Source organism: Camelina sativa, chromosome 3 (genome assembly GCF_030686135.1).
Source record: "Camelina sativa cultivar CO46 ecotype springtype chromosome 3, ASM3068613v1".
In the NCBI taxonomy this organism is placed as follows: domain Eukaryota; kingdom Viridiplantae; phylum Streptophyta; class Magnoliopsida; order Brassicales; family Brassicaceae; genus Camelina; species Camelina sativa.
The window spans coordinates 14904232-14957914 of record NC_141882.1 but is presented as its reverse complement, the minus strand read 5'-3'; the positions used below and the strand labels follow the sequence as shown (position 1 = coordinate 14957914).

The 53683-nt window shown below is 34.5% G+C and overlaps 10 protein-coding genes, 1 long non-coding RNA gene and 1 pseudogene across 15 annotated transcripts; 7 read left to right on the top strand and 5 right to left on the bottom strand.

Moving 5' to 3' along the window:
• Nucleotides 1–5366: 5366 nt before the first annotated feature.
• LOC104777288 (uncharacterized) lies at nucleotides 5367–6144 on the bottom strand. The gene is made up of 2 exons (XM_010501503.3): nucleotides 6030–6144; nucleotides 5367–5929 (listed from the first exon to the last, which is right to left on the bottom strand). Exons 1-2 carry the CDS (start codon nucleotides 6114–6116, stop codon nucleotides 5636–5638), a joined length of 381 nt encoding a protein of 126 aa, XP_010499805.1. The 5' UTR covers nucleotides 6117–6144; the 3' UTR covers nucleotides 5367–5635.
• LOC104777287 (ferredoxin C 2, chloroplastic) lies at nucleotides 6142–8711 on the top strand. The gene is made up of 6 exons (XM_010501502.3): nucleotides 6142–6714; nucleotides 7173–7236; nucleotides 7507–7595; nucleotides 8014–8082; nucleotides 8194–8238; nucleotides 8507–8711. Exons 1-6 carry the CDS (start codon nucleotides 6481–6483, stop codon nucleotides 8549–8551), a joined length of 546 nt encoding a protein of 181 aa, XP_010499804.1. The 5' UTR covers nucleotides 6142–6480; the 3' UTR covers nucleotides 8552–8711.
• Nucleotides 8712–10812: 2101 nt separating this feature from the next.
• On the bottom strand, nucleotides 10813–13062 carry LOC147946958 (protein LOL1-like). Its single transcript, XM_087504951.1, has 6 exons — nucleotides 12791–13062; nucleotides 12344–12598; nucleotides 12029–12151; nucleotides 11828–11941; nucleotides 11291–11400; nucleotides 10813–11173 (listed from the first exon to the last, which is right to left on the bottom strand). The coding sequence occupies exons 2-6, from the start codon at nucleotides 12420–12422 to the stop codon at nucleotides 11135–11137; spliced, it is 465 nt and encodes a 154-aa protein (XP_087361077.1). The 5' UTR covers nucleotides 12423–12598; nucleotides 12791–13062; the 3' UTR covers nucleotides 10813–11134.
• Nucleotides 13063–22142: 9080 nt separating this feature from the next.
• Nucleotides 22143–25347, top strand: LOC104777285 (MND1-interacting protein 1-like). Its single transcript, XM_087504984.1, has 3 exons — nucleotides 22143–22330; nucleotides 22476–24091; nucleotides 24647–25347. Exons 1-3 carry the CDS (start codon nucleotides 22183–22185, stop codon nucleotides 25163–25165), a joined length of 2283 nt encoding a protein of 760 aa, XP_087361110.1. The 5' UTR covers nucleotides 22143–22182; the 3' UTR covers nucleotides 25166–25347.
• Nucleotides 25348–25482: 135 nt separating this feature from the next.
• LOC104775199 (uncharacterized) lies at nucleotides 25483–26521 on the top strand. Its single transcript, XM_087504989.1, has 2 exons — nucleotides 25483–25730; nucleotides 25946–26521. Exons 1-2 carry the CDS (start codon nucleotides 25532–25534, stop codon nucleotides 26464–26466), a joined length of 720 nt encoding a protein of 239 aa, XP_087361115.1. The 5' UTR covers nucleotides 25483–25531; the 3' UTR covers nucleotides 26467–26521.
• Nucleotides 26522–29024: 2503 nt separating this feature from the next.
• Nucleotides 29025–31457, top strand: LOC104777283 (protein ABCI7, chloroplastic). The gene is made up of 3 exons (XM_010501496.3): nucleotides 29025–30055; nucleotides 30607–30866; nucleotides 30983–31457. Exons 1-3 carry the CDS (start codon nucleotides 29180–29182, stop codon nucleotides 31275–31277), a joined length of 1431 nt encoding a protein of 476 aa, XP_010499798.1. The 5' UTR covers nucleotides 29025–29179; the 3' UTR covers nucleotides 31278–31457.
• Nucleotides 31458–31529: 72 nt separating this feature from the next.
• LOC104777279 (pre-mRNA-splicing factor ATP-dependent RNA helicase DEAH1) lies at nucleotides 31530–39169 on the top strand. Of its 2 annotated transcripts, none has more exons than XM_087504966.1 (28): nucleotides 31530–31754; nucleotides 32015–32121; nucleotides 32226–32356; nucleotides 32512–32706; nucleotides 32811–32879; nucleotides 33028–33114; nucleotides 33453–33486; nucleotides 33604–33658; nucleotides 33970–34029; nucleotides 34119–34190; nucleotides 34391–34454; nucleotides 34550–34602; nucleotides 34753–34820; nucleotides 34907–34961; nucleotides 35113–35170; nucleotides 35253–35324; nucleotides 35513–35581; nucleotides 35847–35936; nucleotides 36246–36332; nucleotides 36432–36547; nucleotides 36628–36694; nucleotides 36790–37830; nucleotides 37924–37986; nucleotides 38101–38224; nucleotides 38323–38423; nucleotides 38522–38584; nucleotides 38715–38787; nucleotides 38899–39169. In XM_087504966.1, exons 2-28 carry the CDS (start codon nucleotides 32025–32027, stop codon nucleotides 38943–38945), a joined length of 3111 nt encoding a protein of 1036 aa, XP_087361092.1. In that variant the 5' UTR covers nucleotides 31530–31754; nucleotides 32015–32024; the 3' UTR covers nucleotides 38946–39169. The 2 variants fall into 2 exon arrangements, with proteins under 2 accessions (XP_087361092.1, XP_010499796.2); XM_010501494.2 differs by having other exon boundaries at nucleotides 34550–34629.
• Nucleotides 39170–39840: 671 nt separating this feature from the next.
• On the top strand, nucleotides 39841–40508 carry LOC147946957 (uncharacterized). 2 transcript variants are annotated; one of them, XR_015592881.1, is made up of 2 exons: nucleotides 39841–39967; nucleotides 40140–40508. It is a non-coding gene; the product is annotated as an uncharacterized LOC147946957 (long non-coding RNA). The 2 variants fall into 2 exon arrangements; XR_015592882.1 differs by having other exon boundaries at nucleotides 39845–39959.
• A 1556-nt stretch (nucleotides 40509–42064) lies between these two features.
• On the bottom strand, nucleotides 42065–44056 carry LOC104777280 (uncharacterized). 3 transcript variants are annotated; one of them, XM_087504981.1, is made up of 7 exons: nucleotides 43654–44056; nucleotides 43412–43471; nucleotides 43300–43332; nucleotides 42995–43214; nucleotides 42798–42895; nucleotides 42655–42707; nucleotides 42065–42434 (listed from the first exon to the last, which is right to left on the bottom strand). In XM_087504981.1, the coding sequence occupies exons 1-3, from the start codon at nucleotides 43893–43895 to the stop codon at nucleotides 43302–43304; spliced, it is 333 nt and encodes a 110-aa protein (XP_087361107.1). In that variant the 5' UTR covers nucleotides 43896–44056; the 3' UTR covers nucleotides 42065–42434; nucleotides 42655–42707; nucleotides 42798–42895; nucleotides 42995–43214; nucleotides 43300–43301. The 3 variants fall into 3 exon arrangements, with proteins under 3 accessions (XP_087361107.1, XP_087361105.1, XP_087361098.1); XM_087504979.1 differs by having other exon boundaries at nucleotides 42195–42434; nucleotides 42522–42707; XM_087504972.1 differs by lacking the exon at nucleotides 42065–42434 and having other exon boundaries at nucleotides 42443–42707.
• Nucleotides 44057–44499: 443 nt separating this feature from the next.
• Nucleotides 44500–45506, bottom strand: LOC104777282 (putative isocitrate dehydrogenase [NAD] subunit-like 4 pseudogene; annotated as a pseudogene).
• An 815-nt stretch (nucleotides 45507–46321) lies between these two features.
• On the top strand, nucleotides 46322–47532 carry LOC104777278 (glycine cleavage system H protein 3, mitochondrial). Its single transcript, XM_010501493.3, has 4 exons — nucleotides 46322–46675; nucleotides 46777–46865; nucleotides 46964–47134; nucleotides 47222–47532. Exons 1-4 carry the CDS (start codon nucleotides 46564–46566, stop codon nucleotides 47348–47350), a joined length of 501 nt encoding a protein of 166 aa, XP_010499795.1. The 5' UTR covers nucleotides 46322–46563; the 3' UTR covers nucleotides 47351–47532.
• Nucleotides 47533–47559: 27 nt separating this feature from the next.
• Nucleotides 47560–48596, bottom strand: LOC109132271 (uncharacterized). Its single transcript, XM_087504959.1, has 2 exons — nucleotides 48457–48596; nucleotides 47560–48000 (listed from the first exon to the last, which is right to left on the bottom strand). The coding sequence occupies exon 2, from the start codon at nucleotides 47982–47984 to the stop codon at nucleotides 47697–47699; it is 288 nt and encodes a 95-aa protein (XP_087361085.1). The 5' UTR covers nucleotides 47985–48000; nucleotides 48457–48596; the 3' UTR covers nucleotides 47560–47696.
• Nucleotides 48597–53683: the final 5087 nt, after the last annotated feature.

Genomic DNA, 53683 nt, shown 5'->3' with positions numbered 1-53683 from the left:
AAGAAGATGTATTATTTGATAATTTTTTTTTACACGTTTGCAACATATGGTAGTGCTAATCCTTTTTATCCATGGTATGGATATATCATATATTAATTGCAGGACTTGTAGTGACAATAGAGTCATATATATATATATATATGCTCAAACAAATTTTAACCAGCATGATAAAAACAAGCTTTCCCACAAGCATTACACATACACTTCAATATCCGATTGGTAATTGCAGAGAATACATTTACAATTTTTCATCGTTTGAACTTTGAACTTGTAGCCGTTTATCGTTTTGTGACCTACTCCTTGGTTTGTTGAGCATGGGTGAGAAAGAGATGGCTTAATCGTTGTATTTTAACCTAACCGTTGTGTTCTCTTCGATCGGTTCTAAGAATTGGCGGATTTATTCATATACTTCGTTGACTCTGTCGCTGACACTGACTCTGAAAGTAGTACACGAACTGGTACAAGAAGCAGTATGATTGATACGGAGCAACACAAAGAAAATCAAACCATGGAGCTAACTAATTATTTAAAAGGTCTAGATTTCGAAACTCATCAACAACAAGCCTATTTTGGAGATATTTATCAAGACTCATGAGTAAAGATTGACACGTATTGCAACATCTCGTCTTCCACAATCATGCCGTCATGCACAATAATGCCGACATTTGTCTTCTTGGATAATTATGACCTTCCACAATAACATTAGGGGACTTAATCACTATGACCATAACTTTGATATGTCTTAATTATTGCTGCAATATACGACTTGTCCAATAGAGCAAGAAGATATAAAATATTGTTTACATCTGGAATATAAAATATTCGAGAGGACAAATTGTTTTTTTTCTCATGACGACTCATTCTCTAATCAAAACAACTCAACACAAATGATAGCCATTCATGGATTCAAGATAAAAGTGGGGATTTTATAAATTTAATTTTAGTTATCAGTTCATATTATCCATAGTAAATAAATTTATTATTATCTATTTTTTTTTAAAATTACAAATACATCTCAGTTTAAAAAGAGAATTTGTTAGCAATGTCACTTTTGAGATATCTTTTTAAAAAGGATAATTTTCTTTGGTCATTTTCATTATTGTTTTTTCTTGTAATTTTAAATGGCCATTTTACCTCTATTTGAATAATATTAAAGTCAATAAATGAAAAATAAGTTTTTTCTGCAAAAAAACAAAATAATTTACCGCCAAAAAAAAAATTCCGATAAAACATTTTTCGCCAACAAAACTTACAACAAAAAAAATTCCGACAAAACATTTTTCACCAACAAAACTTACAACAAAAAATATTTTGACAAATAATTTTTGCACCAAAAATTTTCCGCTAAAAAAAATTATAAATTTTTTAGAAGATTTTAAACAATTTATGCTTCCAAGGTACTATAGTATGTATCTGCTCCACTCTGATTCTGATTACGAACCATGCTATCAAGGCTGCTTCAGAGATCTTTTAATTGATTCTTGAGGCTAACTATCTCAGCTTCTTTGCTTATGAATCGAGATGTATTGACCACCATTTGTTGTGACATATGCATCATTTATTGATGAAGAATGATAGCCTTCCATGAATTTATGTTATTGAGTTATGAAGACTGGTCATTCGTTTACTGTAGCCATCCGTTAACTGATCAACTTTATGATTTAGAGTATCAATAGTTGGTATTGGCAAGGGCATTCTATGTTTGCCAGTTGAGTACTTTTTCTCCTTGACCAGCAAAGTTGACATCTCTTGAGAGTATCTTTTGGCTATATGCTATATTGTCTTTGACGAAGTCTTCTAGCGGAGGGAAATCTTTAGAGTGTATCATCATGATTTGTTTGGGTTTGTCACGTCGTTGATACTAGGCTTTTATTATCTATCCTAGTAGGTCTCAATTAACCTTATGCATTTATAATATCGAAGGTGTCAATCCAAATGGAATTTTGCTAATCACTCAAGATGCAATCAATTAGTTTACAAAACAAGAAGCTAACATGCAGTAACAGGAGAGAGCATAAATGAGCTAAGCATGCAGAGACTAACAAGCAAGCTATTACAACAGAAAACTGGACAAGCTTAAAGATGCAAAAACAATTAGATGAGAAGGGTCCTAAGGATGGAAGTAATTGATGTAGGCAGAGTCACTTAGTCTATAGGGTGTTTAACATACCACAATCTAGTTATCCCTAGATAATGAAATATAGCTTAGCTAATCCAATCTCTTGACAGAAGCTACTCAGACTCAATCACTTCTAAACCTAACTCTCGCTAGAGAAATATGATCAAGCAAGCATTACAAACAAGTTCATTCACGTCAAAAAACATCCTAGACATCTAATCTCTTAGGCTAGGAATGTAAGTGTCTAGCACTAGCTTGTGCAGACATTTCATCAAACACTTGGTAGGTGTTGAAATGTCTAAGACTTAGTTCCAATTGAACAGAGAGAAACTAGCAAATCAAACTCTAGTCCAAAAGGGAAACACATAAATTCAAGCTTAAAAACCCTATATACTAAGATTCTCCACCTAAACTATCCCATCCTCAAGAACCCTAATTCACTACTCAAGAACAATCATCATCAAAAAACCCATACATCATTAAAACAAGCATGATTAGATAGATAATGATGAGATAAACAACTTTGTAGAAGAAATCAAATGCAAAAACTGAATATATTAAGAGAAATTTTGATTACAAAATCAGAAAATGTTTTGGTGGCTACATATAAACCCTAGGATAAAAGCAATCTCCTCTGAGTAAAGGCTTAAAAGTCTATTTATAACAAAACATAGGAAGCCCTCAAACATAAAACGACAAGATAAATAAGCAGTTCAGGGACGCCTCTTGGATACACCGGTCGAGACGCGTTTACGACGTCCGATCGAGTGGGCAATATCTATGACCATCTTGGATGCTCGATCGAGTCGCAAAACTTGTTCTTCTGCTGGTTGTCTTTCTCCCATTCGATCGATGCGTCCTAGCTGTACTCCTTATTGTGTTCGGTCGAGTCGCGGCTGCGTGATACACATCTTGATCAAGTTGTGTCTAGATGATACTTAGGAGTCACCTCCTGGGACTTCTTGATTGAGTTGTGTCTTGAGGGTGCTCAGGAATCGCCTCATGGGACATCTTGATCGAATCTTGTTTTGAGGGTGCTCAGGAATCACGTCCTTGGACGTCTTGATCGAGTCCTTGAGGATGCTCAGGAATCGCCTCTTGGGACGTCTTGATCGAGTCGCGTCTTGAGGATTCTCAGGAATCACCTCTTGGGACGTCTCTGATTGGCTTGGAACAACCAGCATTAGAAAGATAACTCCATTTCCTACAACTTTGATGATGACGTCGGAAGCTGAATCCCAACAGAAGATTTTCATTTGACTCGATCAAATAGGTGGAAGGACTTCTAAGTCGGGTCGCTGGGTAGCGCAGATCGAGTTGTTGGTCATCCATGACTTCAAGTCGAGTTGTTGGACTGCTTTCCTGCTCCTTGTTTGCTTTTGATGGTTTTCACATCTCCTGAACACCTAAAATAACTCCAATATGCAAGATGCATGCGAGACCAATGCAAAGACTACCTAGATATGCATATTATACAAAAGAGACTAAAAACAATGCAAAACAATGAGTTTAGATAGCAAAATGAATGAAAAATGAACGATGAAAGAATGTAAAATATATACATATCATTCATTCTGAATATCGGACAATAAAGTCATATTTTCCATCATCAAGTGGGCCGACAGTGGGATCTCCCTAAGATATCTTTTGTAAAGAGGATCTTTCTTCTTTCGCCTTCTTTGATATGTCTCATCGTTAGATTCATAGTCTGTTACAGTACATGCAATACATGAACACACCTCAAAATATTGATGGCTATTCTCATCCATAAAAGGATAAACAATTGTTCTGTCTTGACCAAAAGAGAGTGGTTGAGGTATCTGCCGCTTTTTTCAACCATGAAATTTGTGTTCATCAATTTGGATGGCAAACTGGGTGAACAATTGCCTTCAGAATGATGATGATCTTGGTTTCTCGAACTTGAATTCAGTTGTACCATCATTTTAGAAATGAAAGCTAACTCCACATGATTGGACAGAAGATTGAGTCGCCTGATGCATTTTTTCGTAGCATGTAACCCATGATTCTGGTAACCAATGACACAGTCGTAGTTCTTCATGAGAAATTTGTCAAGGAATCTGAATGGAGTTAGGTGATTGAGACGCAGTTGTAATTTTGAGATACAGAGCTTCATCATATAAGGGTAAAACAATATCAAAAGCATGATCCTGGATTATATAGATAATTTGATGGTGTAAGGTTGCTACAACACTTTTTTCTTGCATTGGTGCACCAACGAGTTGTAGTTGAAACTTAATCATCTTCAGTAGATTTGGATCTTTTAGAGAAACATTAAAATTTGGAAACAGCGTTATAAAAACAGTTCATGCATTTAATGTTGTCTGAACCGTTCCGATGCAAGCTTGTTGGTATAATTTGAGTCTTGAATCTACCAAAGCTATGCGTGCTACAACTGGTAGTCCTTTTCGAGCGTGTAAGGTTAGACCGATTAGTACAATCCCAAAGTGGAGATGAGTGTATCCTTGTTGTTGCTATAGCCGGAGTAAATTTTCAAGAATATTGAGTGAGATGAATTTTTTTTCTTCAGTGGCTGGGACTTTGGCATGATGAAAATTTGCTGGACTGGAAATACTCCATGACTTTTCGTGATGAGGACGGTTGAATGAGCTCATGTACACTTCTGATCGAAAAAGCACTAGGCTTTTTGGCAAATATTCATACGGATTTATGAGTGGAAGGATTGTTTGAAGAAGTTGATATCTTGAAACATATTTGATTTCATAAAGAGAAATTATATTAGAGGATTAAGAACAACTTTTTCTTTTTGGTAAAGTAGAAATTGCGAGAGAATCGGTAGCCGAAAGATTTGAGGTAGACATGAGAAATGGAAGAATGTTTTCCAGAACATTCAAAACAATTAGCCACAAACATATGCATAGAGGATGATAATTGAATTGTCTAATAGAAATTCAAGTTTAGGTACCAGATCATTGTCATCGATTATATCTAATCTTACTTGGTAAATTCATAATTGGATATGTTTTCCCTCCCAAATCTCTACTTTTGTGAAGATTGCATGATTTCTTAAAACAATCACTACAAATTTAAACTTAATTTAAATTTAATTTTCTTCCATATAAAACTTAAATACATTTTCATGATAATTTAAAAATCAGTTTTTTGTTTAGCCCAACATGTCTCTCCAGTCTCAACTCTAAACATCAACCTTTCTTTATAAACCAATGTTTGTTTTTGTAAGTGAGACTTCTTATTTGAAAATGCTATATGCTGTAAATTTTAGGAGTACTATTGACTATTGAGAACAACAAAATTTGAAGAGTGACTCACAATAAATATCATACAACCCCTAATTTTTTTCTAATACAACCCCTAATTTTTTTCTTTCTTCCCTTTATTTTTTTGTTGTCAAAAGGCATCACATAACTTATATAGTCCAAAGATTTATCGAAGATAAAACACTACTAAAATACCAAAAAAAAAAAAAAAATTAGAGCAAAAATCATTTCTGTAATGATGACGATGTCCCGTGGGATGCTAAGCCTGATGCTGTCCACTAGGAGGATACGCCGGTGGAGGAACCGAGGTAAGTCCGGCAGGATTATGCCCGTAACCATGTCCCATGACAGGGACAGGAGCCGATACAGGCGCAGGCTGAGCCACATGCGTACCATGAGTAACGTGGTAGTGAGATTGCTTAGCTATAAGCTTGTCTTCAGCATGAGCCGCTTTAGCCATATGCATATCCATATTAGCCTCTGCTTCTTTCACCTTTCTCCTCTGATGCGCTATCTCTTTTTCCTCTTTCGTCCTTGCCATCGCCTGCTCCGCCTATATCATCATCATTATTAATACATATATTAATCAAACATTAGTACGTAAATAGTCCGATATAACCACACAAAACACATTGTTAATACTCGATTAGAACCTTCTCATCGGCTTTTGCTTGACATATCACCATCTTCTCCTTGGCAGTACTAGCCATATCGCTTATCTTCTGTTTCACCGATTTCATTCTTTTTTCTTCTTTTTTTTTTTTTTTTTTTTTTAATTACAATTGATCGAATGATTCTTGTTTGTTTTAAATAAAGAAAAAAAAGAAAAAAAAACGTATCAATTGCTTACTCGGTTCAAATGGCCACGTGTCCTGGTTCGATTCTCGGGCGTCTATTTAAGGTGCCACGCACGTATAAACGCTTGATCACATGCACCGTAAACCGGATTGGTTTAGGCTTCGATGATTATTGAATTTTAGTAAACCGGTTTATGATTTTGGAAGCGAAGGTTGGTACTCCCTTATCTTCTTCTTCTTCTTTCTTCTTTCTTCTTCAACCCTTTGGACTAGTAAAGCCGCGAAATCCAAAATCTCCCCAAAACCAATGGCTCTGGTTTTGCCCTGTACATTTTGTACTTCGCTTCAACGGAAGACAATTCCGATCAATCGGCGATGTTCTCCGAAACTCCGGCGAGGAGCTACGGCTACGACGTGTGAGTTCCGGATTCCTGTAGAAGTTTCCACTCCATCAGATAGAGGATCGTTGTCTGTTCCTTCTCATAAGGTCACTGTTCACGATCGACAACGAGGAGTGGTTCACGAGTTTGAGGTTCCAGAGGTGAGAGTATTGCTTGTCTTTTTGTTGCTTTAATCTCGCTGATTGGTTCGCTACACAATCGAATCCCTAAAATAGGAAGATGTAATTTTGAGAATGTTCGTAGCTTGGATTAGTAGTTATACTTGGAGATGAATGAATGCTTTAGATTTGCGCCTTATTGTAGTCACAAATTCCTATACATTAACGCCAAACGCAATGTATGTTCTGGAGTGTAGAGATCCCCAAGTAGTGTGTGGATTCAAACTTCCTTGATATGTTTTGAGCAGTTTCTTTCTGGCTAATCTAAATTAGATTCTACTTAGGTTCAGTTGCTCACTTTCTTCGATTTTCCATTGTTCAAAAATGCTGCGTAAGAGCGGAGGAAAGTAGAACTAAATCGATATAAATCAGCTCTGGACATATGGTTATTTGAGATAATACACCTTTGTTGATACATGGAAATCTATTTTGAAATGCAGGACCAGTACATATTGCACTCAGCTGAATCTCAGAACATTACTCTTCCCTTTGCCTGCAGACATGGTACTGTGCTATTGTCATTGACCTGTTTCATTAATCTTCTACAGTGTGTATATGTTTCCTTGTAGTCGACATTTTTCCCATGGTTTGAAAAAGTTTAAAGGTAATGTAGATGATTAGGATAAGTCAATCACTAATGGAGTTATGTTAGAGCTATATGCATGATATTTGTTCCTGTGAGATTTATACTTGGTGAAGTATGCTTTGGCTAAGCGCTCAACTTAGTTATACGGTTCGTCCACGATTTGAGATTTTGCAATCTTACGTGGCCAGGTTGCTGTACTAGTTGTGCCGTACGTGTTAAATCTGGAGAGCTAAGGCAGCCACAAGCATTGGGAATATCAGCTGAACTGAAGTCCCAGGTAATATCCCTTTTCCTTAAAGCTAGCTAGAGACACGAGTAGGCTGGAATTACGTAGACACTTTGTGTTGGTGAGAGTATGTGTCTGTGAAAACTAGGACCAACTGTTATTGAGTCAATGAAAACAATGCAATTCTTATGCTTTAAACAATTACTGAATTGTAAGGTTGCATTCCACTAAGTGAACATCTTTGCTTTACATTATTATACAGTTTCGAAGACTTATCTTACTGTTAGCGTTTAGGCAAATGTGTAATGTATTATAGGTGGAACAAGCTCTTCTTCTTACTAAAAAATAATTATATTGAAGTACAGGTTTAAGGTGATAATAGGTGTCCTAATCCTTTAGAGTAATTTTGGTTCTTAGACCTTCATTTCAAGGTTATCTTGCATTTAAGTCGTGTGGCTTATACATGCAGGGGTATGCGCTTCTTTGTGTGGGTTTCCCTACATCTGACCTTGAAGTAGAAACACAAGACGAGGACGAGGTAGCTTATTATAAGAATTACTCTTCTGAGAATCTTAGAACTGCTACAACAGGTCTTGTATTCTCTCATTTCATTATAGTTATACAGTTCTAAATCGTATGGCACACACAGGTCTACTGGCTACAGTTTGGAAGATACTTCGCTCGTGGACCAATTGTAAGTTCTCAGAACAAGAAAAATAACTTTGGTTTTTCTCGTTCCAAGTCTTCTAAATCAATCAATCACCAAATGGCGTAGTGTATCTCGATAAATCGATAGATAGATTTAAAGCTGTTAACTGGATCACTAGGACTAGTAATGGATTTGATGTTGTCAAAAAGATCAATCTTTAACATTATTATTGTGAGGTTTCAAAATGAGTTAAAGTTCTTTTAGTTTGCATTAGCATTGGTCTTTTAACAGATTTATCAATGTTACACTGCAGGAAAGAGACGATTACGCCCTTGAACTCGCCATGGGAGACGAATAGAAACAAAAAAGAAGCATGTAAAGTCGCAAAACTTTTTTTTATTAGAAGTGACTAGTGAGTGTTACTTTCTTAGTCCTGAATCTCGTTGTGCATCCTCGTAACTCGTAGTCTCTTAAATGAACTTATTGATATTCCAATAAAAGGTCCCAACAATTCATCATTTAGTGGAGAAGAAAAAACTTATGAACCTTTGCACCAGTAACTCCAAATTCAAGCATAGTTTTTGTTTGCATATCCATAGACTCTAGTTAACTGGTAACTGGTAAGTGGTAACCCTTGGTCCTAAGTAATGGTCAATAATTCAAGTATTGGATGTGGGATACACAATTGCACATTTTGTGGTCCATTGTGAGAAGGAAAGGCAATGCTTTTGTGACCGTAAGAGAGATGATGATGATGATAACAATGTGGGCATATATGAAATGCTTTTTGGTATATGATTCTTTTGTTCCTTTGTTATCTACCGAACTCCTTTATTATTTACTAAGAAGGTCTAGAACATTGCATAGAATATACCTCTTTGATATTTTCTTAGAATTGGTCTATTTTGACATAACGACACTGAGTTGAAAACCGATTGAAAAACACTCACCAACCTTTTCTGACATGTCTGTGATGATATGTTCCTGTCTCAACATGTGTGTGCAAAAAAACCCGATAATTTTGGGTTTGATTTTAGTTTGGCAGTTGCTAAAATGCTGTCAGATTTTCAATGGACTACTCTATGTTTTGATGTACTTTTGTTTTTTTTTTTTTGAGTACGATACATTTTCATCTTTGAGTAATTGTGGTCCGTTTTTTTTTTCTTTGTGTTTGCGATTGTTCTGTCTATGTTGTAAAGTTCATTTGCTCTACTTACTTCGTTTTTTTTTTTCTGTGATGAACTTTTTTTTGTCTAAGCTAAACATAATTAATTGTCATTTTCTTCTGTTCTATTATTTGCGTTTCGTGTGTGCAATTTTCATATTATACTATATGATTTTTTTGTATCTAAAAATGTTTTTGTCCCGTTTCACAATAAAATTTCATGTTAGGTTATTTATTTTAAAATAATAACATTGTTTTCGAATTTTAATATAAAAATATATAGAAATTGTTCCTAATGAAAATGAATTAAAAGATGACAGAACAAATTTACATAAAATTTTCCTTTTAATAGTACGTATAGTAGAACTTATTTTTTAATATGAGTGGAAAATTTGGAAATTACTGTCTTTTCTATAATATCTTTTGTTAATATGGGTTATGATTTATTTTACTTTACATTAAAAATGTTTGTAAAATAATCTGTTAGGTTGTGTTATAATGTTACAAATCTTGTTATGGTGTGCCATATTTATATGCTTTGACTAGTATGGAACAAAAGTTTTCATATCATTTACCTTCCAGTGTATTTGATATGGTGAGAGATTTTTTTTTTTTTTTGGTAAGTGACGTGACACACTGACATGAAATGTCAAATATGTACCCATTGATAGATTTGGCTGCCGAAATTCTTGAATTTTATTTTTACACTTATCCCTTAAGAACTGTTATAGCAATCTATTTTTGGTTAATACAGAATTAATTGACTAGTCAAAGATAGCATTAAAAAAATAAAAGGAAATCAAGAGATATATATCTAAAAAAGTCACATGGACGGATCTTCTTCTTCTACATAGAGCATCAACAGACAGGAAAACGAAAATTTTATCTTATCCTTATTTCAAATCTCCGAGCAAAAATGCTCATATAATATCCCTATTTTATAAATCTTGCCGTGATCAAGAGAAACGAAAAGACATTCGAAAGACACATAGACTAACCCAAAGATCAAATCGTAAGTAAACCCGTGAGTGAGTGAAGTCCACCCCAATTATCCATAGACAGATTAGCGTGTGGAATGATTCTGACTATATTTAGTCATTATCGAGGGGAAAAAAGCCTTTTTGGACTTTGTTTTATTTATTACATCTCCGTCCGTCCTACTGTTTTGTCGTTCCATTTTTTTTTTTTTTTAGTACGAACCGTAACATCTTCTTGTTAGATATATTAAAATCAAATCATTCGTTTTTTTGAATTGACATACACCACAAATTTTCTTGATTTCATGTTATCTTTTTGCATTAACACGTATGTTAAATAATGTTCACTTTTAAATTTGTAATTTTTCTTGGTAAGTTTATTTCAAAATCTATGTAGTAATTTGTAACCAAACATCGTTTGTGCTTGAACAGAAAATAAAATAAAATGTATGGTATTAATTAGCATTTAAGAATCTATTTTCTTCACCATAAAAGTTTAGCTTTTTGATTTATGAACCACTCTTACAAACTGGTGCGAAAAGAAAACCAACTAAAACAAAACAAAGAAACTGAAGATAGATAGATAGATAGATAGATAGATAGATAGATAGATAGATAGATAGATAGATACAAACGGACAAAGAGGCCATATAGTCAGAAAATTTCGACAGATTACATATTATTTTAATTTACTTCTGATTTCAAACTCATAAAACATCACACCGCCGGATTCTTGATCGAAGAGAGATAGATAAAAAGATTTGATTCTTCCTCTATATTGATAGGTTTGGTCCAAGTTTTACCTGTTAAATTTCGCATCACTCGTGCTCGCTGAAGCCTACAAGCATTATCAAAACAATAGCAACCAAAAACAAAAACATTATATAAAGAAGCATTATCATGTAAAAAAAGAAGATAATTTGTTTTGTTTTTTTGGGATAACGAGAGAACTAACCCCAACGGATGTAACAAAGTTACAAACGGCACATTTCACAGATCTTGCTCCATATTGATACATCAGTAACATCCTGCAGTTTCCACAGTTCACGTGTGCCACTTGATTCGCTGAACACACATGCAAGACATTTAGAGTTTAAAAATTACAACATTTTTCATAAGAAACCGAAACCGAAACTAACCTAGACCCACATATATACAAAAGTAGTTTTATTGTTTTATCATAAAAACCAAAAACCAAAACTAAATATTTAATTTTAAAATTTTTTTGAATATAAACAAATATTGTTGAATATTTTTAAATATTTTGTCCTAGTCTGGGTTATAATCTTAACTTAAACCCGTATAATACACATATTGTTGATAAAACGACGACATCTAATAAAAATAACTCGTAAAACTAGTTTTAAAAAGGTTTTTGTTTCTTGTATTCCCCTAAACCACAAACCAAAAAAAAATACACAATCAACAAAAAATAAAATAAAAACTGATTAAACACCAAATATAAAGACCAATATGCATGTATTTATATAACCTTCGAGGGCAAGATTAACAGTGTGACAACAAGAACACTGAACACTTGTAGCTCCACGAATGTACATAAGAAGTGTATGACAACCTGCACACACCAACTGTGCCATCTCCGTTCCTACATTGCCCCAATCAGTTTTTACAAAAAGAAAACTCGAATATCTCTTTTAACCAAACTTTTTTTTATGATCTGACCAATAATTACCCGGCGGAGGAACGGCAGTGACGGCGTTACAGACGGCACAACAGACAGAGGATGCTCCGGCGGGGTACATCAGAAGGTTTCTGCAACCTGAACACACTAACTGGCTCTGCCCACTTGTACTACCTACAAATCTCAAATTGTTTATGTCCTTTTTTGGCCAAAATAAATATAAATTAATGGAGTTATAAACACATGTGGAATAAATAAATGGGTTCCTGGGAAAATAATTGAACAAAAAAAAAATCAATCTCTATTAAAAAATTGTTAAAGAAACTGAAAACAGAGGATCTTTTTCATATAATATAAATATTTTACCATTTGCCGGCGGAGGAGTGTACGACGGCGCCATCGCCGGAGCTGGAGGTGTTGGATATGGTGCAAGGGGGACTGGCATTATTAACTCCAAGAATGATGATTGCAAAAAATATTTTTGATAAATCTCTTCTCTCTATATATATTATATAATAATGGATTCTCTCTTTGTTGATGTTTTTAGTGACTCAGAAGAAGAAGACACATCTCATCTTATTATGTTCTTCACTTCTTCTCCCAATTCCTCACTTTCATCATCTAAATACAAAGCACAATCAAGTAAGAAAATTATATCTAACAATTAGGAGAAAGATATCTTTAGTTATTTTCAAAAAGGAAAATAAATCTTAGCTATTATGAAAAAAAATGAAGATAAGTCTTCACTATTTATAAAAGGAAAGGAAAAAAACAATTCAATGCTTGAAACTTAAGAAACATGTGAAGGACTACTTTTTTGGGGTTGGTCACACCATCGCCATGAAGCTCTTTGACTAGAGAGAGTGTGGAATTCTCGTTTATTATGTTTTTGCAATTACATAACGTTTGGTTGTGTATGTTTTTGTATGTATATGTGTAATGATGTATTGGGGAGTTACGGGAAAAAGGAATGTGAATTGCAGAAACTTTTGTGTATTATTATTATGTGAGAAGAGGAGTGGGGCAAACACACCCCCCCCCCCTCTCTTGCAACTTGCCTTTATCAATTTAGATAGAGAGTATATAAATGAAAACATAAAACTTTCTATTAAAAAACAAAAAAAAAAAGAGAAAAATAACCAATTTATGTAAAGAGGCAACTTTTTAGAGAAAATGAGAATTTTTCTTGTAAAATTCTAACTTTTCCTTATAAATAACCAATTTGGAACTCAGAAATATATAAAACAAATAATCGGTTGGAGTTTAGTCTAATTGAAAGTTAAATTTCCATCGTTCCGCAAAAATTGGGATACAGACATGTCCGTTAGTAACATATTATAATATATATAAATATGGTTGTTAATGATTAATTTAATATATCAAAATTTTGACCGATCGTCGACAAAAATTTAAGTGCAGAAGTTAACCTTTCACTTTTCCGCAAAAGTTGAGAAAATATATGTCCATACTAACGGACCTAACGTAAATTCTGATCGATGGTTGGCAAAAAACTAAACACAAAAGTTAAATTTCCATCTTTCCGCAAAAATTGGGATACAGGCATGTCCGTTAGTAACATATTATAAATATGTTCTTTAATGATTAAATTAATATATCAAAGTTCCGATCGATTGTTGACAAATATTTAAGTGCAGAAGTTAACCTTTCACTTTTTCCGCAAAAGTTGAGAAAATACACATGTCTGTTGACAACATATATAACGTAAATTCCGATAGATGGCTGGCAAAAAGCTAAGCAAGAAAGTTAGACTTCCATCTTTCCGCAAAAATTGGGACATAAACGTATCTGTTTGTAATATATTATAAAGTATAAATATTTGTTCATTAAAGATTAATTTAACAGTAAAACCTCTATAAAATAACACTTGATAAATTAATAATCACTATAAATTAATAAATTATTTTCATCCCTAATTGGGACATAATTCGATAAAATAATAAAATAATAATCTTTTAGAAAATTCTATGTAAACATATAGTCCCATCATTATCATAAAGTAATAATTATATAAACTAAAATATATATATATGTATATATCTAGGAAATGTAGTTAAATATAATTTTAATAGTGTTGTATGTTTACTTTTGAATATTTAATCTTGATGAAACTCATCTCCAACATTTGTAAAGAACTATAAAAAAAATTATGTAAAATATAAAAGCATAAAAAACTATAAATAAAGAAAATTCTAAAGAAATATGAATTAGAACAAAAAAATATAGTTTAAAATAAAAAAAAATTCAAAACTATGATTAGAGAAATCTCTTTATAATTTAATATTTTATTAATTTCCCGAGAAATTAAAACTTTTATAAATTAATAAAATTTCAAGATCCTAACATTATTAATTTATAGAGGTTTTACTGTATACATAAAATCCAATCAATCATTGACAAAAAATTAATTGTGCAAGTTATAATCTTTCACTTCTCTGCAAAAATTGGAAAAATATTCATGTCCGTTGGAAACATATTTAACGTAAACGTCAATCAAATTCAATATTTTTCACTATCAAATTCAATATATTCTCACTGTCAAATTCAATACATTTTTAACATTTTTGCATTAAAAAAATAGGTATGGTAAGGTTAAACCTCAGAAAAAAATATATATGCAATTAATCCAAATTACTACGGGCGAGGCTAGGCAACAAATAAAATACTCCCTCCGTTTTATAATATAGGATGTTTAGAGAAGTATTTTTGTTTCATAATATAGAATGATTACAACTTTATATGCAAATTTTTGATTAATTTTATATTTTATATTATGCAGTCTTGTTTATAATTGGTTAAACTTTGTAAAAATAATTATTCCCGTGTTTTAACTAAAACATCATATATTTTGAAACGGAGGAGTAAAACTTACCATGGGCCATGCACACAGGAAATTCAGTTACCCAATCAGTGGAAACTTAGTTTTCTCTCACTTTTGTTTTACCAAACCTACAATTAATTGTTTGGCAGTTCATTCAATTCAATCTTTTATTATTATTCTATAGGCTAAATCATAAAAGTGAACTTTTATATGAAAATGCAGTGGGTAAGGGTAACAATAAGTGTGATTATTTGGTTGGATATCATATCAAGTTTTGGTTTGCCAATGTTTGTTTACTTATTCGATGGGGCCAATTTGTTTATGCTTCTTTTTTTCTAAAAACCCATTTTTTATATTCTTCTTTTATTATCTTGTTATGTCAAGTACACTTCACATGTGACATGGTGTGAGTCACGAACTCACGATCTCCATCGTAAAACCTTCCTTTGTTTTGTTATGGAATGTATATAATATTGTAATAATGATGATTTCTATTCTAATTGGTTAAGTAACGAAGGTGCAATAGAAAATAGAATCTAAAATCAAAAGAAAGGCAGAGTTCATAACCTTTTTTTAGGGGGTAGATCATGTAAGTATCATTAAGGAATAACATGTCGAGATTTTACAAAAGTTATAGACCTATACTGTACTTTACTATCTTGCCATAAAAATAAATTAAAAACAAGGAAGCATAATCATTATGACCAGTTGGATCAAGTTTGTGAATCTTCGTCGGGTCCTTTTAGCTGTTTTTAGTTCGTAACCTAAAAATAAGAATTGTCCACAATCGGTTTGGTGATCAAGTTGATAGGTTAGCTAGATTCGTAGGAGAAACTTCTCTACCAATGGCATGGGTTTACATTTTTTTGTAAACCCAAGCTATATAAAAAGAAATGACAAACTTTTGGATCAACCATTAACATCCAAAAGTTTCCCTGATTTAGAAAAGAAAGAAAATATGAAAGTTTGAAGAATGTTGTGAATAAGAAAAGGAAACACTATTCCGTTCAATACCATTATATATATGAAAACAAATGCTCTTATTCAAAAAGGAGGCAATATATATGGGTGTGTAGATATGTGACAAAATGGTCGACTTTATGGGTGTGAACAAGAGATTTTGAGGTCACAGTGGAAAATCCAAACATCTTGTCCAAAGAAATTGTAAAAGACACTTCAACAGAAGATGCCATTTCCAGAAGCAAGCATACATGTATGTATAATATTTATCAATATCTCATTCCATCATGACCACCAAGCCAATGCATGTATGTATGCATCTATGTATATGTGTATGGTATTTGGAGGAATGGGAGGAGAGAAAGAATAAAAGGACAAAAGGAAAGAGTTAGATTAGAACATTTTGGACATTGACGTCTCTAAGAGACGCTTGGATAGCCATCAAAGTGCGGCTATGGAGTTGTCCACGTCTTACTCCAAACTGTGATGGCTCAGCTTAAGAAGATGCATACAAAAGCCTTTTTTGTTTTCATTCGTTTTTTTTTATATAAAGATGAGAATGTGGTAAATTCTATAAAATATAACATAATCATACAGAATAATCACAAAAGGAAGAAACCCACTATATATTTGTTCATATAATGGTACCCCAATTCCGAACTCCTAACTACAAAATAAACATATGCTAATTTAACGAAAACGAAAAAAATCTATAAAAATACGCACACAGTTAATCATCCAAACGAACAACATCATCAAATTACAGCGCCTCTTGCCGAGCTATGGGGAGTGTATTGGTATATGTTCTAAATATTGGTATATGTTCAGCGCTTCTTGCTGAGCTATGAAGAGTGTATTATGGTTTGTACATCGCTTGGGAGAAGAAGGAGACGTGTGTGGAGGTGGAGATAGACTCACAGTTAGTGGTGGGTTTTTTTACGGACAGGGATCAGTGATTCACATCCGCTGTCTTTTCTAATATGGTTGTACTACGGCTTCATTTGAAGGGACTGGATAGTCCGTCTTTCTGTATAGGGAGGCTAACCATCTTGCCGATGGGTTGGCAAAATGTGTTTTTTCCTTACCTTTGGGCTTTCCTAGTTTAGAGTCTTGTCCTGAAACTCTGAATTATATTCTCTTAGAGGATGTAAATTGGATTGTTGTCCATTGTCGAGTTCGATTGTAGTTATTTTTATGTTTTGAATAAAAGTTGGAGACGGTGTCTCCCCTCACTTACAAAAAAAAACATCAACAAATTAAAAAAAAATATGATTTACTAAAAGCAATTCGTAGAAAATATATTTTATTTTTAATCTACGAAATTTTGACGAAAACTTGAATTAGTAAAAATTAGTAGGAAGTTATTATAATCAAGAAATCCCAACACCAACACCATGAAGGTGTCATATATATACGATCCCATTTCTTGTCAAACCTAATTTTTAAAACATCTATTCCATTCCATAAATTAGGGTTTTTAGATTATAGATAAACATCAAAGGGACACGAGACATGTAATCTATATTATGAAAGATGGTCAACTCTCTCCATTTGAGTAACACATCAGCAGTGGAGAGAGTGTCACTTATCTCATTAAAAGCAAACAAACCTAAACTTAAAGGAATATGAAACATCTTTCATGTTTTTTTTTTATATATATCACAAACAGTTTCAATACTTACATAAGAAATTTAGAGAGGATTAGAACATGTCCCAAAAAAATAGATGCATCACCAAAAGACAAAAGACATCGGGAGTGAATCAAAGCACCACTTCTTCCTCTTGGCGTAAACTATTAATGTATTGGCATATGGTTTAAGCGTTACAAATTTGTCAATAGTTTGAAAAGTTACAGTAGTGATAGAGATATTGGTTAATATTGTAAAGAAATTTATGAAAGTTTGTCTCTAAAGAAATAAATTTTTATATATAAAGAAGATTGGAGTTTTGTTCACTATCAAATGGAAGATATTTGAATAAAACTGTAGAATGTTGGTTTAGAAAAATACAGAGAAAAAGAGAAAGATAGTTGAATAAATTCATGACTGTTGGTTTTCCTATTTTAATATTTCGAAGTTGTCAAAAAAAAAACTGAATAAAATTCTTATTAAAAACCAAATTCTAGAGTTATATTAAAAAAATTGAAGAGCTGGCATGAAAAGAAGATGTCTATCTTAATTATATATATTAAAGAGTTTAGTCAATCTACAATTCTTGATAAACAGAAAATGTTAGTGTTTCATAGTATTTAATTGAGAAGCTTAAGTATAAATATATCTAAATACTTAAGCTCTATTTTCGAATGAATGTAAAATTTATTCAACCAAAAAACTCTTTGTTACAAAATATGCATCTTTAGATCAAGCTTTCATTTAAATTTTTTTCTTTTGAAGTTTTAAACAAGAATTGTAGAATGTTTAAGTCTCTCTAGACAAAGTTGTTCATGCATGTATCTAATAATTTAATTACAAAATGAGAAAACCTATGTAAAGTATTAAAACAATCAATGTCAAATTATATTTTTCAAGATTTTCATAATTAAATAAAACAAAGATAAACTCTACATAAGAAACAAATTAGTAGTAAATTAAATTGTTTAAAAAACGGTAAACCATAAAGCCCGCACTATGGGCACGGGTATTCATCTAGTAATAATAAAAGACTAAAAACTGAACCTTATTAACCAAAATGAATCTTTGAATCCAAACCAAACGGAGATTTGCTTTTTAAACAGTTGGTTTGAACCCAATTTTTTTTTTTTTCGTAACGGTATTAATACAATATATGTTAATATAACATGCCTAAAATATATCAGCTAAGTCATTAAATTTGTATCTTTTTTTTCGTCTAAATAAGATTTTATTAACTTATGTAATCAGTACAAAGTTGGGTTTTAGCCACAAAGGCTAGGATACAGAATCAGAATAAAAGATAGTAGCAGTACAACCATATTTTGCTAGACAGTGAGCAGCTTCGTTATAAGTTCGTTTTGTAAATGAGTACATCACAGACTTAAACTTTGAAGACCAAAAGTGAATATCCTGTTTGATAAGGCGACAGTAGAAGCCGATCCATTGATAATGTTTATAAGAGTTTGAAAATCTCCTTCAAAACACACACTTATGTATCATTGTTGAATAGCCATCAAAAGAGCTTTTGTTTCAGCTTCTAGGGGGGGGGGGGGGGGGGGTTAAAACAAAGCCTAAGCGGCTGATCCCCAAGTTATTGCTTTGCCGTAGTCGTCTCTTAATATCCATCCACCTGTTGATTGTAGAGTTGTAGTATATATATATATATATATATATATTTGTATATATATATATATATTTTTGAAGTATATTTTGGTTCTATCATTTTATTTGTAATTATTTAAGAACTTAATTACAAAGTTAATCCCTTAAAAACTTCCAAAAATAGTATTATTTCAGATTTTGTTTCCTAAATATTTTACATTCCATTCCAACTAAAAAATTATAACAAAATTAATATAGAAACAAAAACTATGATATATTTAACCACACATTCTATTTTTATTGAACATATATATATTCTATCACTATATCCTTTGCAAACAAAGAAAACAAAAATTTGATTCCTATTTTGTTTTTCAAAACCTCTGAGCTTTGATTCTTAACATAAGAAGAATTTCGATTCACATTTATTTAAATATTATAATTAATATATATAAACTTAATAAAATTTTAAAATATTATGAATATGTAAAATTCATAAAATTTTAAAATACTAAATAATATAATTATATAATAGATGAGTTATAAAGAAGACATGTTGGAATTAATAAAATATTATTAAATTTGTGTTAATGCGGGTTAAATCCTCATTTTATTATTTGCTAAAACTATTAATCTTAGAATATTTGACAGATAAAATTAAGTTGATTTAACTAAGATTGTGTAAAATAATTAAATCACTAGAAAAAAATATGACTTAATCATAGCGTATAAATGACTTATTATGTATATAGATCCCTTATTTTTTTGTTATAATAATTAGAAATCAAAATAAAAAATACTAAACAAAACAAGCTAAATATAACAAACAAATGGTCATGAAGTATATTGCAGTTAAAAATTAATATAAACATTTAGCCGCACAAACGGTCGAAAAATTTAGTTATTCCTCTATTTGTAAATCATCCAATATTTAACAAACACACACAATATAAAACATAAATAATAATAAAAATTATATTCACACGGTGTACATAGGGTTAAAACTTCAAATCTAGTCTATATTAATATTTTTGAAGTACATTTTGTGTTCTACTCTTTAAGTTATACTTATTTACAAAGTTAATTCCTACAAAATTACACAAAATAATAACTAAAATATGGAAATTTAAAATCGAGTAATTAATTAAGGACAATACTTGGGTTCACTCCTAGAGGTGAACCTCTTTATTCACCCCATTATAAAATAAGGAAACAAAATTTGTATAAAATCATTGTAAAATAAAAAAACCTACACCGCTTTTTTATAAACTAAACAAGTATATGATTTCGTTCTAATTGTTAAATCTAACCCCTAACCACCTCATTTGTAAACCCAAACCGATATATAATTTTGTTATAATTGTAAAATCTAAACCGTAAACCACCTTATTAGTAAACCCAAACCGACATATAATTTCTAACTAATTGGAAAATCCAAACCCTAACAACCTTATTTGTAAACTCAAACCGACATATAATTTTGTTGTAATTGTAAAATCTAAACTCTAACTACCTCATTTGTAAACCCAAACCGACATATAATTTCGTTTTAATTGTAAAATCTAAACTCTAATTCTCATAAATTAATCTAAACCGATATATAATCTCGTTTAATTGTAAAATCTAAACCAAGCTAATATTTAACATTCCTTATATAAATGTATACATAATTTATTTCCTTAATTTTTTTTATTTTTAATTTAATTTTGATTTATTTTTTAAATGAAATATTAGATAAAACATTCTGATTGGTTGAGAGGAGAGGGGTGAATACAAAGGTTCACCCTTCGGGTTGAAGGTAATTATTTTTCCTCAATTAATATGTCTATAAAATTGTTACACTAATTTGATTCCTAAAATATCTCTTCAAACTTAATTTCAATTTTCCTAAATCAATTTTTGTTTATGCTTATACAATCTTTACATTTAACATAATATTCCTAAATTGATATCTTATAATATCTCCACTTCATTGCTATTTTTCTTTATCGATTTAAATCTTACAAACATTTCTTATACCTTATAAATACAGTAGAACCTCTATAAATTAATACTCGGTAAATTAATAACTTCTATAAATTAATAAATTTCTCGGGTCCCAAGTTGGGACTAGTGTAATTTTGGACATTATTCGATAAAATAATAAATTAATAACTTTTTTAAAAATCCCATGTAAAAATATGGTCCCATCAATATCATAAATTAATAATCAAATAAACTAGTATATATATATAAGAATATTTAGTGAAATATGAATATATTATTGTTTGTTTGTTCTTGAATTTGCATTTTTGTTGGAGAGCATCTCTAATCTTTCTGACTGCATCAAAAACTTCTGGTGTTGTCTTCTCAAATCGCATCCAAAAATTGTAGAGAGTTCTTGACGCGATAATTGCTTCCTTATGTGTAACTGGTTCTAAAGGTATCGTTATATCTTCTTCAACTTCATCATCACCTTGAAAAATAGTAGCAGCAAATTCTTCTAAACTCTGAATTTCTGATAAAAAATCCTCTTCATAAATTAACATTTTATTAATTTATCGATAAATTAAAACCTCTATAAATTAATAAAATTTCACGGTCCCGACCTTATTAATTTATAGAGGTTCTACTGTAGTTTAAAATACTAAATAGGTTATATGGCGGGACGAGTTATTAGACTTGACGGTCTAAATTAACATTAGTATAAATTTAAAATATTATTAATTCGATGTTAAAATACGGGTTAAATTCTCATTTAATTATTTGATCAACACTACAAATATTAGAATATTAGACATATCAAATCAAGATAATTTAACTAAATTCTGTAAAACAATTAAATCATTAACAAAAAAAATTCTTAATTATCATTTATACCAATAATAAACAATCCAAATACAACTTAACTAAATATAACACACTAATAGAAGTTAAAATTCTATTATATTAAAAAAATTGTCCTGCAGGTTAAAAATCTAGTACTTTGTACATAAGTTTTTTCTAACAAAAAGACGAACCAAATCAAAACCAAAATAAAACTAAACCAAACAGGCCAAATTTGCAAAAACATTTACTTGTTTCCATTCTTAAGAACCGATAATACCTAACCGAAACCAAACAAATTGACCGGATCTCTCTCCACCCATGCGACTATCTATCAAAAAGACCAAAATAAAGTTCGTATCATGTAAATGGGCCCAAAGCCCATAAATATATTCTCTGGCGCCGCCGGAAATGGAAGAAACCGAAACCAAAGTTTATCTCTCTCTCTCTCTCATAACTTTTTCGCCGAAACTCATATTCTCAGCCGAGAACAAAAAATTCAGCCATCACCGATCAGTGAGTAATTCGTCCCATCTCTTTGCTCGAATCATTTTTCTTCGATGCCCATTTCTTCTTATCATTTTTTTTAATTTTTGTTTGGGGTAAAGTTTCAATTTTTATTTCCATCCTTTTCTGTTTTGGTATATATAAATATATTCAGAAATGGGTTGTACTGTGAGGGAGAAGCATGTGAAACCGAGCCGTAGGATCCGACCCGTTGCCTTTAGATCCGACCCGCCTGTATGTTTGATCGAGAGGATTGCTCTGTCGAAATCAATCGTCGAGTCAAGTCTCAAAAACCTTGTTTATCATCCAGGTCTTACTGATTCTGGCTCTGTTGTTAATTCGTCGAGCCCTAGCGAGTGGGGTTATTGTACTGAGGATCATTTGGAAGAGATATTGCTTAAACATTTGGAGTTTTTCTATAACCAAGCTGTTTCCAAGCTTCTTGACTTGGGTTACGAGGAAGGTGTCGCGGTTAAGGCGGTTTTGAGTAATGGTCACTGCTATGGTGAGTTGGATGTTTTGACGAACATAGTGAATAATTCATTGTCTTATCTGAATACCACTGGTGGTGAAGTTGAGGATCGATCAGAGACTGATTTTACTGATTTGAGAGATTTGGAGGAGTATTCGCTTGCTGGTATGATTTACTTGCTGCAACAAGTTAAGCCTAATTTGAGTAAAGGTGATGCAATGTGGTGTTTGTTAATGAGTGAGCTCCACGTTGGTAGGGCGAGTACTATGGATATCCCAGCTCCAGGGAATAGGGCTAGTTGTTGTTGTACTAGTACTAAGGATGATGATAGCAATAAAGATGTTGGTGTTGGTAGTACTAGTTTAGATATCGCTGGTTTCATGGCGCCAGCATTGTGTCGTTTCCATGGAGGTTGGGATTTTGGGAACGGGGGAGGGCCTGAGTTTTCTGGTAACGGGTTTTCTACAAGCGGTGCTGCTGAGTTAAAGCTGCAGAGAGAGATTCATTGTCCGAAAAGGTTTAATCTTTCGCCTTCCATGAAGTCCTTGTTGAAGCGGAATGTTGCAGCTTTTGCTGCTGGGTTTCGTGCTAGTATGAAGCAGAAGCAGATTCAGTCTGAAACTTGTGGCGATAGCATATCTCCTGCACGTGTGGAAACTTGTGAGCAGCAGCAGCCACGCAAGTCAGGGAGTGAAGAAAGTGTTGGTTCGGTGTTGGAGAAATTTCGTGATCTGAACCTTGATGATGATAATCTTGAATCGGTGGGTGAGGATGGTAAGGATTGTGTGATAGTCAATCTGCTTCATCAAGTCAAGGATCTCGAGAAGAAATTAAAGGAGAGGAAGGAATGGGCTCACAAGAAGGCAATGCAAGCTGCCCAAAAGGTTAGCGAAGAACTGGCCGACCTTAAGTCACTGAAGAGTGAAAGAGAAGCAATCCAACTGCTGAAAAAGGGGAAAAAAGCTGTTGAAGAATCAATCATGAAAAGATTATCCGACAAGGATTTTGAACTGAAAGAAGTTACTGATCAAATGGACACGGCAAATAAGATAGTAAGAAAGCTTGAGAATCAAAATGCAGAACTCCGAGCAGAGAGGGAGGGTTCCAAATTAAGTGCTTCAGAATCGCTTAAAGCGTGCATGGAAGAAACAAAGAAGGAGAAAAAATGCTTGAAGAAGCTTGTGGCATGGGAGAAGCAGAAACTCAAGTTGCAGGATGAGATTACCGCTGAGAAAGACAAAATCAATGCTCTTTATAGGACTTTAGCTCAGACTACACAGGATGAAAAGGAAATTGAGGTACGCTAGTTCATGTATTATCTTTCTCTATTCCCTGAAAGTTCTCTAGAGTCTAGATTCTTACAAATTTTGATTCTAGAATTGTGTAAAGTACACTTTACTAAGGAAGCCAAAAATGTTTAGACATGTCTCATTTTAGGCATACATCTAGTTGCCAAGCTGGTCCTGTCTTAGATTGTAGTACGCCATACAAGTTCAAGACCTTTCAAGAGGTATAGTCTACTTTTTCTTTAGGGTGGGTGTATGGAACCTGGATTTGATATGGGTATAATCTTACAAAATCAGTTTTGAGTTGTAGAACTCAAGCCAGATGATTTGTTATAATACTGCTAATGTTTCACGGGATAGCTTTTTTTCTCTAAATGGTGGTCCATATATTCTTTCTGTTCCTGGGTGGGTTTTACCTAATTGCGGGGACATTACCTATGTTGCTGCACATTTTGTTCGAAAACTTGCTTTAGATTTTTGCTTGCTTGCTTACTTGGACTGTAGCTGATACATGAAAGATTAATCTGTCGACTTGTTGATATATTTTCGTTCATATGTTATTCACAGGCTAAATGGAGGCAAGAGCAGAAAGCAAAGGAGGAAACTGTGGCTCAAATGGAGGAAGAACAACGCTCGAAAGAAGCAGCTGAGGGTCACAACAAGAGAAAGCTCGAGACTCTACGGTTAAAAATCGAACTAGACTTCCAAAGACACAAAGATGATCACCAAAGACTAGAGCAAGAACTCTCTAGACTCAGAGCCTCTTCAGATACCGACTCAAGCCACTTATCCAATAACGTTTGGAAAGCCGAAAAATCCCAAGGAGAAAACATTGCTAAGCTGCTTGAAGAACTCGATAAACTTGAAGGTACTAATGAGAATGAAGCAAACTATGATCGAGAATGCATCATCTGTATGAAAGATGAAGTCTCTGTGGTGTTCCTTCCTTGTGCGCATCAAGTTGTGTGTGGTAGTTGCAGTGATAGCTTCTTTGCGAGCAACAACAATGGCGGAAGGAAAGTCACTTGTCCTTGTTGTCGAAGTTTGATTCAACAGCGAATCCGTATCTTTGGAGCAACTTCATAACTTCAGTTTTTACTTTTGTAAGTAAAAAAAACAAATGCTTTGAGAGATGCTTATACTCAGCAAAATTTGTTTTGTTTCCGACAAAAGATCCTGCAGGATGTAAAATAACCTTTACAATCGTGATCAGAACTTTTAGAGCTAATCTTATAAAGAATGCTCTTCAATTCGATTTTGGAGAAAAACAAGTACTAAATCGGTATATCATAATACGGTTTTGGTTTTTGTTCGGTTAAAGTGGATTTGGACACTTGTAAGCAAAAACACTGACAACCACAAGTTCGTAAAAACCACAATACCCTTATTTAAATGCTCTGCCTAGTTTTTTTTCTTGTGGGTTTTGTTGTGTGGCCGTTATTTGCAAGAAAAATGGCTTCGTATGCCATCTCAAACACAATTCATACCGTAACCTTGAAGACCTCGAAGAGAATAAGTCCTTACAACGGTCTATTCGGTTGGAACTCCGACAAGAAAACAGACAATATCCGGCTGCCGCAACAACCAGCCTACCACGACGACGTCCAGATTCCTTTCTCTCTTCCGTTGGTAAACAAAACCTTCTTAAAGGGTAAACTCTCAAAACACAAAATCCATATGCCTTAAGTCTTTTTTGAGATCTGAGTTAGAGTTCTATGCGTGCAAACAATTCATTTGGTGTATGTCCTTGATTTTGACTACTAATTAAGACTCATAGTATATCAATCTGAAGAAGTATGTCTTATCTATAACTCCTCAAGCTTGTATATAACAATCTTTTTTTTTTTTTTTTTTTTTTTTTACTAGGAAGAGAATTAAAATGTTGCTACAAGGCAAGTATTGATGGGTTTAGTGCAACAAAGTTCCATGAACGTTGTGATTTCAAAGGTCCATGTGTTATCATAGCTTACGCTAAAGACAAGTCTTTCAAGTTTGGTGGATTTAGCCCAGAAGGTTATAAAAGTACTGACGATTATTACGATACATTTGATGCTTTCCTCTTCTATTGGCTCGACGATTGTGATGACCCAATCCTCCTTCCAAAGATTGGAGGAAGTGGAGCAGCTCTATTTGATTATGCACGCGGAGGGCCTCAATTTGGAGCTGATGGGCTTCTTATAGGACCGCCTTTAGCTCCCGTGATGGGCGGATTTGCGGGTCCGGATACGAACTCAGGGGTTGGCGATTTGAGGATGGCTAAATCAAGATTGGGTTTGTCATATGCTAAGAGGAAAGATGGGGAAGAATCTATCTTCGGAGATGAGAATAAGGTCAGTCTTGATGATGTATTGGTCTTTTGTAACCCCTACATTGCTTCTTTGTATTAAATTACAAAACCAATCGCAACAAATTCCAATAAAAGTATCCAATAATTCATTTTCATTTATGTAATTGTACAACATTGGTTATACATACTTATTAGACCTAAAAGTCTATGAAAAGTGTGTTTATAACTACTAGTTGAAGGTGAAGAGAATCTTGTAGTTCTAAATTTTATAATATGCAACTATATATTTTATCTGTGTATACAGTATACACACAAAAACAAATCTATATATCCTATAAAGAGGATTATAGTTAAATCTTGATCCATGGGAGTGTTTGGTTTTGAGATTCAGTCTAGTGAACTGTATAATGTCTTTTCTTTACTGAAGAATGTGATCGTTCATTACTTCATTGTTCATATGAGCTTCTGAATGATAATCGAGCATGAACGGATTTTCCTATTCCCAATCGAAATTCAAATCAGCTGCGAAGAACTCTGGTGGATATTAGAATTCGGGTGATGCAAATATTTGGAAACCGGAATCTTCTTCTAGCGTGTTTTCTGGAATTCAAACCAGCGTGTTTCTTGCATCACAAGAACCCTTTTCTAGGTCACTTGCTTGACAAGAACTCTCAATATAGTTGCTCAATGACTCATCTAAAACCTCCGGTGAGTTGTTTTCAGATTTAGTTGCTCTGGTATTTTCTGTCCCGATGACAGAAGAAAATAAAACATTGATCTTTTATATCCCGATGACTCATCTAAATCTTTTCTGTCAGATTTAGTTGCTATCGGCAAGAACGATTTCTCTGTAACAAAACAAAACATTGATCTTTTATATAGTACTATTATGGGAAACTGGAAAAAATGTATTTTTGTTTTCTCCGGTCAAAGATTTTCAAGAAGCAACATTTGAAAGTTCCCATGGATCAAACTTGTTAAAATCCATAAATGGAATTATTTCGAGCTTGATCTCAAGCCCTTCGTTTCTTCTGTGCAGGTAATAACCCACAAGCTCTTCATCTGCTGGATGAAATCTGAAACCAGGTGGTAAAGATGATCCCACCATCCTATTATTGATAGATTCCACAGAACGAAACCCTAAGTCCTATTGTTGCATGTGTTTCTTCGAGGAACAGTAATAAAAAGAGAGTCTACGGTGTCAGTATCGGAGGAAAACAGAGCGACCAAATTAAAGATAAAAGATGTAAGTTGATGATGCTGAACTGTAGTAAAGGAAGAAGGGAAAAAATGTAAGTTTGGACCGTTTGGTAGAGATTATAGGATACGTATAGCAGAGAAATAAAAGAAATGTTTAAAGGTTGGTTAAAAGTATTAACACAAACTTACATAACGTAGTGTTACAGATTTTAAAATAGTAATACTGACATCTATTTTTCACATTTAAAAATATTACAGACCGAAAGGTTTTTTTTGAAGGTTACTTGTGTGAAAGTGTATTGTAAAGTCAAGAACTTTCTTTGTTAGTTTAACAAGGTTAGAATTCGTTAATTATTCTTGTCTATATTAACATACTTAGTTTTCATTACGTAGATGTGTTTCTAACCAATGAATGACTGAGACAAACACTTGAAACTGTTTTTTTTTTTTTTTTCTCTATATTGGGCTTGTTCGTTTTGCTACTGCAGGTACTTGCGGCTGCAGGAAACGCAGGTATAGTTGTTCTTTTCCTTACCACATGTACATGCGTAGCAAACGTTGCGACCTGCGTCTAACATTTTTAAATGTTGTTTCGATTGAGTGATTAAAAATAAAAATAAAGACGCAGCCGCCTGCGTCAACCAAACAAACAATTGTTTGGTGAATAAAAATGTGACTTGGAATCTCTCTATTTAGTGAAGAACTTTTCATTGTTAAGCAAATTTTTTTGTCTATGTCATCAAATAAATCTCCATTAACTATAATCTTAAAAAGTGTAAAATTATTTCTTCTATCCTAGTTTTTCACCTTTTCGACATGACAAAACACCAAGTATTTTGCGTTTAGCCTTTAGTAGTGATTTCACATTAATTCTTCTTAGATGTAAAGTTAGTTTCTTCACCTAATGGACATCTACAATGACACAAAAAGATGAAAAACTGAACCCAATATTTTGATGCAAGCATAAGATTTTCTTTCAAAAACCAAAACTATTCTATATAAAAAAAGAGAAATGGAGGGTTTCCAAGAATATACATCAACATTTATAAAGTTACTTTTAAAAATATTAATTTGGCAAAAAAATAACAAGAGTTTTGTCACTTAAGTATTATTAAAACTGCAGTGCGATATAGATTTACAAAAGTCGGGACCGAACATAGTTAACTTGCAAATTCCGGTTAATTAACTCCATAAATCTCATCCTCAGGAAACAGACCCCGATGTTGTAAACAACAACACCAGTTCAACCCCAAGAGAAGAAGTTGAGAGTTAGACATCGGTCGAAACCGCTAAAACCTAACCATTACTCTTCTACTTTTGGTCAGGTTTGATCTTTTGTAGACTTCTGAAAATAAGGAACATGTGCTTCATATTATTGGCAATACCAAACCTTCAAAAAACCTTGTTTTAATTAAGGAAATATATATATATATATATATATATATATATATATACAATTTGGGCCGATCATCCCTAAATAAAATATAAACAAGATTACAAAAACAAAAGAGGAAAATAACCCCCAAAAAAAAAAAAAAAGGGGAGAGAGAAGAAACAGATCGCTGCAAAAGCGAAGAGAGAGAGAGAGAGAGGGACGGACGAATCCATCATTAATGGCGGCTGCCACAGTTCTCGGTCGCTTATCACTGATACCAAATCTATCTTGTAAACCAAAATTGAAATCAAACAGAAGAACAACTCCTACAAGTGTTTCAATCCGAGCACAAGCTTCCTTCTCCGACCCTTTTGTACTTCAACTAGCTGAATCACTCGAAGACTCTCTCACGGCTTCTTCTTCTTCTTCATTACCTCTCCAAAGAATCCGAGAATCTTCCGCTGAGACTCTTTTATCAACACCATGGCCGTCGAAGAAAGACGAACCTTTCAGATTCACCGACACATCGTTCATCCGATACTCCCAAATCGAACCCGTCTCCTCGACCCATCAACGAAATTTTCAATTTTTGGATGATCTGAGTGGAACCCAGTTCCCAAACGCCGTGATTATCGATGGGTTCGTGTCGAATTTGACGATTGGTCCATCGGATTTGCCCGATGGTGTTTACTTCGGGAGCTTCGCTGGTCTACCGGATGAGTTAACGAACCGGATTTCTGAATTCGTTGGGAATTTCGATTCTGGTGATTTGTTCTGGTCTATTAACGGCATGGGAGCACCTGATTTGACTGTGATTTATGTTCCTCAAGGATGTAAAGTGGAGAATCCGATTTATCTGAGGTACTTTTGTGGTGAAACCGGTGACCGGGAATCTAAACGGTTGCCGGTATCGAATCCTAGGGTTTTTGTGATGGTGGAGGAAGGAGGAGAGATTGGTATAGTTGAGGAGTTTGTGGGGAAAGAGGAACAGGGGTTTTATTGGACGAATCCTGTTTTGGAAGTTGTTGTTCAGAAGAATGGGAAAGTGAAGCATTCATATTTGCAGAAAGAGTCCATGGGTTCTGCTCATATCAAGTGGACTTTTGTTCGACAGGTTTAAACCTTTGCTTATTCTCTTCTTGTCTTTCTCTAGTAACGAATTGGCTTAGTTTTAGTTTTGGTAATAGTATAATTCTTGAGGAGAATCAGTAGTTTAGTTTACTTGAGGTTGGTTTTGTTATTCTCTTGTGGTGTCGATGAGTATGAGAGTAGGAATCTTTTTTTCTGAATGTTTCAGGAGAGTAGCTTAGTTTAGTTTTGTTGCTGCTGAAGTTGTAATCTTTATGATTGAATTGTTGAGGAAGATGAAATAGTTTAGTTTAGTTTCAGGTTTAAGGAGAGTAACTTAGTTTAGTTTAGTTGCCGCTGAAGTTGGCAAAAAGTTGTAATCTTTATGATTGAACTGTGGAGGAGGATGAATAGGGGTTTAGTTTAGTTTCAGCCTCATGTGAAGTTTGTTTTTGTGTTCTCTTCTTATTCGGTTTTAGAGGTTATAGCTTAGTCAAAGTTTTTGGATGTTTTTGTATGACTTGAGTACGACAATTGGAAACGTTTTATACTTAATTGTTTAGGAGAGTGAATTGTTCATGTGATTGATCTCTGTAGGAGGCAGAGAGTGAGTATGAGCTTGTGGAAGTGAGTACTGGCGGGAAATTAGGGAGGCACAATCTTCATGTGCAGCAGCTTGGGCCGGATACGCTCACGGAGTTAACCACGTTTCATATGTGTGTCAATGAGCAGACTCTAGATCTCCATAGCAGAATTGTCTTAGACCATCCCCGAGGCACTTCGCGACAGCTCCACAAGTGTATCGTTGCTCATTCCTCTGGTCAAGCTGTTTTCGATGGCAATGTCCGAGTTAACAAGTAATCTCTCTCTCTCTTTCTCTCTGTGTCTCATTTCGATGGTTTGATTATGATTATGCTGTTTTTGCTTTGGTTTGTTAAGCATCAGTTTTAAATTCTTTGTTGTAATATGGCAGATTAGCTCAACAGACCAACGCGGGACAACTAACGCGGAGCCTACTATTGAAACCACGAGCCACGGTGAACATAAAACCGAATCTTCAGATCATTGCAGACGATGTCAAGTGCTCGCACGGAGCTGCAATAAGCGATCTTGAAGAAGACCAACTCTTCTATTTCCAAGCTCGTGGGATCGACTTGGAGACTGCAAGAAGAGCTCTCATATCCTCTTTTGGATCAGAGGTGATCGAGAAGTTTCCAAATCGAGAAATCCGCGACCAAGCCAGAAATCACCTCAAATGCTTGCTCTGAAAAGTCGTTGCCCTCCTTAAGAGATCGCGTGGTGTACACGCGTCATTCTTATGTCTGTTCATTACAATACGAGGCCCGTTAGGAGGAGAAGAAGGCCCGTTTAATTTTAAAAAACGATGAAAAACAACAAGCAGTTCTCTTCTATATGAGTTAAATAGCATGATGTTATTTATTTTACCATTCGGAAAAACGTTACACTGTTGGCATCCGCATAAGCAAAACAACGTGATTTTTATATGATGAACAACGAAGGTTTCTTCTTCATATGTGAAAAAACCACACGCTTTTTATTTGAAATCTCCATAAGCAAAAAAAAAACAACTTGATTTTTCATAACCTCCATCGTCGTCGGAGACTCTCAGTCTCACCGCCTATTCTTTCCAACCGTCACCGGTGAAATCATTCTGCTGTATACACTCAAGCTCCTACCAGTAGCTTAGAAACCAGAGATCCTCACTCCCTAATTCTTCTCACTCCGTAAGCTTCGAGACACCTGAACCTTAGTTTCCGAAATCTAGGGTTTGTAACTTGTTCCGCTCGTTCGATGATTAGGATAGTTTATGTTTTATTACTCTGCATACGGTCGATTGCTAGCTAATAGAATTCAAGCTGCGAGATGAATTTTTGTAATCGATGCTCCTGTGATTCGATAGTTACACACTTACACTAGTTAGAGTTTCGATTGGTATGTTGATAAAACGATTTTGAAATTGGTGATGTTGTTTTTGTTATTCCAGTGCAGTGAGGATGGCGAGCAATGATTTGAAGACCTGGGTTTCAGATAAGCTGATGGTGCTACTTGGCTATTCTCAAACAGCTGTTGTTAACTATCTCATTGCAATGGGTAATTTGATGTTTTTCGATTTTGGGATCATGGAGATTATGGAAGAACTTTTTTGCCTCTACTGTTCTAAAAGCTTACAAGTTGTGTTATTATCTTTTGTGCAGCTAAAAAAACAAAATCACCTACTCAACTTGTGGGAGAGTTGGTGGATTACGGGTTTTCTTCTTCTGGTGAAACTCGTTCCTTTGCGGAAGAAATTTTTGCCAGAGTTCCCCGTAAAAATACTGGTGTGAATGTGAGTTTCCCAATGAGTTGCTGTAAAGTTTATTGCTCTTTTGTTTTCTGTTTTGAAGCTTTTCGGAATTAGATGCTATTTAGTTTCTGTTTCTGGGAGAAGTATGTAGTTTTTTAGCCTGGTTTTCGTAATTTTTAATTCTTTCTCTATATTAGCTCTACCAACAACATGAAGCAGAGGCTGCAATGCTAGTGAGGAAGCAACAAACATATGCTCTTTTAGATGCTGATGATGATGAAGAAGAAGTCGTTGTGGAGAAAATATCTTCAGCTTCTGAATCTAGAAAGTCAGATAAGGGCAAGAAAAGGTTTAGAAAAAAAAGTGGGCAGTCAGATGAAAGCGATGGCGAGGTATAACTTCTTTTCCTCATTGACAGATTCCAGTTTCTTTCTATCTTAATGGTAAGATATAGCGTGGCATCTCATCTGATAAAACTGTGTGAACAATGATGTAGGTGGCCGTCAGAGAGGACAGTAGACACGTTAGAAGAAAGGTTTCTGAAGACGAGGATGATGGTTCTGAGGTATATTTTGATCCTCTTAGGCATTTCAATTATTTTCTGGGTCCTTGGGTTTTGTTGTTGAAATCGAATAACTAGGAGATGCTCTATAAATACATGTGGATACATTCATGCTTTTCTAATATTCTTCGTACTTGTCCACTCGGCACAGTCAGAAGAGGAAAGAGTGCGTGACCAAAAGGAGAGAGAAGAACTGGAGCAGCATTTAAGAGATCGTGATACTGCACGGACACGGAAGGTATGCCTCGATCTGATCCTTGGTATGTTTTTCCTGTTTTGTGCTCTGAATAGGTCCTGTTTTTGTAGCCAACCAGGGGGGCTAAGTATTGTCGGCAACTATGTATGATTTATTAATGAATGAGTTTGCTTATCATTTATAACAGGCATATCTAGCTTTGTTTGAGTAGGAAAGATGAGTTAAAGAAAAACATACATATTCATATTTTATTCAATTTTTTTTATGCTAGAAAACTTTCCTTAGCCAAATGAGAAGTATATAGTTCGCATGGTTTACTTATCGATGTACTGTACATGTGAAAGTCAGTGACATGCTCTTTTCGTTTCTTTACTGACCAGCTAACAGAGCAAAAGCTGTCGAAGAAAGAGCAAGGTACAATCTGTTATATTTCACGCATGAACATAATATGTCTGTGATACATTGTTATCTAGTCATAAGTATTTTTTTTTTGTAGTCTCATTTTGGATTTTATTTTTTGTTGCAAAACAGAAGAGGCTGTTCGAAGAGCTAATGCTTTGGAGAAGGATGATTTAAATTCCCTAAGGTAATGGACTTTTTCCTTCTTTAGGTGCTTGTGATGGTTGCTTTCTGACAGAGATAGAAGGCAATTAAGTAAAGTTACCTAGATGTTCGACAACAACAATAGTCAAGAGTGTACTTGGGTGTCGTACATTGAATCTCATTGTTGAAATACTATATGAAGTTGCAAACTTGATTCTCAGTTAACAATTCTTGACTCTGTCAATCATCTCCTTGTGAATTACCCTGACGGTGTTCTTACTTGTAGAATTTATCTTTTTGGTGGCTATATTGTGATATTCATGTTATTGATCATCTTTTGTTGGGTCGATGCAGGAAAGTCTCGAGACAAGAATACTTGAAGAAGAGAGAACAGAAGAAATTGGATGAACTAAGGTACACGACATAGATTTTTGCACTTATCTTTATCTTAATTGATCTCTTCTCTTCGATTCATTGCTCCTGTTTCCTTCTTTTCTCCGTAGGGATGAGATAGAGGATGAACAATATCTTTTTGGAGGTGAAAAGCTCACAGAAACAGAGCTTCGTGAGTTTAGGTAATTGTTACATCTTTCTTGCATCGAGGTGGTTGTTAGCATTCTTTGGATAAAAAATCATTTCTCGTTGGAATTTTATTCTAGTACATTTTTTATTTTATTTGTTTGCAATATAAAATTTATATGGATTGTATTCATATTTAAGAAGGTATGTTTGGTTATAGTTGATTGAGCTTGGGTTGATCTTTTTTCTCTGATAGATACAAGAAAGAGCTTTATGACCTCGTGAAGAAAAGAACACAAGATGAAGATGATGTCGAGGAGGTAGCGTTTTCATCTTGCTGGACTCGACTCCCTCCTGGTTCTTTTTAATTTCTATATATCTAACACAAACCCTTTACTGCTACTTCCGAGTTCAGTATAGAATTCCAGATGCTTATGATCAAGATGGAGGTGTTGATCAAGAAAAAAGGTTTTCTGTTGCTGTACAGCGATACAAGTGAGTTTACAAGGAGGTCTTTGCTTGTGATCCAGCGCATTCTTATTTGTTTGCACTTGCAGTATCTATTTTTATTATTTTGCGAAATTCTTTGGGGTGTTCTATATAATATTTTTCGTCCAGGGACCTGGATTCAACGGAGAAAATGAATCCATTTGCAGAGCAAGAAGCTTGGGAGGACCATCAGATTGGTAATTCCTGTTTTATCTCTATTTATGTTGACCAGTCTTTTTATTTTTTGTACTTCCCACTGATTTTAGTGACTTTGTTTATGCAGGGAAAGCAACATTAAAATTTGGTGCAAAGAATAAGAAAGCCTCAGACAATTATCAGTAAGATCTGTCATATATGTCTTTTATTCTTATCCTACTGCTTTGGAATTTGTTTATCTCGTTTGAGAAATCGTCCTTGCTATAACTCTTACATTCTTATGGATTAGGCCCATGATCTGGGGATTCTAAATATTTTTATTTTATTTTGCAGGTTTGTGTTTGAGGACCAAATAAATTTCATAAAGGAATCTGTGATGGCTGGTGAAAATGTACTGCCTATGATATATTAAATCTGAAGATACCTCCTGTGATATGTCGAGTTGTAGCTGACTGCTTGTATTTTTCATGCAGTATGAAGATGATATGGATGCAAAACAAAAATCTCAAGATTTGGCAGAGAAAACAGCTTTAGAGGAACTTCAGGTGCTATCCTTTTCTGGTTTCTTCTCCATTAACTCTATTTGATCAAACTCAACCACCAGATCTTCTTTTTAGCATGTAATTCGGAATAAGTTCAGATTGTATGTTTCTTTGTATTAATAACCATAGCAAAATCTATAACTTATCCCTTATCCCTGACATATTCTTGCATCTGTTTATTTCTGAATCAGGAAGTCAGAAGAAGTCTGCCAATTTATGCCTATCGTGAACAGCTGCTTAAGGCTGTGGAAGAGCATCAGGTAATTCAAGCTCTCATGCCATTTTAGAAACCATGAGAAGCTTACTTTACCAATCGCTATCGAAACAGTATATTTCAGCTATAAGTATGTGTAACTAATACAAGATTAATAAAGAAGGAAACACTTTAGTGTTATTTGCATATGAATATGCAGATTGAAGTGTTGATTGTGAAATTGTGCATAATTTTTTCTTTTTTAGTTACATGGTTTTCTGTGCTACATGTTATTAGAATGACACCTTTTTCAACTTTTTTGAATATATTAGGTTCTTGTCATTGTGGGGGACACTGGTTCGGGAAAGACTACACAGATACCACAATATCTCCATAAAGCTGGTTACACAAAACGTGGAAAGGTACAACCTACTACTTACCCCAGCTTGCCGCATATAGTTAAAACACACATATTTCCTTCAAATAGGAAAGGTTAGTGTAGAAGTCACTTACAAATTGGTATCTTATTCTTTAACCAAGAACTGTTAGCTTGTTGAGAACAAAACTAGTCGTTTCTAATTTTCCTGTGAAGTTTTCCTTCTTCAAAACTGATTTTATTAAAGGTGTACTTCCATTTAGGAAGAAAGCCATTGTTCATGGACTTTGTGGCTGAATGGCTTCAAAAGTATATATCAAATAAAGTACCATAATGCTTTTCTATTATATATCAGGTTGGTTGTACACAGCCCCGAAGAGTTGCAGCTATGAGTGTTGCTGCCCGTGTGGCACAAGAGATGGGTGTCAAACTCGGGCATGAGGTATGTTGGCTTCTCTTCACTTTTTGCTACTGGTGGTTGATTGTTTCACAATTTTGGGTACACACTCAGAATCTAACCTTTGGTTGGTGCTTTTCACAGGTTGGCTATTCCATTCGATTCGAGGATTGTACTTCTGACAAAACAGTTCTGAAGTATATGACTGATGGTATGCTTCTGCGTGAGCTGCTTGGCGAACCAGATCTGGCCAGCTACAGGTAAGAAATACTATGCACAATTTTTATTATTACTGTTGGACAGCTGAACGTTTTTACCTACTGATTGCGAAACATTTCAGTGTCGTTATTGTGGATGAGGCGCATGAAAGGACCTTGTCAACCGATATACTGTTTGGATTAGTCAAGGCAAGTGAACTTTCTTTTACAATGTCTCTTCTTACTTGTGTAATTTGGGTTAAATTCTTCGATACATTCTGATTGACTTTTCCTATATATGACAGGATATAGCACGGTTTCGACCTGATTTGAAGTTGTTGATATCTAGTGCAACAATGGATGCAGAAAAGTTTTCTGATTATTTTGATACAGCCCCGATTTTTAGTTTCCCAGGAAGAAGGTATCCAGTTGAAATCAACTATACAAGTGCACCTGAAGCTGATTACATGGACGCAGCAATAGTTACTATTCTTACAATTCATGTGAGGGAGCCACTTGGAGATATATTGGTCTTCTTCACTGGTCAAGAGGAAATTGAATCTGCAGAAGAGATCCTGAAGCACAGGATAAGAGGTTTGGGTACTAAGATTCGCGAATTAATTATATGCCCGATTTACGCGAACCTTCCAAGTGAACTCCAAGCAAAAATATTTGAGCCAACTCCAGAAGGGGCACGGAAAGTAGTTCTGGCAACAAATATCGCTGAAACATCATTGACCATTGATGGTATAAAGTATGTTGTTGATCCAGGCTTTAGCAAGATGAAATCATATAACCCAAGAACCGGAATGGAGTCATTGCTTATAACTCCCATCTCTAAGGCTTCTGCAACTCAACGAGCTGGTCGAGCTGGAAGAACAAGCGCAGGGAAATGCTACCGTCTGTACACAGCATTTAACTACAACAACGACTTAGAGGAAAACACGGTGCCAGAAGTACAGAGGACAAATCTTGCTAGTGTGGTACTTGCTTTGAAGAGTCTTGGAATTCATGATCTCATAAACTTTGATTTTATGGATCCTCCACCTGCTGAAGCACTTGTGAAGGCATTAGAACTGCTCTTTGCTCTGGGTGCTCTAAATAAGCTTGGCGAATTGACTAAAGCTGGTAGAAGGATGGCAGAGTTTCCACTTGATCCAATGTTGTCAAAGATGATCGTTGTTTCTGACAAGTATAAGTGCTCCGATGAGATAATATCAATTGCTGCTATGTTGTCAATTGGTGGCTCTATCTTCTACCGTCCGAAGGACAAACAGGTTCACGCTGACAATGCAAGAATGAACTTCCACACAGGGAATGTCGGAGACCATATCGCGTTGCTGAAGGTTTGAACCCTCTGTATTCCTTATTGTTCGCTCACTTTCACTAGTTTATAGTGCTATTCTCTGTATGTTTATCGTCTTCATTTTTCTTTTTAGGTGTACAGTTCCTGGAAGGAAACAAACTACTCTACTCAGTGGTGCTACGAGAACTACATTCAGGTATCAAGTTTTCTCTTTATGTTTATCGGATCAGATGTGAGTCCTTAAATTTTGTTTTGGCTATCCAGATGTGAGTCCATTTTGACATTTGTTTTGGGTCAAACATTTGTTCAGGTCCGAAGCATGAAAAGAGCCAGAGATATCCGTGATCAATTGGAGGGACTTCTCGAAAGGGTAGAAATAGAAATCAGCTCAAACCTGAATGAGTTGGATTCAGTTAGGAAATCTATCGTCGCCGGTAAATTCCCTACTCCCCTTCACATTCTATTGGTTAAAATTGATAAAATCTTTACAATTATTTATGCCTCTGCTGATGAACTTCTTACTTTTAATCAGGTTTTTTCCCGCACACTGCAAAGCTGCAGAAGAATGGATCATATCGAACTGTGAAGCATCCCCAGACAGTGCACATACATCCCAATTCAGGGTTAGCTCAGGTAAATTAATTATCACTCTACATAAACCAGAATATCTTATTATTGGTAGAATCTTAAAGCTTAAAATATTAATGTGTTCTTCGCAATGTGCATTGTAGGTATTGCCGAGATGGGTTGTATATCATGAACTAGTGCTGACTTCCAAGGAATATATGCGACAGGTACGTGATATGTTTGATCATGCAAGGTTTTTTCAACTCATAATTGAATCTCTGTTTCGGTCTTACTTCTTTGGTTTCATTCATTGGTTTGTTGGTATGCTAAAAAACTCTCGTAACTCTAAAAATGCAGGTAACAGAATTGAAACCAGAATGGTTGATTGAGTTAGCTCCTCACTACTACCAGCACAAGGACGTCGAAGATGGTATGTACCTTTTTTCTCTCTTTCCAATTATACTTTTTGTTAATACTTTCTCTTTTGTAGAATCGAATATTTCAATCTCTAAAGACAAAACCCATGTTAAATATTTTTCAGCTGCATCAAAGAAAATGCCCAAAGGAGCTGGAAAAGCTGCAATATAAGAACAGACAGATTAGATCGGCAAAAGAATAGTGGAAACAAATGCGAGTATATAGGACTTTGACAAATGGTTAGAAGAGCTCTCTTTTACTACATTAACTCATTTTTGGTCAGCCTCCTGAGTTTTTTTTGTTAGAAAACAATTAAAAAAAAGGTGATTTACTCAAGTGTTATCCAAATTAGGTAATATTATCAGAATCCAAAAAATAAGATTTTATTACTAGAATATTTCGGGTATTTTCAAAATACCCAGTGTGCCCTTGTTTTATGTTACCGGAAAAAACGTTATTACAAAAATGTCATTGCCACGTTAGACCCTACGTCAGAAATCGCTGACGTATAACCATAACTCATCCGTAACGCGTTACAGATAAATGTTGCGGATGAATTATGGAAAAAAATATTTGAGTATGAGCGGACGGTTGAGTTATAGCATAACTCAACCAAGCGTTACGGTTGACTTATTAAAATCTGGTTGAGTTATGCTATAACTCAACCGTCCTTACGGCTGACTTATTAAAATCTGGTTGAGTTATGCTATAGCTCAACCGTTCTTACCGCTGAGTTTTCACCCGATGGTTGAGTTGTCAAAAGTTTGGCTGAGTTATCACTACGACACGACTGACTTATGAGCAACTGTTACGGTTGAGTTATCATACAACTCAACCGTAATAGGCTGACTTATCGTACAACTCAGTCGTGATAGGCTGACTTATCATACAACTCAACCATTTGATGGTTGACTTATTAATAAAAAATTAATTACTAGAATGTTATTCAGTTACGGCTGACTTATTAAATGATACAGCTGAATTTGGCAGCAATTTTTTTTGCTTTTTAATTACTGTAATGTTTTTTTAATTACTGTAATGTTTTTCATGTTGTGGCTGAGTTTTATATAGGCCGAGTTATTTATTGTTTGATGGCTGACTTGCCACGTCGGACGCAGCATCCATGTCATCTTTTGTTTTTTCTCCAGAAATACGAAACGTCGTTCGACTCTTGTTCTTCAACTGGTAAATAAGTGAGCTATTTACCTTCTTCTTCACCTTGTTCTTATACTTCTTCTTCACTTTTCTTCTGCACCTAATTCTTTCTACTTCTCCTTCACATTTTTCTTCACCTTGTTCTTCTACTTCTTCTTCACCTTGTTCTTTCTATTTCTTCTTCACATTGTTCTTCACGTCTCTGTGTAGAGTTTTCGGCGAAAGAGTCTACAGAAACTAGTGGAGCTAGAGGAAGTATGATTCGACCAAGCAGTGACTCGAAAGTAGAATCTACATACGAAGTGTACGGTGGGGGATTTGAAGGCACTTGTTTTGATTATGGTAAGATCGTTGACAAAGAAAACCAAGAAGAAGAAGAAGCTGTCGAAATAGCATCTGACGAAGAAGAAGACGATGAATTTTCAACCCGATTTAATGTTTTCGACAACTCCGATATATCAGCCATTAAGGATTTATAAATCACTATATCTCAGCCGTCACATGAATCGACGAGACCTTTCGTTTTCCCGTAAATAATAACTCAGCCGTAAAATCATATATATCAGCCATTTACTTTCATATTGTTTCTTGTGATAACTCAGCCATAAAACACTATAACTCAGCCGTAACATGAATCGACGAGATCTTTCGTTTTCCGGAAATAACCAAAAATAATTTCAAAATTTTTTAAATTTTTAAATGGTTATCATATTGGTATATCCAAATTACCACCTTAAACCAAACACAATATAACCAAAACCAAATTGTTATATTAAAACTCATAATGTTGTAAATATGAACCCTACACCTCAAACCCTAACCCTAACCCTAACCCCTAAATGTCATGTTTTGAATGTTTTACACATTTTGATCAGATTGTGTAAAAATCAATCTTTGTCTTTAATTATTACTTATAATGATTGTAATATTCATTTTTTCATTCTATATTTTAATTTTGAGTTATTATAATTCTAATTTACAAATATTTCATAAGTCAGCCGTTTATGTCGATAACTCACTCATATCAATCAATTGTTTGAGAAATACTTTTATTAAAAAAAAAATTAAAAATTCAAATTCAAATTTTGAATTCCTTTTAAATAAAAAATCGCTAAAATCTCATTTATTACGCGTGTGATTCTTAACAATAAACATAATTATTGTTTGCGTCTCCCCAACAACACTTTTTATATTCTTGAGAAGGTATATGATAAATTAATATATCTGTTGCATCACTCAGCCATAACGTTACCATAACTCAGCCAACCCTCAAATTAGAATGACTAAATAACCGACCAAACCAAACCGAACCGGAAACTATTTTTTCCATTATTTTCGGTTAATTACGGTTATATTCGGCTTGCTATCGGTTATATTAAGTTAATCGGCCTAATTTGGATAACATTTGGATTATTTATGGTTATACATTCATCTAACCAACCCATAACCGGAAATAACCGAAAAATAATTTCAAAAATTTTTAAATTTTCAAATGGTTATCATATTGGTATATCCAAATTACCACCTTAAACCAAACACAATATAACCAAAACCAAACTGTTATAGTAAAACTCATAATGTTGGAAATATGAACCCTACACCTCAAACCCTAACCCCTAAATGTCATGTTTTGAATGTTTTATACATTTTGATCAGACTGTGTAAAAATCAATCTTTGTCTATACTTATTACTTTTTATTGCTTAAAATGATTGTAATATTCATTTTTTCATTTTATATTTTATTTTTGAGTTATAATAATTCTAATTTACAAATATTTCATAAGTGAGCCGTTTATGTGGATAACTCAGCCATATCAGTCAATTGTTTGAGAAATACTTTTATTTCTTTTATTCGCAATTTGAATTCAAATTTTTTAATTAATTTGAATAATATATTGTGAGAAAAACTAACTTTATGTATTTATTATGTGTGGATCTGAGCAGACACAGAATTAGTGATTTTTCGTGATTCCCCAACAATACTTTTTGTGATATCGAAAAACTTTTTAATTAGATAATTTATTAGGAATCTGACAGAACTAAAGACCCAAAAAAGAAAGAAGAATACGTACTAATATCTCATAACTCCGTAATTCATTACTCAGCCATGTGAAGTATATAACTCAGCCGTAACTTAACCGTAAATCAGCCATAACTTTGAAAATAGACAAATCAATGTTTTACATACCCAAGTACAATTCATCTCGAACTGATCATAGTCTGTTACGTTATCGGCAAATGGAGTAAATGGTGGTTTGAAAGAGGAGACCAAGAACGTATAGCCATATCAAGGGAGTTAAATCTTTGTGAGCACAGACTTTGCAAAGTCAATTAATGACCAGTCTCGTGACAACTTGTAGATTATAAGCTTGCAGATTAACAATCACGAAGCAAAGACATCTCTTGCAAAGAGTAAAATGCATAAAAGAAAAGAGAGAGGAAAGTTACGTTTACAACAAGAACTCCATGGCATCACAACCAACATCACCATCTTAACCAAGAATCTGTAGGATAGAACAAAACAGAGAATTGAATTTCAAACAGAGAACAAATTTGATGATACAACTGAATATTACTGTAATGGATCTTACATCTGAATATTGACTTCTTGGTCAAATACAGAAACATGAAAAGACAAATCTTGAAGTGATCCAAAAACTTGTAAGATTCAAAAACTAAAGGTAAACATCGGCCACCAAAGGCCATTCTACTCTTCACATTTACCTGGACTGATCGAACAGAAAAGTAGCAAAGGTCTGCAAATAATGCCTCTGAGCCTGAAAGATAAAAATTATATAAGATGAACAATCAACAAAGGAAGCATCACGATATTAGGCAGATTATGGAGAATAAAAAGGCTTACGCACTTCTGTTAGCCTTTGCTACAAGAGTAATCTACTTCATTTTCAAATGAAATTTTAGGCCATCCAGAAAACATGGGTTTCCTCTTTGTCTTCCTCAACCACTATGATAAAAAAAAAACACAGAAGTAAGAAAGAAGCTGATACAAATGATTCTGAAGAAGATCGAAATTACCAAAAGGAGGAGGCTTTAGTTTACTCACAGTGCTAAGACGATAAATGGAGCGCTCAACGATCACAGAAACAACAACGAAGACAGTCAACACAATAGCAACAGACCAAGTAGGTGATAATGCCAAAGTTCTCTCATTTGAATCTGCTTCGTTACCATTTTCTTCTCCTTCTCCCATTTTCTTTTTATAAAAAGCTGATTCTTTCACACACATAAACAGAACAAGTTCCTCTCTTTTACCTAAAATTCAACTGGAATTTGCACAAACGCAGAAAAGTTTAAAAGTTTGAGGGAAACTCAATAACAAAATCAAACAAGGAGTTTAAAAAATATAACCTTTAAAAACCCATCGAGCGTTCTTGGTGAAGACTTAGATTGTAAAGTCAGCAAAACTGAGCATCTGAAGAAAGCATGAATTATGTGCACGAGACAGGAGTTTATAAATTACTTAGAAGGTGAAGAGGCTCCTTTAGATTGTGGAGGAGGAGAGCGACCTCGCCTAGCAGGACTGCAAGAAAGAAAAGATTTATCAGAACATCAAGATCACGATTAGATATATCCAAACCCAGAAAAATAGGTTAAATTGCAAAAGCCTCCGTTCTTACAAACTTCTTCTTCCCACAACAAGGATGAAAGCCTAATTACAGCAATCAAATTGGAAATTGGAAAAAGTGAGGAAGAAACCCTAACCTTTCTCCACGACATGGAGGACTGCGACTCCCAGAACTGACGCTCCGGGACGGAGATGAAGATGAAGAGAGCGATCTAGAACGGGAGCGGGAGCGCGAAAGAGACCTAGAGGGACTCGAACCAGAGCGGGAACGGGATCTGGAGCTGGAACGAGAAGAAGAGCCAGACAAAGAAGGGGAACGACGACCACGACTTGGTTTCGCCATGGGCGATATTACTCGAGTAACTTTTCCGGCGAACATTACGCCGAAGTGCCCACACCGTCATCATCGACATTGATCTCGAGTAATTTTTTTTTTCTCGGGTTTATGAACAGTGGAAACTGTTTGTTTTAGCACTTTGACATAAACAAGAAAAAGAAAAAGCAACTGTCGATTCTGAAAAAAAACTTTTTAATGACGTCGAAAATTAGAAATGATGTGTTAATTCATATATGTATATTTTAATTTGTTGATGTGTATTTTTTTAATTTTTTTATTCAAAATCGAAAAACTAAATCTAATAGGTAAATTGTAATTACACCCAGGACACTAAATATTTGAGTAATTTTCTTTGATTAATAACATACAAGTAATAAACCAAATAACATTTGTGGAATTGATTCTTAAAAAAAATGATATGAACAGTCCAAATTAATGACCACCTATTCCCGTAGTTATTTTAGAACAAAAAACAGCGGACAGTTTGTTTCTGAGCTAGGCAAACCATTTAGCTTGCGCCTGCTCCAAACAGCGTTCTTTGATGACGAACATCATACAGTTAGGCTATAGCGAGTCAAACTACATTTCAAAAACCCATTTGATTTACTTTGGAAAAAAATATGGTTACAAAACACGGTTTTTGAATTCAATCCATGTTTGCAATTACAGCATCAACAATCTCCTGTGTGCTAGTATCACTGTTTCCACTTTCCACACTTTCCTTCAGTGGCAACACGTATCATGGCGGTTTTAAGCCGGTCTGCAAATAAAGGGAGCTGGAGATGTCTCAACATTATAACCGAAGAGAACAGTAATGCCACCGAACTTTTATGGTTTCCCACTGATCCAACTTGCTCAAAGATTGCATACTCAGCACCAAAACTTCCTCCAGGCATAATCTCACCACTGCCTCCTCCAGCAACACCAGCAGCAATGTTTATAATTAGATTCCCGTAGAGATTCGGAGTTACAATGATGTCGAATCGCTCTGGTTTTTCTACAAGTTGCAAACAGCATTTATTAACCGAAATTTCGTCGTAGGTGATGTTTGGATACATTTTACCAACTTCTTGACAGGATTTCAAGAAGAATGCATCAGCTAGTTTTCCCTTGTTGTGAACTGCTGTAACTTTCTTCCTCTTGCTCAATCGAGAATATTCAAAAGCATACTTTGCGATACGATCCGACCAAAACTTTGTCATTGTCACCTGAAAGTTCTCTATGACACCGGGAACAACTTCATGCTCACGCCCTGCATATCCACCACCTTCCGTGCTTTCTCTGATTACCACAATGTCAACGTTCTGGTGGCGACTCGGCTGACCGTTCAGATTGAAGCAGTTGACAAGAGATGCAAACAGGTCAAGCTCCTCTCTTTCACCAGCACGCAATGAGCTGTCCTAAACACACTTTGTTCTTCTGTATCGACTCCACCACTTCCCGCGGGAAATGATTCATATTTCCCATTATATCATATGTCTCAAAGTAGACCGGTGCGTGCATTGCTTCCAACACCAGGTGCACCGCGTTTGTCACATTGCTGTGGATAACCGTAACAGGTCTAGGCATATATGTTGTGAATCGGGTCTGAATTCTAGACCCGGTAGTGATTTTACTGAGATTCTTCAGTAGAGATATAAATTGATGAGACATTTTCCACCTACAATTTTGGGTGGGAAGATGATAACCTGATCAGTATTTGTTGTAAATATTTACAAAGCATATTAAGCATTTAGCTGATCCATGACATGTTCTTTGAAAAGTAAAAATACAACTAGTTTTAAATAATCTATATTATTGGAATATATTATACATGTCAAAGAGTTATCTAAAGTAAGAGTAAGAACATAATGGAACACATTCCAATCATATTATACTTATGAACAAACCCATCTGATCATTGATCCCTAGAGAAACCAAACAACGAAATTCACCAATTACTACAAGAAAATAGCACAAAATTCCAAATTTGTTTAACTTTATTATGGATTCTTATAGACAGCAAAAAAAAAAAAAAAAAAAAAAAAAAAAAAAAACCAATTGGCTTTGCCTCATGTTATTCCCCTTGCAGATGGAACATGGCTATGTTAATATCTTGGATCATGTATTTATCCTTTTGCAATTTGAATAACCCTATTGGGTCGAGGATTATGATACCAAAGGAAGATCATGAGTTTCTACCACAAAGCCAATTGGTAACCAATGCAGTATATCATGCTTGTTATATACCTGATGAGATCCTCAAAAGTCTCCGATGTGGGATTAGTTTGTGATTCAATATTTCAATTTTTCAGCCGACATTATTATGATCATAAGATACCGTAAGCATCAAGTAATTTGTCTTGATCCTTCTCGTAGGCTTTTTTCATGTCTATTGGCCTTTTGGACCGAAACAATAAGCCCGTTTTGAGTTTTTAGTATCCTCTGTTCATTCTACAAATATATATTTTACGACCACCAGTAGGGGCGCAACAGGTTTTAAATACATTAATATAAATTCGAAAGCTTCTCAGTCGTGGAGAAGGTTTGGTTCACACTTTTTCCGACAACAACATTAAGGATGAGGCTTTCGTTTTCTGCCATACATCTAAAGATAGATAGAACTCAAACGTAAATAAAAGCAATTAAGTTCTCTCTTTACATTTTTTCCCACTTTACTTTTGAGAGAACTTCGAAAAAAAGGAGTAAAACAAACAAACCAGGAAAGAAAATGGCATTGAGAATGTGGGCTTCCTCTACAGCAAATGCTCTCAAGCTCTCTTCTTCTGTCTCAAAATCTCATCTCTCTCCAGCTTTCTCCATCTCCAGATGCTTCTCCTCAGGTAAAAAACAAAACAACATCCTCTTACACAACCTGTGTGTTGCATTGGTTTTGTTTTAGGATTCTGTCTGAACTCTTTACTGGGTGTTTTGTGGTTTGAAGTGTTGGAAGGACTTAAGTATGCAAATTCACATGAGTGGGTAAAACATGAAGGCTCAGTTGCTACAATTGGTATCACTGACCATGCACAGGTAACAAAAACATAAACTTTAAAGCTATGTAGTTAAGATCAGTTTAGCTCAGAGACTAGTTTAGATCAGTTTTAGTAGTGTCTGTTGATGATGTGCAGGGACATTTAGGAGAAGTTGTGTTTGCGGAGCTGCCAGAATTAAACAGTTCAGTGAGCAAAGAAAAAAACTTTGGAGCTGTTGAGAGTGTTAAGGCCACTAGTGAGATACTATCCCCAATCTCTGGTGAAGTCATTGAGGTTAACACAAAGCTCACAGAGTCACCTGGTTTGGTAAGTTTCTACCATCTGAATAATAACTCTAGTGGTGGTGTGACGCACGGATCAAACTGATTACTCGATTTTTTTTCATTCGTGTAGATCAACACAAGCCCTTATGAAGAAGGTTGGATGATAAAGGTGAAACCAAGCAACCCTGCGGAGTTAGATACCTTGATGGGTCCAAAGGAATACACCAAGTTCTGCGAAGACGAAGACGCTGCTCACTAGAGGGTTTCTTCGCTCTTTTTTTTTTTTTTATCTTCACCAAATGTCATAAAGAAACAGAGCAAAACAAGAGAATCCATGTTAAAGTTTCAACCTTTCACTTGTCAATGTTTCTTCTTGCTTGTATCTGTGTGATACTAATTTGGTTTAAAAAATCATGCAATGAGAGCATTTAACTTATATAAGACTACAGGTCTAAAGAGAAGCTCACATAAAAAAGACAACTTCCATTGATTTTGCAACATATATAGTTTAGGAGAAACGTTAAAGATATAACAATGGTCTAATTTTCGTCCAAACCAAAGTCTTATGCATAACAAGTAAGACTCAGAGCTGTACATTTTGAATCCTATCCACGACAGAAACCGTTGGGCAGGGTCGGCGAAACAGCTACATCCGGTGAAGGTGAAGGTGAAGGTGACTCGTCATAAGAAATGGAGATCAGCTCAGCTCTAAGCTTGTCCGCATCATCGGTGCTTCCTCCTTTTGTGGCTCCGTTTGCGGTAATACTACTGATGACAGGTTTCACATCTGAGGACGTTATTATATACTCCTCTTCCTCAGGTGAAGTGTAAGAGATTTCGATGAGAGATTCACGGGCTTGTTCTTGAGAAGTCTTGTCACGCGGTTGTTCCATCAATGCCTCTAAGCTTCTGCATAATTTTTATAAGACCATAGAGGAACAAACCCATCTTACAATGTTCTATATGAAAAAACCATAATTAAAATTTCACAATAGTTTCAATATCACGCAACATCCAAGAAACATTCACATTGAAACAAAACGCAATTACCATAAAACAATAAAAAAACTCTCCAACCAAAACCAGCAAAGACATGAACTTTATTATATCCATGGAAGCTTCAAAACAGAACATACAATTCAAAAAAAAAAAAAAAAAAAAAAAAAATATCAAAATTTTAAAATGAAAAAGATTACAAAAACGAATCAAATCATTAATCTGTAAAATACCCAGATAAACCCAAACCCTAAATTCTCAAAAACTAGTTCCCAAATCGAAGTCAACGCAGCTTCTGGTACGAAATCGGAGAAAAGATAAAAAGAAAAAAAAAAAAAACAGAGAAGAAATCGGAGGAGAAATGGGTACCTTTGTTTGTTGTTGGATTGGATGATGAAGAATCTTTGTTCGTACAGTAATCACTACGGTAATGAAAAAAACACGGAAGGATCGAGACAAATTTGGATAATACTTTGGTCTTTGAGAGGCGAGTTTTCGTAATATATATTTTTTCCACGTTTTTTAATTTTTGACCCGTAAAAGGTTATTATAATATTCTTTGCCAGCTCATTCACACGTCGACAATGATCTTCAATTAGCAAGTGGGGTGGATTTTATTGACAAACTAGTCCCTCTCCTTTTCTCATGTTATTATTATTATTATTATTTTCTTTTATATATCATAATAAATTAATATAATCTTAAACTTATGACTCGTTTGAACTAATTTTTTATAATTGTTAACCAAAAAAAAAAACTTAAATTTATTAATTACTAAATTACCATAACATAATCAAACTTTTTAGATTATTATATCGTTATAATTTAGAAATTATTAATTATTACTGTAAAAATGATTTTAACTTTTAGAGATTATGAGATGTGTATAGAAAGGTTTAGAAATATGAGAAATTCAAAATGGAAGACTATTATGGAAGAAAAAAATAACAGTTTTGTACAGTTTTTTTAAATACATGTATATATGCAAATTTTGAGTATTGTACAAATATCAATTAGGTATTAATTATATATAATTAGTCTTTATTATTTATCATCATATTTATTTTTCAAGTCCAAAACGGAAAATTTGTAACGTCCAAAACATTAATTTTATTTAGAAGAATTGGTTTAACTCTTAGTTTTCTAAAATTTGTAATAATTAAAACCCATCACTTTGTTTTTGGGCAAAGTAGTTGGGGTGGGCACTTCGGTTTAAATTCGGGTTCGGTTCGGTTTGTTCGGTTTTGGTAAAACTCTAACCAAATTCAACCGAAGTTAGTTTGGTTTGGTTTGTGTTCGGGTCGGTTTATATTTGGTTCGGTTCAGTTCGGTTTGGTTTAGTTTGGCTCGGTTTTAATTCGGTTTAAATATCAGTTAATGTAACAAAATAAAATTGATTGTGGTATTATAATAGTTAATTAATCAAATAAATTAAAAACTATAAAATTAAAATCAAATACCTAATATTAAATATAATTAAATCTATATTTATATTTAGGTTTTATTAGAAAAGTTAAAATAAAGTAAAATATAAACCAAATGGAAGTGGTAATAGGTAGTAAGATCACATACTTACAATTTAATAATATTATTAATTAATTTAAAAAACATATTGGATTATCGGTTCGGTTCGACATTTGGATTGAGAAGAAATATAACCGAATGGTTAGAGTGTAGGATTGGATTTGGTTTGGGTCGGTTTGAATTCGGTTGGTTATGTTTTGGTCGATTTGAATTCGGTTGGTTAGGTTTGATTTGATTTAAATTCTCACCCCTGCAAACTATTAAAACATCTCTCTTTATAAATTAATTAAAAAAATCATAATTGCAAAATTATAAATTTGTAGAGATTTTCTTATAAATGGGTGTAAGAAAAAAGTAAAAATAATATTTAACATTCTAGACCTATATAAACATTGTATATATATATATATATAATAGTCAACTATGGAATACGGTGAATAAGTGAGTTAACTATATGTGTGGCTAATATAAAAAAAGAGGAGCATCAGATCAAATACATTATCATATACAGTAAAACTTACACAAATTAATAAAAAATTTGGTCTACACGGTCATATATATATATATATATACATATAATTATTATATATATATATATATACGTTGTACGGTGGGAAGCTATATTGTATTATAGTTATAAAGTGGTTCAATACTGTAAAAATATATACTCCATATATATATGGACTGCGTTGTATACAATGTACATATAGTAAATTCTGCATATACGACGTTTTTTCGAAAACTCAGAAACAAAAACTCTATCATTTGTTAATATTATGAAGAAAAAACAATTTTAAAAATCATTATTTTTGCTTGAATAAATTTACTATGAATGAAAATTTTCATCATTTTCATACTTATTAGTTATTCATAATTATAAAATATTTTGTAAAAATGAAAAATTTAAATATTTTGGTATTCATATGTAATATTGATCATGATTTTTCTATTTTTTTTTTATTCTGTATGTATATTTAACAAATTTTATGTCTACATATAAAAATATGTCTATCGTATAGTTTTGCATAAATAGCGTATATACATCTATGTCCTATACGAGTTACAGTGTTGTATATTAAAACGGCCGTCTAGCATATAGCATATTTTAGAATAATAGTTGAGATAATGTAAAATTTAATACAATTTGATGAAATAATAATACGATGTTTTTTTCATAATTATATACAAATATTTGACCCATCGAATCATGAACTAAAATTATATATATAGTATATATATATATATATATTATCTACGAAAATTTATTTAGTAAAGAATTTAATGACATGTAACTCTAATATTTTTTAATTTATATTAATTCTTGTTAAAATTCATTTCTATATTTTTCTTATATCAATTTTTTTGGTTTTCTTATTTAAATATTATAATTTTTTTCTTACTTGTAATTGGTTCTTGAAAAATATTTGATTATAAAGAAAAAACTTATTTAAAAAGAATTTTTTTTATAATGGAAATTTGAAGTTAAACAAATCTTTGTAAAGTATTCATCAATAAACTAATCTTTCTATAAATGACTATAAATTAATAAAATATTTTGGTTTTAACATTATTAATTTATAGAGGTTATATTGTAGTTGCAAATTTTGTTTCAACTGGCCTTAGAAATTATAACATTCGCGAACCGGAATCCCGGTTTAGAGGGTCATCAGTTTTGTGTGGATGAGTTTAAGTTCAACGTTGCGTTTTGGGGTTAGAAAACCCTGGAACCGCTTATAAAAGCAGAAACTCGAGGTTTTGGCCGAGTTTGGCCGTTTCTGTAGAGAAAGAAAAAAGAGAGAAGGAGTTTTTGCTGTTCTTGAGGTTTGGTAGATTTGAGGAGGTTTCTGTAGAGATCGGTAGTTAAGATCGTTGTAGGAGCTTCCTAGGAGAGTCTTCTTTCTTGTTTGTGGTTCAGAATCATTTTGGCAAAGGTAAGTGCATGACCATGACTAATCTAAGCTGGATATTTCTCTGATATGCTTGTTTATGTGTTGTTTGGTTGTTAGAATGATATTTTAGCTTCTGTGAGGCTTTCTTGTGGCTTGGGATCGAGATTGGTGATTGTAGGAACGAAGATCCGGCGAGAAGCTTCGGGGAAAACGATGTTCAGCATGTGCATCGATCGATGCAAGCTTGTGTCGGTCGATGCAACCCCAATTGGTGTCGGCCGATGCATGGGTTGGTGTTGGTCGATGCAGAGTCCTGGTTTGTTGTTTGGTTATTGTTTGTTGGTTGATGGTTAGAGATGTCTCTATTGCTTGTGTGTATAGCCCAATAGATGGGAGGATTGCCTTACTCAGTGTTTATAAAATATTCATGCATCTTAATTTGTGTTTGTGGTGCAGGTAAAGGTAAAGTGTGATCGTGGAATCAAGGCAATGAAGAGGAGGATGTTCTAGTGATTCACTTGGTTGTTGTTTAGCTTGCTAGGTTGCTAGCGTTGAGTCATTAGAACATTGTTTAGGATTGTTGGTTCTTTGATTCATGTTGTTTGTATATTTATTATAATTTAATATTGGTTATTGTTATTTGTTATGTTATCCGCTGTTGAGTGTTGTGGCTAGGTGGCTAGTGGGTATGAGACCACTAGTGTAGTTTATTATTAATACTATTATTATATTTATTATTTACTAAAAAAAACGGGTCGGGTCGTTTCAGTTTGGTATCAGAGCCCTTACGGTTCTAGGTTTGGGTTCACTAAGTTTCTATTGTTGATGTTGGGATTGCATACTTTGATTGATTATGTGAGTTAGTTAATTGTGTGTGGCATGGAGTTCTAGAACATCCTCTTTGAGCCTATAGTGTGATTCCATGGTGTGTTTATGTTTTTGTGTTATGTTTGATTGCGTGTTTAGCCTTCTGTTCATGGTAGTGCAGATGGTTAGAGAGGGTGCTGTTGCTGGTCGTGGTCGAGGACGCGGACGTGGTCGGGGACGTGGACAAGGTCGTGGTAGGGACAGAGTCTTAGCAGTTAGTGAGACCGTGGACCAGAGTGAGACAGTTGAGGGTGTCGGCGATTCCAGGAGGGGTCCATTAGTGTGGCTGGGGGTACTGATGTGATCGTAGGCGATGATGGAGTTGGTGTGTGCGGTGCCGGTGCCAGTTTGGCTGGTGATGCTAGGGTTCCATGTGCGGGAGTCCCAGCAGGTGGAGCCCCTGGAGGAGGCGTTAATCTTGCGGGCTTGTTGACACAGTTGTTGGAGCGGATACCAGGAGTGGTTCCGGCTCAGGCAAAGGTGGTAGTACCACTAGTGGCGGTGGGGGTGCAGCAGCCAGTGGCTGTGGATGTAGGAGTTCATTCTCGTTATGTCAATATGCTAAGAGAGATGAACTACATTGGTACCAAGCGGTTTAATGGAGGTATTGATCCTACTGTTGCTGATGCGTGGAGGACGAGAGTGGAACGTAACTTCTAGTCTTTCAGATGTCCTGAGGGGTTTTGGGTCGAATTATGTGGCTGCTAGGAGGGTGCAGAGGGAGATGTCTTGGGCTGATTTCGTCTTGGAGTTCAGCCGCAAGTATTTTCCTAGAGAGGCACTAGATCGGTTAGAGGTGCAGTTCCTTCAGCTATCGCAAGGGACTCGGTCAGTGCGGGAGCTTGACTTGGAGTTCAGTCGACTTCTGATGTATGGGGGTCGGGCGATGGAGTCTGAGTAGGCTCAGATCAGGAGATTTTTGAGGGCTCTACGTGATGATTTAAGGGTTCACTGTAGAGGGCGGAGCTATGTTACACGTGCAGAGCTGGTTGAGACTGCAACAGAGATTGAGGAGGACATTCGGGCACAGTCAGTGACAGTTAGTCCGGCAGTTCAGCCTAAGAAGACTCAACATCATGGAGGTTCTAGCAAGGGTGGCAAGCCTGTGCAGGGAACCAAGAGGATAAGGAAGGCTACGCATAGGCCAAGTGGTTTAGGTTGCTTCGGTTGTGAGAGAATGGATCACAAGGTTTCTAGCTGTCCCCAGAGGAGTGCTCCCACGGTAGCGGTTTGTGTATGCTATCATTGTAGGGAGCCAGGGCACATCAAGACCATGTGCCCCAAGTTGCAGCGGATGGCAGTGGCAGTGGTGTAGC

Excerpts from the sequence above, each read along its gene's own strand:
- LOC104775199 (XM_087504989.1), top strand. The coding sequence starts at position 25,532 with ATGGCTTCGTATGCCATCTCAAACACAATTCATACCGTAACCTTGAAG. Across the intron at positions 25,731-25,945 it reads AAACAAAACCTTCTTAAAGG|GAAGAGAATTAAAATGTTGC; the intron begins GTAAACTCTCAA and ends TTTTTTTACTAG.
- LOC104777279 (XM_010501494.2), top strand. The coding sequence starts at position 32,025 with ATGGCGAGCAATGATTTGAAGACCTGGGTTTCAGATAAGCTGATGGTG. Across the intron at positions 34,455-34,549 it reads ATGAAGATGATGTCGAGGAG|TATAGAATTCCAGATGCTTA; the intron begins GTAGCGTTTTCA and ends TTCCGAGTTCAG. Across the intron at positions 35,937-36,245 it reads GTTACACAAAACGTGGAAAG|GTTGGTTGTACACAGCCCCG; the intron begins GTACAACCTACT and ends ATTATATATCAG.
- LOC104777280 (XM_087504981.1), bottom strand. The coding sequence starts at position 43,895 with ATGTTCGCCGGAAAAGTTACTCGAGTAATATCGCCCATGGCGAAACCA. Across the intron at positions 43,472-43,653 it reads CCTCCATGTCGTGGAGAAAG|TCCTGCTAGGCGAGGTCGCT; the intron begins GTTAGGGTTTCT and ends TCTTTCTTGCAG. Across the intron at positions 43,333-43,411 it reads GGAGCCTCTTCACCTTCTAA|TCTTCACCAAGAACGCTCGA; the intron begins GTAATTTATAAA and ends TTACAATCTAAG.
- LOC104777287 (XM_010501502.3), top strand. The coding sequence starts at position 6,481 with ATGGCTCTGGTTTTGCCCTGTACATTTTGTACTTCGCTTCAACGGAAG. Across the intron at positions 7,596-8,013 it reads CAGCTGAACTGAAGTCCCAG|GGGTATGCGCTTCTTTGTGT; the intron begins GTAATATCCCTT and ends TTATACATGCAG. Across the intron at positions 8,239-8,506 it reads ACTTCGCTCGTGGACCAATT|GAAAGAGACGATTACGCCCT; the intron begins GTAAGTTCTCAG and ends GTTACACTGCAG.
- LOC104777285 (XM_087504984.1), top strand. The coding sequence starts at position 22,183 with ATGGGCCCAAAGCCCATAAATATATTCTCTGGCGCCGCCGGAAATGGA. Across the intron at positions 22,331-22,475 it reads AATTCAGCCATCACCGATCA|AAATGGGTTGTACTGTGAGG; the intron begins GTGAGTAATTCG and ends AAATATATTCAG. Across the intron at positions 24,092-24,646 it reads AGGATGAAAAGGAAATTGAG|GCTAAATGGAGGCAAGAGCA; the intron begins GTACGCTAGTTC and ends TGTTATTCACAG.
- LOC109132271 (XM_087504959.1), bottom strand. The coding sequence starts at position 47,984 with ATGGAACAACCGCGTGACAAGACTTCTCAAGAACAAGCCCGTGAATCT.
- LOC104777288 (XM_010501503.3), bottom strand. The coding sequence starts at position 6,116 with ATGAAATCGGTGAAACAGAAGATAAGCGATATGGCTAGTACTGCCAAG. Across the intron at positions 5,930-6,029 it reads AAGCAAAAGCCGATGAGAAG|GCGGAGCAGGCGATGGCAAG; the intron begins GTTCTAATCGAG and ends ATGATGATATAG.
- LOC104777283 (XM_010501496.3), top strand. The coding sequence starts at position 29,180 with ATGGCGGCTGCCACAGTTCTCGGTCGCTTATCACTGATACCAAATCTA. Across the intron at positions 30,056-30,606 it reads AGTGGACTTTTGTTCGACAG|GAGGCAGAGAGTGAGTATGA; the intron begins GTTTAAACCTTT and ends TGATCTCTGTAG. Across the intron at positions 30,867-30,982 it reads GGCAATGTCCGAGTTAACAA|ATTAGCTCAACAGACCAACG; the intron begins GTAATCTCTCTC and ends GTAATATGGCAG.
- LOC147946958 (XM_087504951.1), bottom strand. The coding sequence starts at position 12,422 with ATGCCAGTCCCCCTTGCACCATATCCAACACCTCCAGCTCCGGCGATG. Across the intron at positions 11,401-11,827 it reads TGTTAATCTTGCCCTCGAAG|CGAATCAAGTGGCACACGTG; the intron begins GTTATATAAATA and ends ATGTGTGTTCAG. Across the intron at positions 11,174-11,290 it reads ACTTTGTTACATCCGTTGGG|GCTTCAGCGAGCACGAGTGA; the intron begins GTTAGTTCTCTC and ends TAATGCTTGTAG.
- LOC104777278 (XM_010501493.3), top strand. The coding sequence starts at position 46,564 with ATGGCATTGAGAATGTGGGCTTCCTCTACAGCAAATGCTCTCAAGCTC. Across the intron at positions 46,866-46,963 it reads GTATCACTGACCATGCACAG|GGACATTTAGGAGAAGTTGT; the intron begins GTAACAAAAACA and ends GATGATGTGCAG. Across the intron at positions 47,135-47,221 it reads TCACAGAGTCACCTGGTTTG|ATCAACACAAGCCCTTATGA; the intron begins GTAAGTTTCTAC and ends TCATTCGTGTAG.